General features: G+C 41.6%; 3 protein-coding genes and 2 long non-coding RNA genes across 8 annotated transcripts; 3 read left to right on the top strand and 2 right to left on the bottom strand.

The window, feature by feature from the left end:
- Positions 1-35: 35 nt before the first annotated feature.
- LOC117506104 (doublecortin domain-containing protein 2C-like) lies at positions 36-30,080 on the top strand. Of its 4 annotated transcripts, XM_034165615.1 has the most exons (21): positions 7,177-8,305; positions 8,441-8,567; positions 14,062-14,206; positions 14,300-14,394; positions 14,473-14,671; positions 14,750-14,832; positions 14,937-15,068; positions 15,187-15,229; positions 15,450-15,529; positions 15,621-15,749; positions 16,069-16,218; positions 16,325-16,373; positions 27,527-27,582; positions 27,670-27,798; positions 28,092-28,226; positions 28,344-28,386; positions 28,603-28,682; positions 28,774-28,902; positions 29,054-29,189; positions 29,311-29,359; positions 29,988-30,080. In XM_034165615.1, the coding sequence occupies exons 6-20, from the start codon at positions 14,774-14,776 to the stop codon at positions 29,311-29,313; spliced, it is 1,353 nt and encodes a 450-aa protein (XP_034021506.1). In that variant the 5' UTR covers positions 7,177-8,305; positions 8,441-8,567; positions 14,062-14,206; positions 14,300-14,394; positions 14,473-14,671; positions 14,750-14,773; the 3' UTR covers positions 29,314-29,359; positions 29,988-30,080. The 4 variants fall into 4 exon arrangements, with proteins under 4 accessions (XP_034021509.1, XP_034021506.1, XP_034021508.1 ...); XM_034165617.1 differs by lacking the exon at positions 7,177-8,305 and having other exon boundaries at positions 8,318-8,567; XM_034165618.1 differs by lacking the exons at positions 7,177-8,305; positions 8,441-8,567; positions 14,750-14,832 and adding an exon at positions 36-131.
- On the top strand, positions 19,861-20,703 carry LOC117506105. Its single transcript, XR_004559376.1, has 4 exons — positions 19,861-19,873; positions 20,019-20,189; positions 20,311-20,438; positions 20,636-20,703. It is a non-coding gene; the product is annotated as an uncharacterized LOC117506105 (long non-coding RNA).
- LOC117506106 lies at positions 20,704-24,793 on the top strand. Its single transcript, XR_004559377.1, has 5 exons — positions 20,704-20,737; positions 20,862-20,934; positions 24,366-24,417; positions 24,616-24,662; positions 24,751-24,793. It is a non-coding gene; the product is annotated as an uncharacterized LOC117506106 (long non-coding RNA).
- A 16,620-nt stretch (positions 30,081-46,700) lies between the features above and the next one.
- On the bottom strand, positions 46,701-48,476 carry LOC117506099 (serine/threonine-protein phosphatase 2A 56 kDa regulatory subunit delta isoform-like). Its single transcript, XM_034165612.1, has 5 exons — positions 48,442-48,476; positions 48,337-48,385; positions 47,739-47,855; positions 47,252-47,348; positions 46,701-46,987 (listed from the first exon to the last, which is right to left on the bottom strand). Exons 1-5 carry the CDS (start codon positions 48,474-48,476, stop codon positions 46,701-46,703), a joined length of 585 nt encoding a protein of 194 aa, XP_034021503.1.
- A 28-nt stretch (positions 48,477-48,504) lies between these two features.
- On the bottom strand, positions 48,505-51,166 carry LOC117506100 (doublecortin domain-containing protein 2C-like). Its single transcript, XM_034165613.1, has 6 exons — positions 50,895-51,166; positions 49,642-49,773; positions 49,481-49,523; positions 49,181-49,260; positions 48,961-49,089; positions 48,505-48,641 (listed from the first exon to the last, which is right to left on the bottom strand). The coding sequence occupies exons 1-6, from the start codon at positions 51,164-51,166 to the stop codon at positions 48,524-48,526; spliced, it is 774 nt and encodes a 257-aa protein (XP_034021504.1). The 3' UTR covers positions 48,505-48,523.
- Between the last annotated feature and the right edge of the window lie 5,905 nt (positions 51,167-57,071).

Below are 57,071 nucleotides of genomic sequence, written 5' to 3' on the forward strand. Positions count from 1 at the left end.
AAAATCTTTGGACGAGCTGAAACTCTGTGGCTAACCTTCACGGGTTACTTTTTAAGGAAGCCGTTGTGCTGTTTGACAAAAGCATGCAGGTTTTGGATGATTTCTTGGAAGATGCCCCAAAGGACCTGCAGGTTGGATTTTCTGTTTAATTCTGTTAAGGTACAATATATTGTAGCAACATTGGCCTAAAGAATGGACAATGAAATAGCAATTTTAAAATTAGCAGCTCTTGTATCCGATACAGTGCATCAGGCTTGGGGAGTAACGGAATACATGTAACGGCGTTACGTAATTAGTATACAAAAAAAAAGGCAACTGTATTCCGCTACAGTTACAGAAAAAAAGAAATATTCAGATTACAGGTACAGTCACTTGACAGTTCCGGATCATTGACAGTTCCGGATCACTGCTGTAGTTTTTGTGCCGCCGTTTCTTGTAATCAGCACGAATAAGCTAATACCTGGTACCAATGGAAAGACTGATGTTTTGTCTACAAATGACCACAAGCTCGTCCGGATCCAGCCGTCCTTGTGACCAGCAGAGGAATCAAAACTTCCCGGTGTCTGTGGTGTGCGCGCTTTTTCTGACTCACTCATTCCTGCAAGTTTGAAAGTAACGATCTCTAAAACGTAGCAAAGGTGAGTTAGCCGTTCGGTGTTTTTGCTTCTAGAGTGGGAAAATACTTACTTACTTGTGTAGAAAATGTCAGTGTGTTATGTCTTGCTGTTTAATTGCTGCACGCATTTATCTCCGACGCGAAAATTTGCTAGTTGTGGATCACTGAAGCAGCAGCCTCGTGTCTGTACTTGTGAGTCATGTGGACTTTGGGGGTCATCGTAACATCACGAATGGACATGAATGTGGGGGCTTTTACTTTTTAATTCGGGAGAAATGTCACCTCCACACTTCATTTCTTGCTCGTAAAAACGTATAACGGCGCTTTTTGAAACTAAGTAAATTCTCATTTAATAAGTATTATTTCTATCATTTTGTGTTCAAAACACATTCTCGGGCACAGTGTGTATGATTCTGCATTAGAAGGGCTCCAGCCAGATGCCAAGAATGAACCCAAAGGGACACAGAGTGTCGTGATCCAGAATTGGCAAAAGTGATCTGTTTCTGGCAAATGTTTACGCCACACATAATGTGGCTTCACACTTTAAGTAGAAGCGCTACTCCACCCAGACTTTTTCAGCTAAATAACATCCAAATACCCAATACAACAATACACAATAAAGGCCATTCAGTTGCATTATGGCTCCGTATAGCGGGACTTTAAAAAAGGTGATCCGGAAATGGGCAACCGTCTGTATCTTTAGTAAAAATGGGAATTACTTCGCAGGATTACAATTTTAATGCATTTTATGATATTATTCAGGGTTCTAGCTAGCGCAAACTTGCGTTACGGCCATTTATGCTAATCAACCGTTTCTGCAGCGTGAGTCCAGTTTGAAGCGTGAATCAAAGTAATACTTCGATTCAATATGTGATGACCCAAGGGTAAAGTTTATTTCCATTAGATGTTTTATTGTGCTTTTATTTTTGTACTTCCTTTCAACCCGGAAGTGTATCGAAAAGGATAGTGTCGGAAGGTAACTTGACACAAGGTAAAAAACGAGGAGGGTGAGCAAACGCAAGGAGAAACGTGATGGAGCTCAAACGGGGAGAGAAAGTTTAGTTTCAGTCGAAAGTGGCTACAAGGTACGGTAAATTTATCGAGGAATATGTTGTAAATAAGCATGTTATGTCTTTAGTAAAGAGTAGAATATTAAGTTAAAACCCATAAGTAGTCTGTGTAGTCTCTTTGCCCCTTTTTCATAGCTCTTACGTTGGCTTGAGAACGGCAAAAAATCAATAAAACCCTTAAACCATCAGTCCGGGCTAACTGATTTCGACTACAGGCCTGATTTCCTCAAGGTGGTCTTGAGGTTCAACGGTGTGTACCCAAGACGGACAGCAGGTGGCAGCAGTTGGTCGGAAAATTGAAAGGACAACGGAACGAACATCTGAATTAAACATGGAGAACTCACAGGACATTAATGGGCAGACCCCGTGTCTACAAAAGGGAACTGAGAATTTTAAAGTTTCTCTTCAAAATGAAAGTGAGAACACAGTGGAAGTCATGCAAGCAACAATTAAATGGCAAGAAAATCTGGTGGCTCATTCAGAGAGTAGAGGCCAGGACATGCCTGATGTGCCACGCCACTCTGAAAGAATAAAAACACCAACTGAAAGGATGCTTGCTTATCAAAAGGAAGAATTGAATAAAAAGGAAAAAAGACTTTTGTACTTATATGAACAGTGGAAAATGGAAACACGTGCAGCAAGGAAAAAATTAAAATCAGACCTAAGTGAAATAATTCTGTCATCACTCGCAGACATATTAGAAAAGGGTAAAGATGACATCATGAAACTGTACTCTGAAATAAGGAGCCATGTGGCACCACCAGCAGATTTACGGAGAAAAATTGACGCTTGTGAAGCAGTAACTCGTGACATTATGAAAATCATCTTTGAAAGATTATCTTGTGTTGATGGAGAAGATGTAAGAAGTAATCTACGTGAGCTTCTCGATCGTGACTATGCGCTCTCCATATATGGTTCTACTGCTGCAAATTCAAATAGCACACACCATTCCTCATCTTCTCACCTTGCATCGAAACAGGCTGAGGCAGCCGCAGAGCTGGCAGTGAAGGAGGTCGAGTACAAGATCGCTCAAGAGGAAAGAAAGCAGAAGGAAAGGACTAAGGCTTTGGAAGAACAACACAAGAAAGAAATGGAAATTCAAAGATCTGAGTTGGAGCGTCTGCAGGCTGAGAAAGAGGTGGAAGCAGACCGAGTCAGGCTTGAAGCTTACAACAGACAAATAATACAGGTGGGAGACGTCCAATCAGTCAGAAGTGAGCAAGTCATCCCCAACAGCGCATCTCAGCTGCCATCTAACACACCTACATCATCAGTAACCCCTAGTGTCGCTCAGCTTGCAAAGGCAGTTCAAGACAGCATAATGATGAACAGACTTCCTACACCAGAGCCGACGGTGTTCAATGGAGAGCCAATCCTCTTTATTGAATGGAAATCCTCCTTCATGTCACTGATTGATCAAAAGGGCATCTCAGCTGCAGACAAATTGTATTACCTTAAAAGGTATGTGAGCGGTCCAGCTCGTAAATGCCTTGAAGGAACCTTCTTCAGAAATGATGAGGAAGCCTACCGAGATGCCTGGGAAAAGCCTAACCAGCGGTATGGCCAGACATTCGTTATTCAAAGAGCATTCAGAGAGAGGCTATCAGGTTGGCCAAAAATACAGTCTAAAGACGCTGAAGGGCTAAGACGCTTTTCAGATTTCACAAATGCGTGCATGCTTGCTATACCCCATGTAAAGGGCCTGGAAATATTAAACGACTGTGAAGAAAACCAAAGGCTCACACAGAAACTGCCAGACTGGTTAGCTGCCAGGTGGAATCGCCATGTTACAAAAGCCCTGATGGAAGGTAAAGAGTTTCCCCGCTTCAATGATTTTGCTGCATTTCTTTCAGAAGAAGCGGAAGTTGCCTGTAACCCAGTCACCTCTATTCATGCACTCCGTTCTCTGGAGACAACAGGCAACAAAGGTAATCCAAAAGACAATAAAGAAACAAGGCCAGTGTATTCAATACAAAACTGACTGTACAAAGAGATGAACAATGTACTCATAAAACGCACGGGATCTCCATGCATGTTGTGCCAAGACACACATCAACTCCACAAGTGCCCAAACCTCATGAAAATGCCTCTGAAAAATCGAAGGTCATTTGTCAAGGACAATAAATTATGCTATGGCTGTTTGAAACCAGGTCACGGTGTGAAGGACTGTAAATACCGCCTTACTTGTGACATATGTGCAAAAAGGCATCCAAGCTGCCTTCATGATGTAAATTATAGTAGTGATCTGAAAAGAGAAAGGCATATGAATATTGAAAGTGCAGCACAAATTGACACACCAGAGACAACAACCGCCATGTCACTTAACATCGCCAGAGAAGGACAATCTGTCAACACCTCAATGATCGTTCCAGTGTGGGTGTCATCAACTGCAAATCCTTGCAAGGAAAAGCTTGTCTATGCACTACTGGACACACAAAGTGACACTGCCTTCATTGATCAGGATGTGAGCCATGAACTACAAACCGATGTTTATCCAGTGAAACTAAAATTAACTACCATGATGGGAAAGAATACAGTTGTAAGCAGTGGAAAGGTGTGTGTTCTCTGTGTCAGGGGCTACAGCTCTGCAACAGTTATCCAGCTCCCTCCTGCATACACAAAGGACTGTATTCCGGCAAACCGCAATCACATACCAACTCGTGAAACAGCCAAACGCTGGAGTCATTTATCACCAATTATCGATGAAGTCCCACCACTCCTCAGTTGTGAAGTAGCTCTCTTGATTGGTTATAACTGTCCCCGAGCCTTAGCACCAAGACAAGTGATACTAGGCCAAAATGATGAGCCTTATGCTGTGCAGACAGACTTAGGATGGAGTATAGTTGGCAGCTCAGAACCTTGTCTTGAGACTGATATGACAAGCAGCCTCTGTCACCGTGTCACTGTAAAAGAGATCCCTTCAGTAACTCCCATGGATGCAATTCGTGCATTGGAAAGTGACTTCAAAAAGGTCAGCAAAAATGACCGAACAGTGTCACAAGAGGATCTCATCTTCCTCGACAAACTCAAAAAGGGCATAAGGAAGACTGAACAAGGTCATTACAAAATGCCACGCCCCTTTTAAGGAAAGACCACAGATGCCTGATAACAGACAGCTCGCAGAGGTCCGACTTAACCAACTCAAGAGGAAATTTGCCCGAGACGAGACATACAAGGAAGATTATGTCAAGTACATGAATGACATCATTCAAAGAGGTGATGCTGAGGAAGCTCAAGATGATGCATTTCCTGGTGAAACGTGGTATATACCACATCATGGCATTTATCACCCAAAGAAACCTGATAAGCTGCGTGTGGTTTTTGACTGTTCAGCCAAGCATAAAGGAACCAGTCTCAATGAGCAACTCCTGACTGGACCAGACATGATCAACAATATGACAGGTGTTCTTCTACGCTTCCGGCAGCATCAAATAGCTCTAATGTGCGACATAGAGAAAATGTTTCACCAGTTTCAAGTCCAAGAGAATGATCGCAACTACCTCCGCTTCTTGTGGTGGAAAAATGGAGATACAAGCACACAGCCACAAGCGTACAGGATGACAGTACATCTGTTTGGCGCCGTCTCCTCCCCAGGGTGTGCAAATTATGGGCTAAAACACCTAGCCAATGAGAACAGTCTTGCGTTCCCACTAGGTTCTCAGTTCATAGCCAGAGACTTTTATGTGGATGATGGAGTAACAAGTGCAAAGACCGTAGAAGATGGTATACGGCTGGCACAAGAGGCTCGTGAAATTTGTGCAAAGGGTGGTCTGCGGCTACACAAGTTTGTATCGAACAGCGATGCACTTCTAAACAGCATACCAGCATCAGAACATGCAAAGGACATCAAAACAAAGGACCTTGCTTTCTCTGAAACAACAGAGAGAGCACTGGGTATTCACTGGAGCATAGAAAGAGACTGCTTCACATTCAACTTTGTGCCAAGAGAACAACCTCCTACACGGCGTGGGATGTTGTCAACTGTAGCAACTATATACGATCCTTTGGGATTTGTCGCCCCCTACCTTCTCAATGGCAAAAAAATCCTGCAGGAGATGTGTCGTCAAGGTACTGGATGGGATGACCCACTGCCTGAACATCTAAGGCCACGGTGGGAGTGTTGGAGAAAAGATCTCATCAAACTAGAGAAATTGCAGATAGCTAGATGTTATGTGCCTGATGGCTTTGGAGAAGTGGTGAAAAGGGAACTGCATCATTTCTCAGATGCGAGCACCACTGGATACGGACAATGTTCATATCTAAGACTGATAAACAGTGACAGAGATGTTCACTGTGCATTTGTCATGGGAAAGGCTCATGTCTCTCCCACAAAGGTCACCACCATCCCAAGGTTGGAACTCACTGCAGCAGCAGTCTCAGTCACAGTGAGTAGCCTGCTCAGAGAAGAACTACTGTATGACATTGTGGAAGAGTTCTTTTGGACAGATTCAAAGGTCATCCTAGGATACATAAATAACGAAGCAAGACGCTTCCACACCTTTGTCGCGAATAGAGTACAGAAGATTCGCAATAGTACAATCCCACAACAGTGGTTTTATGTTCCCACCTGTGAAAACTCTGCAGACAAGGCATCCAGGGGAACAACAATGGATGAACTACTGTCATCTGACTGGTTCACAGGTCCTAAATTCCTGTGGGAAAGGGAAATACACCACCCCACAAAGGAGAGTATTGAACTTCCAATCGGAGATCCAGAAGTGAGGAAGGTGCAAATATTACACACACAAACAACCGAACATGTGAGTCTTGCTGATCGACTGGTAAAGTTTTCATCCTGGTCTCATGCCATCAGTGCTGTAGCACGTCTCAGACGCCGTCTGCTGAAGGATAAATCAAAGGCACACTCTACTGTAAGTGAACGACAAAAGGCAGAGCTTGTAATCATCAAAGCTCTCCAAAGACAAGCATATCGGGAAGAAATAAAGTTACTAAACAAAGGTAGACCATTACCGAGTAACAACAAACTGCACCCTCTTGACATGTTTTTGGACAGAGATGCTGTGCTCAAGGTGGGAGGACGACTGCATCACTCATCCCTTTCAAGCTTTTTCAAACACCCAACTGTCATTCCTCGAGAACATCATGTCGCAAAACTGATAATTGCACATTGCCATGAAAGGGTTAATCATCAAGGCAAAGGTATGACAATGAATGAAATCCGATCCAATGGCTACTGGATTCCCAGACTGGGTCAAGCAGTTGCATCCTATGTTCGCCAGTGTGTGTTTTGTCGTAGACTTAGGAGACCTGTGGAATGTCAGAAAATGAGTAATCTCCCAGTGGAAAGAATGGAACCCTCTCCACCCTTTACCTACTGCGGCATGGATGTTTTTGGTCCATTTCTGATAAAACAAGGACGGAAAGAACACAAAAGATATGGTCTCCTCTTCACATGTTTCTATTCTCGTGCCATTCATGTTGAGATGTTGGCTGATCTTACAACTGATGCATTTATCAATGGACTGCGATGCTTTATCGCATTACGGGGCTCGGTCAAACAGATTAAATGTGACCACGGTACCAATTTTGTAGGCACCAAAAATGAATTGAATGCAGCTCTACAGGAAGTTGATGCTGAGAGACTAGTAACTTTCCTCACAGAAAAGCAATGCGATTTTGTCTTCAATGCACCTCATGCAAGCCATGCTGGTGGAGTGTGGGAGCGACAGATAAGGACTGTGAGAAATATTCTGAACTATACACTCAGCCTCTCGCCTGGTCGACTCAATGACACTTCCTTAAGGACCTTTTTGTACGAGGCAGCAGTGATCGTAAACAGCCGCCCACTCACAACAGACAACCTCAAGGATCCGAACAGTTTGGAACCACTGACTCCTAATCACCTCATCACCATGAAGGCTACCACCGCTTTACCCCCCCTGGAAGGTTTGTTCGGGAGGACCTGTATGGACAAAAGAGATGGCGCCAAGTGCAGTATCTGGCAGAGCAGTTCTGGAGCCGTTGGAGGAAGGAGTACCTCCACAACATCATGGTCAGACAACGATGGCACAAGCCTAAGAGAAACATTCAAGTAGGTGATATAATAATGGACATGGACGAAACACAACCACGATCTATGTGGAGGCTCGGAAGAATCTCAGAAACTGTAACAGACAAAGATGGGCTCGTAAGACGGGTGAAGGTATTGCTTGGAGATAAAAATCTGAGCAAAAGAGGTGAACGCATGAGTAAGGTATCTGTGGTAGAACGCCCAGTTCACAAGTTGATTCTGCTATTAGAAGCTTGTTAGAGATAAAGCTCAATATAAAACGCAGGAAGGTTTATAAGTTCATAATTTTCTGTAAAAGGGTCATTTCATGTAAGGAAATAATTTGTGTGTTAAGTTAAAGTGTGTTAAAACACCAAATTATTTGGTGGGAGTGTGATGACCCAAGGGTAAAGTTTATTTCCATTATATGTTTTATTGTGCTTTTATTTTTGTACTTCCTTTCAACCCGGAAGTGTATCGAAAAGGATAGTGTCGGAAGGTAACTTGACAAGGTAAAAAAAAACGAGGAGGGTGAGCAAACGCAAGGAGAAACGTGATGGAGCTCAAACGGGGAGAGAAAGTTTAGTTTCAGTCGAAAGTGGCTACAAGGTATGGTAAATTTATCGAGGAATATGTTGTAAATAAGCATGTTATGTCTTTAGTAAAGAGTAGAATATTAAGTTAAAACCCATAAGTAGTCTGTGTTCTAATGTATTGTTTTATTTCTTTGCCCCTTTTTCATAGCTCTTACGTTGGTTTGAGAACGGCAAAAAATCAATAAAACCCTTAAACCATCAGTCCGGGCTAACTGATTTCGACTGGAAGCTACACAATAGCTCGTGGCTCTTTGATTCGCTGCTCTTCAGAAGTGGTAAGTCTGCTTCTTAACCCCTCTGAAAGCCATTAAAATATCACGAGTCACTTTTGTGTGGATTAAAGTCACTAACTGGGATTCATGTCTTGTTGCAGTCGAGAAATGAGAATCGTCCTCCGTTACGTTGTCACAGCTTTAAACGCTGTGCAGCTCTCTGAGACAGATCCGCTCGGAATTAATAACTTCAAAACGAATCGCCGCTTTAAATAAAATGACACATCTTACAAACGTTACAATACAGACAGTAAATTACAACTGACTAAAACGTTTTGTCCTCCCAAAATGAGACGTGTTGCATTCTTTATAAACCTGACCTGCAGCATAGCTGCAAGAGCTCAGCTCATAGGTATGGAATTACAACCCCTGGCAAAAATTATGGAATCACCGGCCTCAGAGGATGTTCATTCAGTTGTTTAATTTTGTAGGAAAAAAAGCAGATCACAGACATGACACAAAACTAAAGTCATTTCAAATGGCAACTTTCTGGCTTTAAGAAACACTATAAGAAATCAAGAAAAAAAGATTGTGGCAGTCAGTAACGGTTACTTTTTTAGACCAAGCAGAGGAAAAAAATATGGAATCACTCAATTCTGAGGAAAAAATTATGGAATCACCCTGTAAATTTTCATCCCCCAAATTAACACCTGCATCAAATCAGATCTGCTCATTGACATTGACCCTATGTGTCTTTTTGCAAGGAATGTTTTTGCAGTTTTTGCTCTATGGCAAGATGCATTATCATCTTGAAAAATGATTTCATCATCCCCAAACATCCTTTCAACTGTCCAAAATATCAACATGAACTTGTGCATTTATTGATGATGTAATGACAGCCATCTCCCCAGTGCCTTTACCTGACATGCAGCCCCATATCATCAATGACACTGGAAATTTACATGTTATCTTCAGGCGGTCATCTTTAGAAATCTCATTGGAAAGGCACCAAACAAAAGTTCCAGCATCATCACCTTGCCCAATGCAGATTCGAGATTCATCACTGAATATGACTTTCATCCAGTCATCCACAGTCCACAATTGCTTTTCCTTAGCCCATTGTAACCTTGTTTTTTTCTGTTTAGGTGTTAATGATGCCTTTCGTTTAGCTTTTCTGTATGTAAATCCCATTTCCTTTAGGCGGTTTCTTACAGTTCGGTCACAGACGTTGACTCCAGTTTCCTCCCATTTGTTCCTCATTTGTTTTGTTGTACATTTTTCGATTTTTGAGACATATTGCTTTAAGTTTTCTGTCTTGACGCTTTGATGTCTTCCTTGGTCTACCAGTATGTTTGCCTTTAACAACCTTCCCATGTTGTTTGTATTTGGTCCAGAGTTTAGACACAGCTGACTGTGAACAACCAACATCTTTTGCAACATTGCGTGATGATTTACTCTCTTTTAAGAGTTTGATTATCCTCTCCTTTGTTTCAATTGACATCTCTCGTGTTGGAGCCATGATTCATGTCAGTCCACTTGGTGCAACAGCTCTCCAAGGTGTGTTCACTCCTTTTTAGATGCAGACTAACGGGCAGATCTGATATGATTCAGGTGTTAGTTTTGGGGATGAAAATTTACAGGGTGATTCTATAATTTTTCCTCAGAATTGAGTGATTCCATATTTTTTTCCTCTGCTTGGTCTAAAAAAGTAACCTTTTACTGACTGCCACAATCTTTTTTCTTGATTTCTTATAGTGTTTCTTAAAGCCAGAAAGTTGCCATTTGAAATGACTTTAATTTTGTGTCATGTCTGTGATCTGCTTTTTTTCTACAAAATTAAACAACTGAATGAACATCCTCCGAGGCCGGTGATTCCATAATTTTTGCCAGGGGTTGTACATTCATGCCAGTAATAATGTCTCAAAGAAATGCTTCTGACAAAAACTAACAGATTTTATTTCTGTTTATGTCCAAAGATCAAGGATCCACTATGTAGAGTTTATTATGTCCAGAGTTTAAGGATCCAGTAACCAATTTCATATTTATTTACTTTAAGGCTCAATAAAATGTTGTTCAATTTCAATTTAATCAGCTTATAAAGCGCCAAATTACAACAAAAGCCGCCTCAAGGCGCGTCACACAGAACAGTTCAACATAAAAAAAATTAAATAAATAATAAAAAAATTCAAATACCTAATTAAAAACAAGTAAAAGAATAAAACATAACAAAATAAAAACTACTCATAAGAAAGAGAATAAAAATAGGTTTTAAGTCTTGACTTAAAAATGTCCACGGACTCCGACTGCCTCACCGCCATGTACTGGCTAACCCAGAATGAGATTGAACACTCAAAAAACTTCCCCAGCCTTCTGGACATGATGAAGGGACTTGGGCTGTCGTACCTGGCTTTTCCCCTTTGGGTACCCCTAGAATGGTCAATTTTTAGCGTGAATTTTCAAAACCTTCCCCCCTTCCGCACAACCCCCCGGTCGCTTCGCTCCCTCGACATTACCACTACGCTACAATTTTATCCTAGCTAGAACCCTGTTATCTGTATATACACTCAACAAAAATATAAACGCAACACTTTTGGTTTTGCTCCCATTTTGTATGAGATGAACTCAAAGATCTAAAACTTTTTCCACAGACACAATATCACCATTTCCCTCAAATATTGTTCACAAACCAGTCTAAATCTGTGATAGTGAGCACTTCTTTGCTGAGATAATCCATCCCACCTCACAGGTGTGCCATATCAAGATGCTGATTAGACACCATGATTAGTGCACAGGTGTGCCTTAGACTGCCCACAATAAAAGGCCACTCTGAAAGGTGCAGTTTTATCACACAGCACAATGCCACAGATGTCGCACAATTTGAGGGAGTGTGCAGTTGGCATGCTGACAGCAGGAATGTCAACCAGAGCTGTTGATCGTGTATTGAACGTTCATGTCTCTACCATAAGCCGTCTCCAAAGTCGTTTCAGAGAATTTGGCAGTACATCCAACCAGCCTCACAACCGCAGACCACATGTAACCACACCAGCCCAGGACCTCCACATCCAGCACGTTCACCTCCAAGATCGTCTGAGACCAGCCACTCGGACAGCTGCTGAAACAATCGGTTTGCATAACCAAAGAATTTCTGCACAAACTGTCAGAAACCGTCTCAGGGAAGCTCATCTGCATGCTTGGCGTCCTCATCAGTGTCTCGACCTGACTCCAGTTCGTCGTCGTAACCGACTTGAGTGGGCAAATGCTCACATTCCCTGGCATTTGGCACGTTGGAGAGGTGTTCTCTTCATGGATGATGCGAAGGAGATGTGTTGCACTGCATGAGGCAAATGGTGGTCACACCAGATACTGACTGGTATCCCCCCCCCCCCAATAAAACAAAACTGCACCTTTCAGAGTGGCCTTTTATTGTGGGCAGTCTAAGGCACACCTGTGCACTAATCATGGTGTCTAATCAGCATCTTGGTATGGCACACCTGTGAGGTGGGATGGATTATCTCAGCAAAGGAGAAGTGCTCACTATCACAGATTTCAACTGGTTTGTGAACAATATTTGAGGGAAATGGTGATATTGTGTATGTGGAAAAAGTTTTAGATCTTTGAGTTCATCTCATACAAAATGGGAGCAAAACCAAAAGTGTTGCGTTTATATTTTTGTTGAGTATAATTGTTTTTGTTTTTTTTTACGAAAACGTCCCTTCATGAACGGCAACATGACGTCTCCTAACCGGGCAAAATATTGATGAAGTTTCCGGATGTTAATGCATTTTCAAAGGAGATCTGCGACTGGACGCGCTCAGAAAAATGCTCGCAAAATACGTGTTAAAAAATGCCATTTTGACCTGGATATTGAGCCAGTAAAATTAAATTACATTAAATTATGTCAGGAAAGTATTAAACTTACTCGGACACACACACATTCCCAAATATTAGTGTTGAAAGTTACATGGATCTGTGCTGTTCCAGCTGCTGAGCTGAGGCGTCCTGCTGCAGCTGCTGTTCAGTGCAGCGCGGCTCCTAAAACCATTACAATACATTTATATACATATTATATTTTTACACAATTATCCTTTATTGACCGAGTTTCATTCATGAAGTCAGTGGTGTGGGTACACATCTCTATGTGTGGGTGTGACTGTGAGCGGCACAGCACGGGTCATTATAATCTCATTATTTTAAGGTGCAAATTTAAAAAAAAATCCCCAGTCTTGTCGAGCAATTTTAATCACTAACGACAAGTATTTTAACTAGACATTGGTCTAGCAGTGGAAAATATCAACTAGATATAAGTGAAGAGTTAATGGTCCGTGTCATCGGGCGACACAGGTACGGCAGGAGACATACAGCTGTTTATCATTCAAATATCACAGACAAAGTGACAAGAATAACCAAACCCACTTACTTATGGAAGGAAATATTGTCTCCCTTGTTCCTCCGTTTCTGGCTTTGCCAACGACGTCCCGGATCAACAAAGCGTTTACTTTGGAAATGAACGGCACATTCCACTGTTACAGGAGTTTTTTGTCATCCAAGTCACAGTCCAAGTGCGCAACAACATCAAGGTAATGCTGACTGTTTTTTTTACTCCCATGGTGTGGTACACCACGAGTACACACCACAGGGTCAAACAATTACATCCCAGTTTTTATTTTTGGGAACATCCTGATTGTATTTTGGGGTCATCTAAGGAACCTTGAAAAGGTGGTTTGGTTTAGTCCTGGGTGGGGGGGTGCAAAGGTAGTGGTCGTAGCTCCCCTTCAGCTTGGTTCAGTTTGCGGGTCCTGCTGTTTGCTGACGGTGCAGCTGCTCTGATACTACAAGCGAGGGGCAACTTTGATCATTTGACTTGTGCTGCTAGCATGCACCACTGGTTTGACTTGACTGCCACTGAAAGTTATGAGCCCGTGCAGTCCATCAGTGTGTGTGGAGAGTTCACTCTGAGTGGAATTTGCATAACTGTCATTACGCAAATTTTTAGGCTGTGTGAGGCCAAAGTGGTCCGGAAAATACTGCTGTAGGAAAACTATTAAAGTTATTATGCAGATAGTAAATGCAATGTAAAGCACTCATTTACAGTACCAATACAACATTTTGACCACAAATTTTGGTTCTGAGGTTTGTTTGCAATCACTTTGTATTAGTTGATAATTTGTGTCAGTAGTGATATCATTTTAGTTTAATAGATAACTTTGATGGCTACTGTTTAGATATGAAATAAACAAATGACAAAAAACAGTGAAAATTAATACTGACATTTCACAGTCGATTTGAAGATTGTGTCCTGGGTCCTGGGAAGACCCAGGACACGCTGGAGGGACTATGTCTCTCGGCTGGCTTGGGAATGCCTTGGGGTTCCCCCGGAGGAGCTGGGGGAGGTGTGTGTGGATCGGGAGGTCTGGGCGGCTTTGCTTGAGCTGCTGCCCCGAGACCCGACTCCGGATAAAGCAGAAGAAAATGGATGGATGGATTTGAAGATTGTATTGTGAAAATGTACTTTGAAGCATTTCAGTGTGTTGTCCCTCACAGTTATTATTTGTTGCAGAACATGACTAATACAGATAAGCAGTTCATTCTTGATGTTGTTTCTGGATGTATCGAGCACAAAAAGTTACTGGACACAGTCATTGAACTCTTCTATGCCGAGAATGGGAAGTACTTATCCAGAAGTGATCGCAGCCAGTTTGTCAGTAAGTTCATTAACATCACTATTTTGTCCTTTTTTTTTGTTTACTTTATTGATGTCAGGTGACCAATTATTTTTAAACAATATTGTCCTTCAGTTATCTGCTACCTCACCACATTCCGGCTTGATGAACTTGGACTTCAGTGTTTTAGTAACATTGTGAAATCGCTGGACATCAAGAAGATGCACGCAGTAAGAAACTCATTTTATAAACACATCTATTACATTGCAAGAATTCAGAATTCAATATTGCAATGTATATGGTTGTAGTTCTTGAGTTTCTTCTTCACATACCTCACCACATGGATACAAGATAAGTGGACCAGCATCTATGATGTTGCCTTTGTGCAGAAACAGTGGATTGAGCCTCTACTCAGGTGAAAAAAGTAGAATCCAACACACATTTTCCTGAGTAAACGCTACGCTACGAGGTTGGAATTATCAACAAGATGCCGTCCAAGCCGAATGCGTAAGTCCAGACCTTCATGTGGACAATTATTGAACCTGAATATGAATAGAGCCACTAATTCCTTCAATTAATGTCAAGATTCCCAAATATGCACTGAAGTCAATGGAAAGCGTTTTAGCCATTGTTGCAGACATCATGTCCCTTCGTACTGGAGTGAAGAGGTGCAAACACACACACACATGCAGTCTGAACTGGAATTGACCCTGTTATTTTGTGTGTGTGTGTGTGTGTGTAACAGAAAGTAAACTCTTCTTTTAACTTGCAGTCTTTACACACTTGATGGACAACCTGTTAAATCTGTGATGGAGTTGAAGTTTGACGGCTGTTACGTTGCTGTTAGTAAGGGGAAGTTTAAACCTGTTCAGTACTTCAGCAAGAAATGTGACGGGAACAAATGGTGGGGCAGTAAATAAATACATTTTTAAAAAATGTAATAAATACATTCTATTTGTATTCACATGTGAATCTACTGTGAAATCATTTTTTAATTCCCATATTGATCTTCCTCCCCACAGTAAAGAGAAACTATTTGTTCAAGCAGTACGTCATAAAGAAGACGTGAGTTCACTTTCTTCTGTGCAGGTTGTTTAGTTACAAAGATTTTCTCCCATAAATTTCTTCTTTCACAGCTAAAAAGTGCATGTTTGCACAAGAAGAATGTCTGTTAACATTTAGCACATATGAAACTTTAAGTGCACGTTCAAAATGGATTATGCTTTATTCTTTATTTCCTGTTGTGGCTTATCATTTTTTTAAACAGCTTCTTAAATCTTTTCAGATTAAACCTGTTGTTCAGACCAAAACCGAGGCGACTGGTAAAAATGAGAGAAATCCAAAAATAGAGTATTTCACCATCGAGTAAGTCCAGACTTTCAGATGGATAATTACTTATCCTGAATGTGAATTTTCTGTGAGTATTTGTCTCATTCTCTGTTTCTTCACTCTGCAGTGTTTTCACCAATGGAGAGCCTCTAATTCCTTCAGTGACTGTAAAAATTCCAAAGACGGCTCTGAAGTCGATGGACAACATCTGCAGCGTGGTGGGATCCATGATGTGCTCTCATGCTGGAGTGAAGAGGTACAACACCAACACACTGTAAATCACGTGCACAGTGCACCAACCACAGCTGTTACACCATCAGTTCTAGTTATAACATACTAACTGTAATTAACACAAAAACCTATTGAACTATCAACCAGACTGTCACAATTAAACTTTACTCTCATTAAAGCCTTTAACCTATTTTTTTAAATAATGATGGTTATGCTAATGATGTTTTGTGATTATTTTAGGCTCATATTTGTATCAAATCAAAATTAATCATTTATAAATACTTGCAATTTAGAGTCAGAATTGCAATCACCAATATTCTCCTTTTTTCTTTTCTTATTTTCAGGCTTTACACACTTGATGGACAGCTTGTGAAAGATCCACAAGACTTGAAGAATGATGGAAAATATGTTGCTGTTACCAGGGGAAGGTTTAAACCTGCCGACTACTTCCAGCCAGTCCGAGTGCCCCTGAAGAACAAGGTGAAGAATAAATGGTTTGACAAAAATATATGATTAAAAAAATACATTTTATTTGTATTCACATGTGATTCGAATATAAAATAACCTTTTTTTAAACTTGCCATTTTGTTCTTCCTACAGTGAAGAAACTCCACCTGCTGTTCAGGCGACACGTCACAAAAAACAAGTGGTGAGTTCAGCTTCTAATGTACAGTTTATTAATTTGTTTTTTGAAACTTAAATATCTTTTATCACAGACAAAAAAAAACCTGTCTGTTTGCACACAGATTCCTGTTAATATTTCCTGAGGGGGTGGGGGTGCAGTTTGTTATGAAGCAGGAATTATTGTCTGCAGGAAGCATTGACTTATTAGTTCCACTTTGATGGGTCCACAGAGACAGACTGGTCCACTGGTTCAAGTGCACTGAGCCTCATTGACAGTTTGGACAGATCAGACCACATCTGGGAAACTTTACTGACTTAAAAAAAATAATTTATATATAAACCACAATTGTAACAATTTGTATTGTAAAAAAGGAAGCAGTGAAAACTGAGACAAACTCAAAACAATTTACACAAAGATTTATTTATTTTGGATTTAGTTATTTGCAAAAACCAATACAAAACTACTGAACAGTGGAAGATTATAGATCTTGTTTACTTTTTCTGCAGGATGACAAGATCAAGGAGAAGAAGGATGACATTTGGATACATCCCCCAAGTTCCAAACTGTCCTCCCCCCATCAGTCAGATGTGGAGACGTCTTCACCTGCATTGTCTAACAAAGATGTAAGTGCACTCACTACGAGTTTCATGCTCTGTATTTTCTGTCACATAAGTTGCAGCAATTTGAGCTCGGACAAGAAAGAAACACTGCAAATATGCAGCACATACAGATACATGGACTGTTCATCATGTATAGAAATAGTTAGAGTGAATGTAGCTGTACAGCTTCAAATATTACATATACATAAATACATGCAGAAAGAGAACACATGACTAAGACAGAAGTGAGTTTTTTAGCAGAGATGCACAACAGCGTATACTCAGATTTGATGCCATTTCTTCTGGTTATGTTCTGATGCTCCTAATTTTACAACCAACACTGAAGTCAAAGAAGAATGAGTGAGGAATCAGAGGAGACGTGCACCTGATTGTTCTTTTTGTTTCTCTGGCTAGGTTGCTGAATCTGGTTGTCAAGAAGAACCTGACATCCAAGAATCAGAGCAAATCAAGAAGAACATTGAAGAACAGCAGAAGATCTGCCCACCAACACGTAAGTAGAGTTCTGCAGAAGAAACCTGCTAGATTTTGGATGCAGTGGTGACATCACGTGTAGTGCTGCATATGTGTGCACAGACATGATGGGTGTAATAGATGCCAGACTTGGTCCTAGTGTGCACTGGAAACACCCCTCCTTTCTCTTCCTCTTTTTAAACAAGTCTCCTGTATTCTTCACCATCTTATTCATTTGACCTTTGACTTTTTTTCCTCCTCGTCTCCTCTTTACCCGTTTCACTGTTTCTCTTTCTGCCTCCTCAGGTGAGGAGGAGATCATCATAGAACTGCTGGAGCAATGCTCCGAGGTTTATGACTTTCACGTTGACCCAGAAACGTACTTCCTCGATTGTCAGATGAAGGAGATGATGCTCAATCAACTGTCTTCCTACATCACAGACAAAAGGACCATCATCTCAGAGTGTCTATACCCAGAGATTGTGAGCATGGTCAGTACAGCCGAGGATTACAAATTTACTGGTTGTTCGATGGAGCTTCTGCTCCTCTGCAGATCGTATTCTAAGACTGAGGATCACCTCAAAATCAATTAGAAACCAAACATGACTGTTGTTGTATATTTTTGTCAGTGGAATATTTAAAAATAACTTTGACCTTTTTTTCTCACAGTGTGCTGCACACATGTTCAGGGCGTTGAGTCCATCCTCTAATCCTCCTGCTGCAGAGTTTCTTTCACAAAGTGAAGAACCCAAGCTGGATCCTGCATGGCCACAAATCCAGGTTAGTCACTATAATACAAATTTTAATACTTTCATTTTCTGAAATATATCCATAAAGGTACTACTGAGCAAATGATATGATAAGATCTTTAAAATAGGTCAAATTCAAATGAGGGGGGCCTCGATCCTTCACTGGATTATGCTGTCAAAATTCAAGTTTTTCAGTTTAGAATGTAAATATACACTGACTGGCCACTTCATAAGGTACACCTTATAAGTATCGGGTTGGACTCATTTTTACCTTCAGAACAGTTTAAATACTTTGTGCCACACATTCAACAAATGTACTGTATAGGGGTGGAACGATACATTTGCTTCACAATTTGAGTAATCTGTGGTGAATGTTTGAACTTTAAAGGAACAAATTACTCTGAAGTACAAATTCTAATCCTTGATGTTATGCTTCATATTTGTATATTATTTTATATGAACATCAGGCACACTGACACGAGTGTTTTTCATTTCAATCCCAGAATTCATTCCTTTATCTTTGTGTGTTTCTCTTACAGCTGGTCTATGAGTTTTTCCAGACGTTTCTAGAAGCTCCAAGCTTTCAGGTGGAGATTGCCGAAAAATACATTGGCAAGGAATTTGTCACGCAGGTAAGAACAGCATATTGTCACATCTTTGGAATATATTTGCATGAAAAATATGCAAGGTTGCATGCCAGTGCACAAATCAAATTTGTGCAAGTGTCAAGGTGCCTTTACAAGTTTGTTCCAAAGCAACAAAGAATGACTGGTTTTCCATAATATGTTTCATATAATGAGTAACTTTTCTTGCATTGCAGCTCTTACAGCAGTTTGTTAGTGAAGATCCCAGAGAGAGGGAGTGGCTCCAAGTGACAGTCAAGAGCATCTACAGTATCTTCCCTGGACTGCAAGGATTCATTCTCTGTGGGTTCTGTGATATTTGCTTCAGGTCAGTGTTGTTCCTCTGCTGCAGTGCTCATTTTTCAAACAGGCTGAAATGACAACATGGATGATTTGTCTTATTGATGGATGCTCACTCCAATCATAATGAAGTGCTTTGAAAGGACACTCTTAACTTAAAATGTCTGAATGTTTTTGTTTCCAAAGGTTTGTGGACGAGAAGTGGCAGCCCACTGGTATCGCCAAACTCCTGGAAGTCATGGAAGAGTATGGAGTGTTATTTTCAGAAACAAAAATGAAATATGTTAATGATTTTTTAAATGTAATTATTATATCAGATTCAGTGATTCACTGTAATTTTGCTGTTACATCTATTTATCCTTTGATCAACACACAGAGGAACAAATGAAGCTCACAGCTGATGGCTGTAATTGCTTCCCAGCCATTTATTCAAGCTAAACATGTTTTTTTTAAATCAGACACCCTGATTTTTTTTTTTTTTTTTTTTTTTTTTGTATCCCACAGGATCATAAAGGACGTTGCGCCTCCACTGACTGAAGAAGACCTGGTTTTCTTCTGGAGAGTTTTGGTGCCCCTCCACAAACCAAACACACTCCATCTGTACCATGAACAGGTAATATGTTCAGAAACTGTCCACCATCTCTCTGCTCCCCTGAAGCTTTACCTTCATCTTTGCATGTAAATTCAAATGGTTTGACACTCAGTGTTCCTCTTTCTGCACTTTGCAGCTGGTCAGGTGTATTGTCCAATTTTTGGTGAAGGAAGCAATTCTAACTGGGCCGGTATGTCAAATAATTTACAGCAGAATAGATTATGTTCTTAAGGATGCACCAGTCAGATTTCATTTAGAGAATGTCTTCTGTTTTCTACACATTGAAAAAGATGCTCATGAATTAATATGGTTGTGTAACTTTTCCATCCCAACAGCTGGTGCTCTATCTGTTGAAGCACTGGCCAAAGACGTGCACATGTAAAGAGCTGCTGTTCATCAAAGAGCTGGAGGAAATTCTTCAGTACATCTATACCTCTGAATTCAAGTTGGTTCAGGAGCCTCTCTTCAAGCAGCTGGCCCGATGCATCTCCGGCTCAAATCATGTGGTAACTGATGACAGATCATCAACTTTGCCTTTGGAACTTATGACTGTTCCCTATCAGGGAGCTCTTTCAGTTTTAGTGTCAGTGTATGTGTTGTCTTGACTGAGACATCTGTTCTGTTTAGGTGGCAAAGGCAGCGCTGCAGTTCTGCATAAAGAAGCATATCACACATTTTATCAGTGACAATGCAGAGGAGATCCTGCCCATTGTGCTGCCTGCCCTGTACCAGTGTTCAAACAGCCAGCTATATGAGTAAGATACTGGACTGAAGCCGTGCAAATATCCTGACACATTTAATTTTCTCATATTTACTCAAATAATTTTACTGATTTTTTAATAGATTCAAACAGTTCTACTCTATGCATTTCTTTACTCCTGTTTGATGCTGAGGTCAACTGACAGTCACCTGTCTTTGTTATGGACTGAGTTTTATTTGTGTGGGTTCACAGGTCTGTCAAGCACATCCTGACTGATTATCTGCCACAGCTGCTCATGATGAATCCTGAGCTCTTTGCACATTGCATAGAGCAGATCCTGACTACAAGACGGAAGTATGTGTTCAATATCTGTAATTACATCATGCAATTTAGTTAAGTTTTAGGCAGCAGCTCAGTTTTTGTTGCGGTGGTGCAGAACAAAACAGTGACGTCACATTTGACACCTTTTTTTCAACAGAGAGCAGCTGAGGTCCAAAGCAAGTGAAAAGATGTGGATGAAGATCGAGGCACTCGCTAAGTCCAAAACACAGGTGAGCAGTGTGTAAAATGACATAAATACATCTGAATGTAATATCATGTGTGCTGTGTGCATGTTTTTAACCGTGTATTCATAATGTTGCTTCTATGTTGAAAGGATGGAGGATGAAGACCATCCCCGAGGCTGTGATTCATCACATCCAGCACACAGAGCACAAAATAAAAGCAAAATAAATTAAATTTTGCACACCAAATTATTGTTTTTCATTATTTTGAAGATGTCTGTTCTACAATCATTCTGCCCCAGAAAAAGAACAATTCAAATAAATTCCTGACAGCCCAATATTGTCATGACATTCATGCATGTTCCTCAAATTCGGGTCCTTTACCAGAGTCCTGGGAGTTTGAGGGTTTGGCGCAGTATCTTAGCTGTTTCTACAACTGCACTCTTCTGGACAGACACCTCTGATGTTGTACCTGAAATCTGTTGGAGCCACTCTTCCATTTTGGGGGTTACAGCTGCGAGTGTTCCTACGAGGTCTGTCCATAAAGTATCGTACCTTTTTATTTTTTTCAAAAACTATATGGATTTCATTCATATGTTTTTACGTCAGACATGCTTGAACCCTTGTGCGCATGCGTGAGTTTTTCCACTCCTGTCGGTGACATCATTCGCCTGTGAGCACGCCTTGTGGAAGGAGTGGTCCCGCCCCCTCGTCGGATTTTCATTGTCTGGAAATGGCGGAATGAAAAGGACTTTTTTTCCATCAGAATTTTTTCAGAAGCTGTTAGTGACTGGCACCTGGAAACCATTCGAAAAATTTATCTGGCTTTCGGTGAAAATAATACGGCACACAGAGACACACACACCGACAGCACCTTCTGTAAACTCCGTATTTTAAACAGCTTTGAAGAAGATGGTCACTGTTTTAATCGGCCGTTTTATCCAAATGCAGGATGGATCGCTCCTCAGTCTCCATGTTATTGTCCTGCCTTAAGACGAGAGCGAAACAGTGAGCGAGGCTGCAGCACAATGACGTCAGATTCTGAGTCGTTTTATGCTTTGTGAATAAAATAAATAATTCGCTATAATCTCAAATATGAAAAATAATCGCGAATATGAAAAATTATCTGAGAGAGGTCTTCTCCTCAAAGTTTGCCTTCACGCCCACCACCACTCTAGTTTCCTACCTCCCAAAGAAAAACAAGAATGTATTCTTCTGAGCACACAGCACACAGATGGTGACATTAGCGATCGTGAGGACAGGAAGCCAATCATCATCCTAGACTACAACTGCAACAAAGGAGGTGTGGACAACCTAGATAAGGTGATTGGAACATACAGCTGCAGAAGAATGACTGCCCGCTGGCCCCTGGTCATCTTCCACAACATCATTGATGTTTCCTCCTACAATGCCTTTGTGATTTGGAGAGAGATCAACCTGACCTGGATGTCTCATAAGCAGAACAAGAGGAGGGTGTTCCTGGAGCAGCTAGGAAAGGCACTTGTAACTCCACTCATTGAAAGAAGGAAGCATGTCCCCTGCACAGAAGCCTCAGCAGCAGTTGTGAAAGCTATTCAGAGTGCAGGAGCTCCTGATCAACCTGAGGATCCAGCTACCACAGCCACTTCCCCAGCTAGGGCAAGTAAGAGGAAGAGATGTCAGTTCTGACCTCAAAAGGAAGACTGTAAAACACATACTGTGTGCTGCAGGTGTAAGAAATATATCTGCAAAGGCTGTGCACTTGCATACTGCCCTACATGTGCTAATTAGTTGAATGGGTTATGTTATTTTTCATATTTTTGTATTGTACATTGTCTTAAATTGTTCACTGGAGAGAAAAAAAAAGAAACAGAGTCATTGGGAATAAAAATGCATTCAAAACTCCTTTTTGCACATTTTTTCCCTTTTCTTAAGCTATAGAAATTCAAGTGAAGAGGGAAAACTCAGGTATTCACACATTTTGTGGTGAATGACAATATGCAAGATGAAATTTGGTGTTTAAAATTCAATTAAGCTGCTGATATTGGGGGTTTAGTGAAGACGGGTCATTTTGAACCGGAGGACACAGGGTGTATACAGAAAATGACAACAGGAGGGTTAAGTGCAGCCTGATCAGAGAGTCTCAGTGCAGTTTTCAATGTTAATGACAGCACGCCTTTTTTGTTTGGACTCAAAAGTTGAAAATCACATGTGTTACATCACACTTAACAATCGGCTAGACAATCAATCAAACCATGGTTCTGTTTTGTCTCTAGCTTGCTTCTAACAGCCAGCTGATAGCTCTCACTGCTTGGACCAATGAGATTTATACACCAAGCTGACCTGAAATCAGCCACTGAACATTAAATTGACTTTATTGACAAGTCTGACCCCTTTGAAAAGTGACCAAATGTCATATGTCATACCGTTCGTTCCCGATATTCTTCAATAAAGTTATCAAAGATAAAAGCATATGCAACATATACTTTTATCTTTGATATCTGTATTGTTGCTAGGCAAAATATGCTTTTATCTTTGATGTCTTATTGAAATTGTTCCTTGAGTACCTTAATCTTTATCTTCCTTTTAATGTTATGTCAGCTTTGCTGTTTCGGCTGTAAGGTTGTTGTTCCATTTGATGGTCTTTGTTGTTCACGTGTGCATTTGTTGTCAGTGTGACCTCAGAGGAGCAGCTGTGTTAAATAGAACAGAGCCTTTATTGTCATACAAATATACATAGAACCAAATTTGTCCTCTGTATAACTCATCCTAATTAAAGATAGACACAATCTAACCACTAGGAGCAGCTTGCTTTTAATTAAACAGTCGGATTCCTCTGGTCCGAGCCAGTTAGGTCCAGCACCCAGGGAAAACTTTTGCTCTACAAAATCAATATGTCACACAGAATCCCCCAAAACTCATCAACAAACAAAACAATTATTGTGTACAGAAATGGAGACGCTTATCTTCCAGGAGTAAAGATCACTTTTAATAAGCGTCAGGTGCCCACATTTGAAAGTCTTTTGGACATCTTGACGTCTAAACTCAAGGCTCCCTTTGGAGCTGTCCGAAAACTGTACACAGTTAATGGAGCCAAGGTTTGTGGACTGGATGAAGTGCAACATGGAGAGACTTATGTTGCAGCTGGATACCAGCCTTTTAAGAAGTTAGAGTAAGTATCATGCACAGAAACACCAATCTCTGTCTGTCTCACTGCTTTTTCAGCTCATTGACATTTACAAAAGGAAATGCACTGTTTGGAAAATGATTCACAGTAACGTCGACTTTTTTCTTCCCATTTTCTGGTATAAAAAAGCTCACTCTTAAAGTCCTCTCAGTTTCTGTGAGCACATAAAAAAATAAGAAACAACAGGTTGTTCAGTGGGTTTGTTCAACTTTTTTTTAATCTAAAAAATAATGTTTGACCTAATTAAAGGGATTTTATTACACTGTAATCTGCATTTCTCCCCTCAATCATATGATTTGTTTTATCTTTCCAGCTACGGTGCAAAACCAAAGAACTCACAGCCACAGAAAAAGAAAGAAGAAAAGGTCAGAAAATATTCTGTTGATTCCACAAAACTCAACAAATTTATATTTACATTAATAGTAATTTAAAAATCCAAGTTGCTAAAAGACTCAGCATAATTGTGTAATTATAATAATTCACCTCTTACAATGTTCCATGTTTGTTTGTTTTTTTAATGACTGCTGCATATTAAATTTTTATCACCTTTTTTAAACTTTCAGGTTAAACCGACTGAGGACCCAACTGTCCATAAGAAGAAGAAGACTGTGTAAGTCCAGACCTTCATGTGGACAATTATTGAACCTGAATATGAATATTGTCTGAATGATTATATCTGTTTTTATCTGATGATGTAGTGTGTTTGCTGACAGAGTGACACGGGTTCCTCCGGTCCAAACATCATGTAAGAACATCAGGAATGAACGGTATGACATAAAACAAACAATATCAAGAAAATGCATTTATTTGTTCCTATGTCGTTCTCATGTAAGATACATTTTTTAAACCTGGTGATGTGTTTACTGCCTACAGTAAAGACCAGCCACCTGCTGCTGCAGCAGAAGATTGTGCAGAGAAAGTGGTGAGTTCACTTCCATACTTTATGCAGCTTCTTTTAGCATGTTACACATTTTCCTCCATAAATTCCCACATCATATTTGTCAAACAGATGCCATCATTACAGTTTGTTAATTCAGTTATTTTCATCAAAAATATTTTGCTCCCACTGATGTATATATTTAATCAGCTGACATGGCATTTTACAGCCTTGTTTACAGACCTCAAGTTCCTGTTATTTTAAAATATATCAACACTTATAGTGTGGCAATTTTTACTTGCTGCTTTTGCATATTAATTGTTTTTTTCTTTTACCATTTAAAAAAAAATCAGATAAAGCCAGTGATTCAGCTCAAGGATAATCAAAAATTGAGGCCTTTCTCCATAAAGTAAGTATAGATTTTTAGATGGATAATTATTTGTCCAGAATTTTAATGTTCTGTGACTAATGATCTCTTTTTCTTCATTTGATAGAGTTTTTACCAATGGAGAGCCTCTAATTCCTCCAATTAATGTCAAGATTCCCAAATATGCACTGAAGTCAATGGAAAGCGTTTTAGCCATTGTTGCAGACGTCATGTCCCTTCATACTGGAGTGAAGAGGTGCAAACACACACACACACACACACACACAGTCTGAACTGGAATTGACCCTGTGTGTGTGTGTGTGTGTGTGTGTGTGTGTGTGTGTGTGTGTGTGTGTGTGTGTGTGTGTGTGTGTGTGTGTGTGTGTGTGTGTGTGTGTGTAACAGAAAGTAAATTGTCAGTCATTGAATGTGATCAAAGCTTGCTCCAGTTTCTCCTAACTCTTCTTTTAACTTGCAGTCTTTACACACTTGATGGACAACCTGTTAAATCTGTGACGGAGTTGAAGTTTGACAGCTGTTACGTTGCTGTTAGTAAGGGGAAGTTTAAACCTGTTCAGTACTTCAGCAAGAAATGTGACGGGAACAAATGGTGGGGCAGTAAATAAATAAATTTTTAAAAAATGTAATAAATACATTCTATTTGTATTCACATGTGAATCTACTGTGAAATCATTTTTTAATTCCCATATTGATCTTCCTCCCCACAGTAAAGAGAAACTATTTGTTCAAGCAGTACGTCATAAAGAAGACGTGAGTTCACTTTCTTCTGTGCAGGTTGTTTAGTTACAAAGATTTTCTCCCATAAATTTCTTCTTTCACAGCTAAAAAGTGCATGTTTGCACAAGAAGAATGTCTGTTAACATTTAGCACATATGAAACTTTAAGTGCACGTTCAAAATGGATTATGCTTTATTCTTTATTTCCTGTTGTGGCTTATCATTTTTTTAAACAGCTTCTTAAATCTTTTCAGATTAAACCTGTTGTTCAGACCAAAACCGAGGCGACTGGTAAAAATGAGAGAAATCCAAAAATAGAGTATTTCACCATCGAGTAAGTCCAGACTTTCAGATGGATAATTACTTATCCTGAATGTGAATTTTCTGTGAGTATTTGTCTCATTCTCTGTTTCTTCACTCTGCAGTGTTTTCACCAATGGAGAGCCTCTAATTCCTTCAGTGACTGTAAAAATTCCAAAGACGGCTCTGAAGTCGATGGACAACGTCTGCAGCGTGGTGGGATCCATGATGTGCTCTCATGCTGGAGTGAAGAGGTACAACACCAACACACTGTAAATCACGTGCACAGTGCACCAACCACAGCTGTTACACCATCAGTTCTAGTTATAACATACTAACTGTAATTAACACAAAAACCTATTGAACTATCAACCAGACTGTCACAATTAAACTTTACTCTCATTAAAGCCTTTAACCTATTTTTTTAAATAATGATGGTTATGCTAATGATGTTTTGTGATTATTTTAGGCTCATATTTGTATCAAATCAAAATTAATCATTTATAAATACTTGCAATTTAGAGTCAGAATTGCAATCACCAATATTCTCCTTTTTTCTTTTCTTATTTTCAGGCTTTACACACTTGATGGACAGCTTGTGAAAGATCCACAAGACTTGAAGAATGATGGAAAATATGTTGCTGTTACCAGGGGAAGGTTTAAACCTGCCGACTACTTCCAGCCAGTCTGAGTGCCCCTGAAGAACAAGGTGAAGAATAAATGGTTTGACAAAAATATATGATTAAAAAAATACATTTTATTTGTATTCACATGTGATTCGAATATAAAATAACCTTTTTTTAAACTTGCCATTTTGTTCTCCCTACAGTGAAGAAACTCCACCTGCTGTTCAGGCGACACGTCACAAAAAACAAGTGGTGAGTTCACTTCCATACTTCATGCAGCTTCATGCATGTTACACATTTTCCTGCATAAATTCCCACATTATATTTTTCATACAGATGCCATCAGTACAGTTTAATTCAGTTATTTTCATCAAAAATATTTTGCTCCCACTGATGTTTATAATATTTAATCAGCTGACATGGCATTTTGCAGCCTTGTTCACAGACCTCAAGTTCCTGTTATTTTAAAATATATCAACACTTAAAGTTTGGCAATTTTTACTTGCTGCTTTTACATATTAATTGTTTTTTTTTTTTTTTCTTTTACCATTTAAAAAAAAAAAACAGATAAAGCCAGTGGTTCAGCTCAAGGATAATCAAAAATTGAGGCCTTTCTCCATAAAGTAAGTATAGATTTTTAGATGGATAATTATTTGTCCAGAATTTTAATGTTCTCTGACTAATGTTCTCTCTTTTTCTTCATTCAATAGGATTTTTACCAATGGAGAGCCTCTAATTCCTTCAATTAACGTCAAGATTCCCAAATATGCATTGAAGTCAATGGAAAGCGTTTTAGCCATTGTTGCAGACGTCATGTCCCTTCGTACTGGAGTGAAGAGGTGCAAACACACACACACACACACAGTTTCCCACTTATTAATGGAACTGAATCAGAATGAATAATTTTGTTTTGTTAAAAATTGCAGTCTGAACTGGAATTGACCCTGTTATTGTGTGTGTGTGTGTGTGTGTGTGTGTGTGTGTGTGTGTGTGTGTGTGTGTGTGTGTGTGTGTGTGTGTGTGTGTGTGTGTGTGTGTGTGTGTGTGTGTGTGTAACAGAAAGTAAATTGTCAGTCATTGAATGTGATCAAAGCTTGCTCCAGTTTCTCCTAACTCTTCTTTTAACTTGCAGTCTTTACACACTTGATGGACAACCTGTTAAATCTGTGACGGAGTTGAAGTTTGACGGCTGTTACGTTGCTGTTAGTAAGGGGAAGTTTAAACCTGTTCACTACTACTTCAGCAAGAAATGTGACTGGAACAAATGGTAGGGCAGTAAATAAATACATTTTAAAAAATGTAATAAATACATTCTATTTGTATTCACATTTGAATCTACTGTGAAATCATTTTTTAATTCCCATATTGATCTTCCTCCCCACAGTAAAGAGAAACTATTTGTTCAAGCAGTACGTCATAAAGAAGACGTGAGTTCACTTTCTTCTGTGCAGGTTGTTTAGTTACAAAGATTTTCTCCCATAAATTTCTTCTTTCACAGCTAAAAAGTGCATGTTTGCACAAGAAGAATGTCAGTTAACATTTAGCACATAACTTTAAGTGCACGTTCAAAATGGATTATGCTTTATTCTTTATTTCCTGTTGTGGCTTATCATTTTTTTAAACAGCTTCTTAAATCTTTTCAGATTAAACCTGTTGTTCAGACCAAAACCGAGGCGACTGGTAAAAATGAGAGAAATCGAAAAATAGAGTATTTCACCATCGAGTAAGTCCAGACTTTCAGATGGATAATTACTTATCCTGAATGTGAATTTTCTGTGAGTATTTGTCTCATTCTCTGTTTCTTCACTCTGCAGTGTTTTCACCAATGGAGAGCCTCTAATTCCTTCAGTGCCTGTAAAAATTCCAAAGACGGCTCTGAAGTCGATGGACAACGTCTGCAGCGTGGTGGGATCCATGATGTGCTCTCATGCTGGAGTGAAGAGGTACAACACCAACACACTGTAAATCACGTGCACAGTGCACCAACTGTGAAAGTGTATCAAATCAAAATTAATCATTTATAAATACTTGCAATTTAGAGTCAGATTTGCAATCATCAAGTTTCTTCTTTCTTTCTTTTCTTTTTATTTTCAGGCTTTACACACTTGATGGACAGCTTGTGAAAGATCCACAAGACTTGAAGAACGATGGAAAATATGTTGCTGTTACCAGGGGAAGGTTTAAACCTGCCGACTACTTCCAGCCAGTCCGAGTGCCCCTGAAGAACAAGGTGAAGAATAAATGGTTTGACAAAAATATATGATTAAAAAAAATACATTTTATTTGTATTCACATGTGATTCGAATATAAAATAACCTTTTTTTAAACTTGCCATTTTGTTCTCCCTACAGTGAAGAAACCCCACCTGCTGTTCAGGCGACACGTCACAAAAAACAAGTGGTGAGTTCAGCTTCTAATGTACAATTTATTAATTTTTTTAAAACATAAATATCTTTTATCACAGACAAAAAAACCTGTCTGTTTGCACACAGATTCCTATTAATATTTCCTGAGGGGGTGGGGGTGCAATTTGTTAAGAAGCAGGAATTATTGTCTGCAGGAAGCATTGACTTATTAGTTCCACTTTGATGGGTTAGGGTTAGGGTTAGTCAGTCGGATGTGGAGACGTCTTCACCTGCATTGTCTAACAAAGATGTAAGTGCACTCAATACGAGTTTCATGCTCTGTATTTTCTGTCACATAAGTTGCAACAGTTTGAGCTCAGACCAGAAAGAAACACTGCAAATATGCAGCACATACAGATACATGGACTGTTCATCATGTAGAAATAGTTTGAGTGAATGTAGCTGTACAGCTTCAAATATTACATATACATAAATACATGCAGAAAGAGAACACATGACTAAGAAGTGAGTTTTTCAGCAGAGATGCACAACAGCATGTATTCAGATTTGATACCATTTCTTCTGGTTAAGTTCTGATGCTCCTAATTTTACAACCAACACTGAAAAGTCAAAAAGAAGAATTAGGAAACGTGCACCTGATTGTTTTTTGTCTCTCTGTCTAGGTTTCTGAATCTGGTTGTCAAGAAGAACCTGACATCCAAGAATCAGAGCAAAGAAAGAAGAACATTCTTAAACAGCAGAAGATCTGCCCACCAACACGTAAGTAGAGTTCTGCAGAAGAAACCTGCTAGATTTTGGATGCAGTGGTGACACCACGTGTAGTGCTGCATATGTGTGCACAGACATGATGGGTGTAATAGATGTCAGACTTGGTCCTAGTGTTCACTGGAAACACAAAGTCTCCAAGTCGCTGTTTAAACTTTCAAATGTCTTTGAAAGATTGCAGTTCTGTTCTTTAGGGTTTACAACCAACGTGACACCGAACACCATCAAAGAAGCTTTCAAGTGCTTTGTTCAAAATGTATCTAAAATCTTTGATTGGTATTCATTCATTCATTTTCTACGACTTATCCGGGTCCAGGTCATGGACCTCATAGGTCATGGTTAGCCATCTTTGAATTTGTCCAAGGTCTGTGTCCCAAGAATGCTCCCTGTGAACTGGACTTATGTTAAGCACAGACGGACAGATGGATGCACAGCCTTTGCAATACCCGATGGCCATATTTTGGCCTCGGGTAAAAATTAGTTCCATATTCCTTGATTATTTGGTCTTAACTACCATTCTTGAGTGTTAGCTGCCCCCTTCTTTCTCTTGTGACCTCTTTTTAAATGTGTCTCCTGTATTCTTCACCATTTTATTCATGTGACCTTTGATTTTTTTCTCCTCATCTCCTCCCCTTTTCCCATCTCACTGTTTCTCTTTCTGCCTCCTCAGATTCAGAGAAGGTCATCATTCAGATGCTGCAGCAATGCTATAAGGTTTATGACCCAGAAAGTAGCATCATATATAAGGAGAGGACACAGACGTTGCTGAGCCAAATTCAAGATTACATCATGGACAACGAATACGTCTTGTCAGAGTGCATGTACCCAGAGATTGTGAACATGGTCAGTACAGCTGATGATTATAAATTTAGTGATTGGTTGATGGAGCCAAAGGCTGAACACTGCATTTGTGTGCAGCTATCATTCAAAATGGTTTTCATAAAGATTGCACCATCATCTGTAGTGACACACGCCCTCTGCTCCTCTGACTGAGGATCACCTCAAACTCATTTAGAAACCAAACGAGTTCTGTCTGATTGTTGTATATTTTTGTCAGTTGAATATTGAGAAATAATTTTGATCTTTTTTTTTTCTCAGTGTTCTTCACACATGTTCAGGGCGTTGAATCGACCCTCCAATCCTCCTGCTGCAGAGTTTGCTTCAGATGATGAAAAACCCAAGCTGGATCCTGCATGGCCACACATTGAGGTTGATTACTCTGATACAAATTTTAATACTTTAAGTTTCTGCAATATATCCATAAAGGTACTACTGAGCAAATGAAATGATAAGAAGCTTAAAGTAGATCAAATTCAAATGAGGAGGACCTCAAACCTTCACTGGATTATGCTTTCAAAATTCAAATTATTTCAGTTTAGAATGTAATTATACACTGACTGGCCACTTCATAAGGTACACCTTCCCAGTATCGGGTTAGATTCATTTTTGTCTTCAGAACAGCTTAAATACTTTGTGCCGTATGTTCAACAAATGTACTGTACAGGAGTGAAATGATACATTTGCTCCATGATTTGATACATAATGACATCACTGTTCTCACTAATTATGTTTGAACTTTAAAAATGTAAATTATTCTTAAGTATAAATTGTAATCCTTTATGTTATCTGTTTATTATTATTATTGTGTTATATTATATAAACATCAGGCACTCTGACACTGGTGTTTTTCATTTAATTCCCAGAATTCATTCTTTTGTCTTTGTATGTTTCTCTTGCAGCTGGTCTATTATTTTTTCAAGACGTTTTTAGAAGCTCCAAGCTTTCAGGCGGAGATTGCTAAGAAATACATTGGCAAGGAATTTGTCACACAGGTATGAACGGCATATTATCACATCTTTGTGTGTTATATTTGCATGAAAAACAAACAGCTCTTTGTCAATGAGAGCTAATGGAGTCACTAGTGTTTGATGATTCTGATACACTGGTAGAAAAATGAAGGTTTAAGTCTCCAGCATCCTGTCATAGTTTATGGTTGTGAGGCTTTGATGCTAATCTGTGACTTGAAGTGGTGACTGTACAACCCCTGGCAAAAATTATGGAATCACCGGCCTCGGAGGATGTTCATTCAGTTGTTTAATTTTGTAGAAAAAAAGCAGATCACAGACATGACACAAAACTAAAGTCATTTCAAATGGCAACTTTCTGGCTTTAAGAAACACTATAAGAAATCAGGAAAAAAAAATTGTGGCAGTCAGTAACAGTTACTTATTTAGACCAAGCAGAGGGGAAAAAAATGTGGACTCACTCAATTCTGAGGAATAAATTATGGAATCATCCTGTAAATTTTCATCCCCAAAACTAACACCTGCATCAAATCAGATCTGCTCGTTAGTCTGCATCTAAAAAGGAGTGATCACACCTTGGAGAGCTGTTGCACCAAGTGGACTGACATGAATCATGGCTCCAACACAATGAACATCCTCTGAGGCCGGTGATTCCATAATTTTTGCCAGGGGTGTCTTTGGAGGATCTTTGGCTTCTCAATGGAATGAAAGTCATGTTGAAGCATGCATCAGAGACAGTAACAGAAGAACTGCTTGAATGTTTGAAGAACAAAAGGAAAAGATCTGATTTACACTGAGTCATGTATTTATTGTACATTGATGAACATCAGTGCTTTGATTGCTGCTACTGCTGTGGTTTTATTCTTACAAGTTTGTTCCAAAGCAACAAAGAATGACTGGTTTTAATAACATGTTTCGACTAATCAGTAACTTTTCTTGCATTGCAGCTCTTACAACAGTTTGCCAGTGAAGATCCCAGAGAGAGGACGTGCCTCACGGTTGTGTTCTGTTCAGTCTATCTTGCATTCGAAGACCTCCAAGAGTACATGTTTCATGGGATTTGTGACATTTTCTTTCGGTCAGTGCTGCAGTGCTCGTTTTTCAAACAGGCTGAAATGACGACATGAATGATTTGTCTTGTTGATCGATGCTAAAATGTTTCTATGTTTTTGTTTTCAAAGGTTTGTGCATGAGAATGGGCAGCCCACTGGTATCACTGATCTCTTGGAACTCATTCAAATGTATAGTGTTCTTTTCAGAAACAATTTTTTGTCTGTTTTGTTGCTTACCAACCATTTATTCAAGCCTAACATGTTTTTAAAAAATCAGACACACTGATCTTTTTTTTCCTTCTATAATCCACAGTATCACCAATCAAATAACGCCTCCATTGTGTGAAGATGACAGGATTTTCTTCTGCTGGGTTTTAGTGCCCCTGCACAAACCAAAAACACTCTGGCTCTACCATCAACAGGTAATATATGCAGGAAATCCTTTTGAAAATGACTGTCATTTGAATGTAAAGAGAATTGTATAACATTTAAAAATACATTTACACATTAATTTTTTTTAATTAATGTAGAAAAAAACCTTATGTCATGTCTGTCCCTTCACATCTCCGCTGCTTTAAATGGTCTGACACTCAGTGTTTTATGTATTTTGCAGCTCGTTGAGTGTCCAGTTTTTGGAGAAGGATGCAACTCTAACTGAGCCGGTATGTCAAATAATTTACACCAGATTATATTATATTTTTAAAGGGCATATCTCACTCCAGTTAACACTATGTTTTATAAACAAGTTATATACCAGATTGTGAATAATAATAATCATAATATATGCAAACATACATACATACACACATCTTCAACTGCTTATCTGAGATTGAGTCACGGGGAATAATAATAATATATCCTTTAATTTATAAAGCACATCACAATAAAAGACAAATCTCAAAGTGCTGCACACACATTCAGAGAATGGTGATACCACATGTTGCTTCTGTTTTCTACACAATGAAAAAAGATGCTCATGGCAAAAATTCTAGAGTGCATCTGTGTCTCTAACTTCAAGTTGGTTCAGGAGCCTCTCTTCAAGCAGCTGGCCCGATGCCTCTCCGGCTCAAATCATGTGGTAACTGATGACAGATCATCAACTTTGCCTTTGGAAAACATAACTGTTCCCTATCAGGGAGCTCTTTCAGTTTTAGTGTCAGTGTGTGTTGTCTTGACTGAGACGTCTGTTCTTTGTAGGTGGCAAAGGCAGCGCTGGAGTTCTGCATAAAGAAGCATATCACACATTTTATCAGTGACAATGCAGTTGCTAATTTAGTCACATTTGTCCAAAGCACAGGTGAGCAATGTGTAAAATGACATAAATACATCTGAACGTAATATCATTTGTGCTATGTGCATATTTTTGACCATGTATAATGCTGTCTCTGTGTTGATTTCAGAAGACCACACAAGGACGAAGACCATCCTTGAGGCCGTGCATCCCCACATCCAGCAGACAGAGTACCAAATAAAAGCAAAATAAATTAGATTTGTGCACCAAATGATTGTTTTTCTTTATTAAAGATGTCTGTTTTCCAGTCATTCTGCCCCAGGAAAATAATAAATAATAATTCAAATAATTTATTGACAGCCCAATATTGCCATATGACTTTCATGTCAGTGATAAGTATAAATGTTCTCACATGCCACTGATTTTTTTTTTCTTTTTATTTAATAGTGTGGCAGCAATATGCTTCCATACTGCACAAACCACATCAACCCAGCAAAAGGGCTTCCCAAATATTACAGATAAAGTATTAAGTTGCAATCATATGATTTTAAAATGTGGTATTTATCTGCTGCTGTAATTGATATTAATATTTATTTTTATTTATTTAACTTAAAAGGCTAAACCCCTTGAGATTTCTAATCTTTCAAGGGGGTCCTCAATAATAACAACAAAACATCCAATGGGCAAAACATGCAACAGTATATCAAAATCACTTCCGGGGTGCTGCACTGTGGCGACTCGGGCTCCCGTGTTTGTGTCTTTTAACTTTTAAATACTTTGTACTGCTCTGTGTGGATGTGGCGAAAGGTGATACAGACAACGGTCAGTATATTCTGCACAACCAACTTTGAACGGATCGGTGAAGATCACAGATTGGTGAAGATCCAGGAACTCTTGGACTTGTTTAGTGGCTAGGCTAATAACAGTACACCGGGCACTATGTGGCATGTCCCTATCGTGCTGCTGCTGCTGTTTTGGGCAGTAAGTGAATAAGTTTGCAACAACCTTCAAGGTGGATCCTTATCAACAGCATGCAATGGGCTTAATTTTGCTTACTCAAGGGAGTTTTTGTTGTCGCTACAATCCAGTGGCGACGTGCTCCCGAGCGGGTTACCGGAGGAGGTGAGGAGAGAGTACCCGATCATCGGTACGAGAACACGGAGGAAACGGGGCAAACGTGGAGGTGTCCGGCAATGGCTTCGGAAAAGGGGTAATAAACCGCCGCTCCCGTCCATGATTCTGAGTAATGTTCGATCTCTGCCCAGTAAAATGGATGAACTTCGCCTCAACTGTCGCTATAGTCACGCGTACAGGGAGTCCTGCATTATGGTTTTAACTGAGTCGTGGCTTCGGGAAGATATACCGGACAGTTTAATTTACTTTGAGGGGTTCTCGTGTGTGCATGCAGATAGAACCCTGTCATCAGGGAAGAGCAGAGGCGGTGGGATTTGCATCTATGTTAAGGAGACGTGGTGTAAACAGTACTCAACTAGAGTGCAAATGTGTGACCCAGACTTGGAGTTACTGTGCGTGTTAACGCGACCATTCTATTTACCCCGCGAAATTGGAAATGTCATAATTATTGCAGCGTATGTTCCACCGAACGGTAACGCAAATAAAGCTGCCAGTCGCTTGGCAGAATGTGTGCACAGTCAGCTGCAACGCACTCCAGGGGCTGCTGTCTTCATACTGGGGGACTTAAACCATTGTCGCCTTGAGCGAGCGCTCCCTGGCTTCCACCAGTATATTAAATGTAAAACACGAAACATCCTGGATAAATGTTTTGGCAACATCAAGAGTGCATTTAGAGCTAAAGCACTCCCACCCCTGGCAAATTCAGATCATGCCACTGTCCACTTGATGCCCACATATAAAACTGTGCTCAAGTCCTCTATGGCACTACACAAGATTGTGTTACAGAGGACTGTGTGGAAACTCTGAGAGGGTGTTTCTCCTGTACGGACTGGAGCATCTTCCACAGCCTGGAGTTGAATGAAGCCACAGAGACTATTACGGATTATATACATTTTTGTGTGGATATTGTGGTGCCAAAAAAAGATATTGTGGTTTTCCCAAACAATAAGAGTCATATAACCAAGGAGGTGAAAGCCAGTATCAACAAAAAGCGAATGGCATTTAGAGACAATGACAGAGCTGCAGTAGCCCAGGCCCAGAAGGAACTTAATGTTGTGCTGGCCAATGCACGGAAAAGGGAACAGGACCGCTTAGAACATGGGCTTAAGTCCTTGGACAACAAAAAACTCTGGGACTCTATGAAAAGGATGATGGCATGAACATAAACAAACAGCAATTAATTACAAGGAATGATGAAGATTTTGCCGACAACTTAAATGATTTTTTCTTGAGATTTAACAGGGAGAATGATGTTGAGTGTGAACCAGTAGCTGATTTGGGCATGCATCTGAAATGAGTAGCTCTAATATTGATCAGCAATGTATTCAAGCCATTTTTAGTAACGTGTCTTCTACCAAAGCTGCAGGACCGGACGGCCTGTCAGCTTTTTTACTGAAAAACTGTGCACAGGAACTTTCAGAGGCATGGTGCCCTATTTTCCAAATGTCAGCTTTGAGTTGTTCTGTTCCTCTATGCTGGAAGTGGTCGACCATTATACCCATACCAAAAATTTCAGCCCCGGCCACTAATAAAGATTACGGGCCGTGGCTTTAACCAGCATTGTTATGAAATGCTTTGAGAAGGTAATGGTCAATAGACTGAAGTTGGAAGTGTCCAAGTCTCTTGACCCGATGCAATTTGCATATAAGCAGGGACTTGGCACTACAGATGCCATTGTGTGTATGTCACACATGATTTACAAGCACTTAGAGAATGCTGATTGTTACGCACGTGTGTTATTTGCTGATTTCTCGTCAGCCTTTGACACAGTTCGCCCTCATCTTTTAGTCCAAAAACTGAGAGATCTTAATGTTAGCTCCTCCCTTGTTAGATGGTTTTACTCTTTTTTTAAATAATAGGTCACAGCAAGTTAGAGTAAACAACTCCTTGTCTAAAGCACAATCCTGCAGTACAGGAGTACCTCAAGGGGCTGTAAGCTCTCCCATTCTTTTCACCCTATACACCAATGGCTGTAGGAGCATAAATCCAAGCAACAAAATCTTGAAATTCTCAGATGACACAATTATTGTGAGCTTACTTTCAGCTGGTGAAAGTCCGTCAGTTTATTTAATGAAATTGACTCCTTTCAGTCTTGGTGTGAGGAGCACCACTTGACTCTAAATGGGCTTAAAACCAAAGAAATGGTCTTTGATCCAAAAAGACTCCTGCCCCATGAGTAATCATTGGAGGCAGGGAGATAGAACAGGTGGAGTCAGTGAAATATCTGGGCGTCTACGTGGATAATCTTCTGAGGTGGAATGTGCATGTGGATTTCTTATGTAAGAAATTTTCCCAAAGACTCCACTTCCTCAGAAGACTTAGATTGTTTGGTGTGAGCACCCGAATCATGGTTTGTATTTATAATGCGGTGCTGGAGAGCCTTATTAGATATGGAATAGTGGCCTGGTTTGGCTCACTCACAGTGCAGGGTAAAACCAAAATAGGACAGCTTCTAAAAAACGCAATGAAAATCATAGGACAGAAGGAGTTTCATTCTCTCCAGACAATTTTTGAAACCTCTGTCCTGGCACAAGCCAAAGCCATAACCAGAGAACCCTCCCATCCACTGCACAGTGAATATACTCTGCTACCTTCTGGAAGGCGCTATCGAGCGATCAGGCACCACAGTAACAGGTTTAAACTGTCTTTTGTTCCCATGTCAGTGGTTTTGTTAAATAAGACGACAGTTTTTTTATTTAATTCTTGAATTGTAATTATGTTATTTATGGGGCACGTGCAATATACTGAAGTCACTTTATTTGCAAAGGCATTTTACTTGGGATTGTGCAATATCATGAAATGGTCATATTCCTTTTGTTGAAATTGTGCAGACCAGCTGACTGCTGTAATGTTGTCTGTGTGTTCGGAGGTTAAATGTTGTGAATGTTGTTTATGTGTTAATCAATCAATCAATTTTTTTTATATAGCACCAAATCACAACAAACAGTTGCCCCAAGGCACTTTATATTGTAAGGCAAGGCCATACAATAATTATGTAAAACCCCAACGGTCAAAACGACCCCCTGTGAGCAAGCACTTGGCTACAGTGGGAAACAACACTGTGAGACCAGGAGAAATTTCCCCTGTGGGGACAATAAAGTTTAACCTAACCTAAAATAAACAAAGGCAACAATACAACGACAAACAAATAATTACACACAAACATATCTACACGCACACACGAACAACCAATCAGACCACACACACACACACACACAAAAAGGTCTATCACTCTCCCATTAATACTACCATACAAAATGAATAAAATGAATTGTTATGAACAAATGGAATCAAAAACAGTTACATATGTTCTTAAGGTGTTATACAAGGGCACCTTTAAATACAGACAAATGGGTTATAGAGCGGATAGAGGAAGGAAGGCTGTTCCAATCATAGGGCGCTTTATGTCTAAATGAAAATTTTTCCAGTTTCCTTATTAATTGGTGGGACAACAAAAAAAGATTGAGCTGCATGTGTTGTGTGGGCCGCTGAAGAGGAGGTACTGCTGGCCCACCACCAGAGGGCGCCCTGCCTGAAGTGCGGGCTTCAGGCACAAGAGTGCGCCGGAGCAACCGGCAGTGACAGCCGTCACTCATCAACAAGCACCAGCTGTCACTCATCATCAACCACATCTCCATAAAAGCCGGGAAGCATCTTCACCTCACTGCCGAGAAATCGTCTACCGATCAGGTAAACACTCAGCCGTGGTTTTGTGTCATACAACTTTCTGAACATTGCAGGCGTACCTGTTTGACTGGTCAGCAGCTGGAAGCTGGGAGGAGACGACGTCTTCGCTCCTCGGATAAGTAGTCCTTCAGGCGCTGCACGTTTTTGTTCCTGTGTGACTGTGATTGAGAGGTGGAGGTGTTTTCCCACCCTTTCTGACTGTTTGCTGGGTGTTCACGCACCCACCATCACCTGTCTGTTCTTCCTGCCAGCAGTACCTGATCTGACAGCCGGAGGCAGTGGCCACCTGGGGACCCAGCGCTTGGTGGCTCCGGGGTGCTTCAGATCCGGTGGCAGTGGAAAGCGTGTGGGATCCGGCTCTTTTCTGGACGGGTGCTTTCTATCCTCGAGCCTGCCCATACGTCACCGTGACTTATTGACTGTTGATCTCAATTGTGTTGTCTGTTGCTCTGTTGTGCACATTCACAACATTAAATTGTTATATTTTGGCTTATTCCATTGTCCGTTCATTTGCGCCCCCTGTTGTGGGTCCGTGTCCCTACACTTTCACAACAGGATTTCTCGGCCAGCGTCATGGATCCCGAGGGGCGTCAACCATCGATTGAACCGCCAATGGAAACACAGGGTGCACAGGCGTCGGCAGGAGGCGTGTTGAGTGAGCTGCAGCACATCTTAACCGCCTTCACTGCTCGGTTGGACTTAGTAACCGAGCAGAACGTTATACTCAATCGGAGGATGGAGGCTCTCACCGCCCAGGTGGAAGCGTGCACTCAGGGCGCTGCTGCAGCACCTCCTCCAGCTGACCGAGCACTAGATACAGACATTCCAGTGGTGATTCAACGAACCCCCTCCCCATCCCCTGAAGCATACATAAGCCCTCCGGAACCGTACGGAGGTTGTGTCGAGACGTGCGCGGACTTCTTAATGCAGTGTTCGCTCGTCTTTGCACAACATCCCTTCATGTATGTGTCAGATGCAAGCCGGGTGGCTTATGTCATTAATTTGCTTCGAGGAGAGGCACGCGCCTGGGCTACGTCGCTCTGGGAGCAAAATTCACGGCTCCTAACGACATATACTGGGTTTGTGAGGGAGTTTAAACAGGTGTTTGATCATCCCAATAGAGGCGAGACCGCTTCGACCATGCTGCTGTCAATGAGACAGGGACGTCGGAGTGCAGCCGAGTATGCAGTCGACTTCCGCATCACGGCTGCGAGGTCCGGCTGGAATAACGCTGCACTCCACACCACCTTCATAAACGGACTGTCTCCGGTCCTGAAGGAGCACCTGCTGGCTAAGGATGAGCCGCGGGATTTTGACGGGCTTGTCGACCTGGTCATACGGTTAGACAACCGGTTAGAAGAACACCATCGGGAGCGGGGCGAAGGGCATGGCCGGGCACGAGCTGTCCCTCTTCCTTCCGGGTCCGAAAGGGTTCCGCCGTCCCCACGCTCCACAGGTGGAGAGCTCCTTGGAGCAACAGCTCCCCCTGCTGACGAAGCTATGGACACAAGCAGGGCTAAAGTAAAATCACATGACAGACAACGGAGGCTGGCTCGCGGAGAATGTTTTTTCTGTGGCTCTAATGAGCACATACAAAGAAACTGCCCCAAGCGGTTAAACTTCAACGCCCGCCCTTAGAGACTGGGTTAAGGGTGGGCCATAACATCCACGCGGGGAGAGCCCGTAGATCCACACGCATCCCAGTGACAATGCTTTGTGGGGATCTTACCCTTCACGCTCCAGCACTGGTGGACATGGGGTCTGAAGGGAATCTGCTGGACAGCAGATGGGCCAGGGAGGTAGGGCTCCGTCTAGTGGCTCTACCTTCCCCATTGAAGGTACGGGCACTAGATGGCACCCTTCTCCCATTAATCACACACCAAACACCACCTGTGACTTTGGTGGTGTCTGGAAATCACAGGGAGGAGATTGGGTTCTATGTAACACCTTCTACCTCCCGAGTGATTTTGGGATTTCCATGGATGTTAAAGCACAATCCCCAGATTGATTGGCCATCTGGGGTAGTGACGCAGTGGAGCGACACCTGCCACCGGGAATGTTTAGGATCCTTGGTTCCACCCAGTGTGACAGCTAATGAGGAGGTTAAAGTCCCCCCCAATCTGTCGGCGGTGCCGGAGGAGTACCATGATCTTGCTGACGTCTTCAGCAAAGATGTGGCACTCACTCTTCCCCCGCACCGTCCGTATGATTGTGCCATTGATTTGATCCCAGGCGCTGAGTACCCCGTCCAGCAGGTTGTACAACCGCTCTCCTCCTGAGCGCGAATCAATGGAGACCTACATCCGGGACTCCTTAGCTGCCGGGTTGATCCGGAACTCCACCTCCCCGATGGGTGCAGGTTTCTTTTTCGTGGGCAAAAAGGACGGCGGACTCCGTCCATGCATAGACTACAGAGGGCTGAACGAAGTCACGGTTCGCAATCGATACCCGCTGCCTCTGCTAGATTCTGTGTTCACGCCCTTTCATGGAGCCCAAATCTTCACCAAACTAGATCTTAGGAATGCGTATCACCTGGTTCGGATCCGGAAGGGAGACGAGTGGAAGACGGCATTTAACACCCCGTTAGGTCATTTTGAGTACCTGGTCATGCCGTTCGGCCTCACCAATGCGCCCGCGACGTTCCAGGCATTGGTTAATGACGTCTTGCGGGACTTCCTGCACCGGTTCGTCTTCGTATATCTGGACGACATCCTCATCTTCTCCCCGGATCCTGAGACTCATGTGCAACATGTACGTCAGGTCCTGCAGCGGTTGTTGGAGAACCGGCCGTTTGTGAAGAGCGAGAAGTGCGAGTTCCACCGTACTTCTTTGTCCTTCCTGGGGTTCATCATATCCTCCAACTCCGTCGCACCCGATCCGGCCAAGGTAGCGGCGGTGAGAGATTGGCCCCAACCGACAAGCCGTAGGAAGCTGCAACAGTTCCTCTGCTTTGCAAATTTCTACAGGAGGTTTATTAAGGGCTATAGCCAGGTAGCTAGCCCCCTGATGGCCCTGACCTCCACTAAAGTCCCCTTCACCTGGTCGGATCGGTGCAAAGCCGTGTTTAAGGAGTTGAAACGTCGGTTCTCGTCTGCACCCGTTCTGGTACAGCCCGATCACAATCGCCAGTTTGTTGTCGAAGTGGATGCCTCTGACTCAGGGATAGGAGCTGTGTTGTCCCAGAGCAGAGAGTCCGATAAGGTTCTCCATCCTTGTGCCTATTTTTCCCGTAGGTTGACCCCGGCAGAGCAGAACTACGACGTCGGCAATCGGGAACTCCTAGCAGTGAAAGAGGCTCTTGAGGAGTGGAGACACCTGTTGGAGGGAGCTACTGTGCCCTTCACGGTTTTCACGGACCATCGGAACCTGGAGTACATCCAGACCGCAAAGCGTCTGAACCCCAGGCAAGCCCGCTGGTCACTGTTCTTCGGGTGTTTTGACTTCCGGATCACCTACCGCCCCGGGACCAAAAATCAGCGATCTGACGCCCTGTCCCGGGTCCACGAAGAGGAAGTCAAGGTCGAGCTGTCAGATCCACCGGAACCCATCATCCCGGAGTCCACTATCATGGCAGCCCTCACCTGGGACGTGGAGAAGACCGTCCGGGAGGCCCTGGCACGGAACCCGGACCCGGGGACCGGCCCAAAGAACAGACTTTACATCCCGCCAGAAGCCAGAGCTGCAGTCCTGGACTTCTGTCACAGGTCCAAGCTCTCCTGTCATCCTGGGGTGCGAAGAACCGTGGCAGTGGTCTGGCAGCGCTTCTGGTGGGCGTCTATGGAAGCCGACATCCGGGAGTATGTCCAGGCCTGCACCACCTGCGCCAGAGGAAAGGCAGACCACCAACGGGCACAGGGACTCCTCCAGCCGTTACCTGTGCCCCACCGCCCCCGGTCCCACATCGGCCTGGACTTCGTCACGGGCCTCCCGCCATCCCAGGGCATGACCGCCATCCTCACGATAGTGGACCGGTTCTCCAAGGCGGCCCACTTCGTGGCCCTCCCGAAGCTCCCTATGGCCCAGGAGACTGCAGACCTCCTGGGCCACCACGTCATACGTCTGCATGGGATTCCATCCGACGTCGTCTCTGACCGTGGTCCCCAGTTCTCCTCACAAGTCTGGAGGAGTTTCTGTAGGGAACTGGGGGCCACCGTGAGCCTCTCGTCCGAGTACCATCCCCAGACTAACGGACAGGTAGAGCGGGCCAACCAGGAATTGGAACAGGCCCTTCGCTGCGTGACCTCAGCGCACCCGACGGCCTGGAGCAACCATGTGGCCTGGATCGAGTACGCACACAACAGCCAGGTTTCATCTGCCACCGGCCTCTCCCCATTTGAAGTATGTTTGGGGTACCAGCCCCCATTGTTTCCGCTTCTGGAGGGAGAGGTCGGGGTGCCCTCAGTCCAGGCCCATCTGAGGAGGTGCCGTCGGGTGTGGCGCGCTGCCCGCTCTGCCCTGCTCAAAGCCCGGACGAGGGCCAAGGCCCATGCAGACCGCCGGCGTTCCCCGGCCCCTGTATACCAGCCCGGGCAGGAGGTTTGGCTGTCAACAAAGGACATCCCATTACAAGTGGAATCCCAGAAACTGAAAGACTGTTACATTGGCCCATTCTCAATCCTCAAGGTACTCAGCCCGGCTGCAGTGACGCTGAAGCTGCCAGCTTCACTGCGGATTCACCCAGTTTTCCACGTCTCCCGGATCAAGCCTTACCACACCTCTTCCCTCTGCACTCCCGGACCAGCGCCGCCTCCTGTCCGGATCATCGACGGGGAGCCGGCCTGGACAGTGTGTAGGCTCCTGGACGTCCGTCGACGGGGCCGGGGTTTCCAGTATCTGGTGGACTGGGAGGGTTATGGACCCGAAGAACGCTCCTGGGTGAAGAGGAGCTTCATCCTGGACCCGGCCCTCCTGGCCGACTTCTACACCCGTCACCCCGACAAGCCTGGTCGGGCGCGTTGAAGGGGGGTCCTGTTGTGTGGGCCGCTGAACAGGAGGTACTGCTGGCCCACCACCAGAGGGCGCCCTGCCTGAAGTGCGGGCTTCAGGCACGAGAGGGCGCCGGAGCAACCGGGAGTGACAGCCGTCACTCATCAACAAGCACCAGCTGTCACTCATCATCATCAACCACATCTCCATAAAAGCCGGCCAGCATCTTCACCTCACTGCCGAGAAGTAGTCTACTGAGCAGGTAAACACTCAGCCGTGGTTTTGTGTCATACAACTTTCTGAACATTTGCAGGCGTACCAGTTTGACTGGTCAGCAGCTGGAAGCTGGGAGGAGATGACGTCTTCGCTCCTTGGATAAGTAGTCCTTCAGGCGCTGCACGTTTTTGTTCCTGTGTGACTGTGATTGAGAGGTGGAGGTGTTTCCCACCCTTTCTGACTGTTTGCTGGGTGTTCACGCACCCACCATCACCTGTCTGTTCTTCCTGCCAGCAGTACCCGATCTGACAGCCGAAAGCAGTGGCCACCTGGGGACCCAGCGCTTGGTGGCTCCGGGGTGCTTCAGATCCGGTGGCAGTGGAAAGCGTGTGGGATCCGGCTCTTTTCTGGACGGGCGTCTTCTATCTTCGAGCCTGCCCACACGTCACCGTGACTTATTGACTGTTGATCCCAATTGTGTTGTTTGTTGCTCTGTTGTGCATATTCACAACATTAAAGGTCCGTGTCCCTACACTTTCACAACAGCATGTCTCAAACTATGAGAAGAACCAAAAGGAATCAAATATTGTTTTAAATATTCTGGATAACTAAGATTAATGCACTTAAAAATAAATAACCAGTGAAATTGTTGTCTGGAGGATGGAGTAAGCCAAGACAACTGGTTATAAAGGTCACAATGGTGAGTCATAAAGGAGCAGCGAAGAATAAACCTACACAAACTGTTGTAAACTACATTAAGTGGTTTAAGATGAGAAGATGAAGTTTTTTGATAAACTATATCACTATAATCAAGAATGGGAAGTAATAATTGCATGACAATCCTCTTTCTTACAGAAAAATTAAAACAATTAATTGACTGATAAAGTAGCTTCAATTGATATATAATTTTATTTGTAACAGACTGAATATGGTCTGTAAAAGAAAGAGAAAGATCAAGCCAAAGACCTAAATATTTAAACTAAACATAGCAATGGTTTCCACATTTATGTGATCAGAACTTCCAGAATTATTCTGACTATGTGAAATAATGTTCAGAAATAAATTTCAAAGCCTGGGTGGTCTGTCAGCCTGAGTCCAGATTCAAAAATCTGAAAGTCTCCACATTGTTTGGCACAAGTTAATGAGTTTACATTGTTAAAGCAAAAATGTTGTGTTTGTTTTAAAACAGGTGAACTTGTCCTTTAAATTACTTTTTATAATCTGCTATATGCACCAGAGGTACTTGTCATGGTTCTGAAAAACAAGGGGGAGCAAGAGAACTGCAGGGGTATCAAGTGTCAAATCACCCTTCATGTACTCTCATCTATCATGGGTAATTGTAGACACAAGGTGTCAATGGGCAACAAAACGAACACATTAAGAACTCTGCATGACGGAGTGCTGCAGGGATCCGTAGAGGCTCTAATGTTTTTTCAGGTCTATGTGAGTGACATGGGAAACAGATTCCATGAAGTTTTCCTGTACTGATGAGCTTTCCCTCGCCATCCAAGCACAGAACTTCAGTGACATCAACAGCCAGCCCCTTCACAAGATCTTAGGTTAGTGTAGGGGTACTTGTGCCTACGTCCACAACCACCCAAAACAACTGTTATTTCTTTCCATCAATCACTTGGAAACCACAAGCTCAAGGTGTCTTTCTGTGGATCCTATGCTTCCTCCCTTCACACAGCCGGCCTTGCCTGTGTCTGTTCTGTGCCTGAGTATTGTTATTATGTGTTGGACAAAAGTCATGACACCAAATGCATTGACACAATCCTGAACTGAGCAACGGGAATGATCAGTGGCACAGTGAAATTCACTGGCATGCAGTGGCTCCCTTTCCTGTAATTTGAAGAGTTCTATCCCTTCTTCCAGTATATAGTCGCCTGTCTCTCCCGCACTTTTCTGCTCTGGGTGTGAAATGTTTAGTTATTCCTCGGCCTCCTTTAGCAGTAATGGTACTTGTAATAAGTGTAGCTTATTCGTAGCTTTGGAGGCCAGGCTGGGTGAATTGGAGACTCGGCTCCGCACAGTGGAAAATTCTACAGCTAGCCAGGCCCCTGTAGTCAGTGCGGACCAAGGTAGCTTAGCCGCCGTTAGTTTCCCTCTGGCAGATCCCGAGCAGGCGGGAAAGCAGGCCGACTGGGTGACTGTGAGGAGGAAGCGTAGCCCTAAACAGAAGCCAGTCAGTGTATATTTACATTCTAAACTGAAAAACCTGAATTTTGACAGCATAATCCAGTGAAGGATCGAGGCCCCCCTTATTTGAATTTGACCTATTTTAAAGATCTTATCATATCATTTGCTCAGTAGTACCTTTATGGATATATTTCAGAAAATGAAAGTATTAAAATTTGTATTATAGTGACTAACCTGGATTTGTGGCCATGCAGGATCCAGCTTGGGTTCTTCACTTTGTGAAAGAAACTGCAGCAGGAGGATTAGAGGATGGATTCAACGCCCTGAACATGTGTGCAGCAAACTGTGAGAAAAAAAGGTCAAAGTTATTATTTCAATATTCAACTGACAAAAATATACAACAACAGTCATGTTTGGTTTCTAATTGATTTTGAGGTCATCCTCAGTCTTAGAATACGATCTGCAGAGGAGCAGAAGCTCCATCGAACAACCAGTAAATTTGTAATCCTCGGCTGTACTGACCATGCTCACAATCTCTGGGTATAGACACTCTGAGATGATGGTCCTTTTGTGTGTGATGTAGGAAGACAGTTGATTCAGCATCATCTCCTTCATCTGACAATCGAGGAAGTACGTTTCTGGGTCACCGTAAAAGTCATAAACCTCGGAGCATTGCTCCAGCAGTTCTATGATGATCTCCTCCTCACCTGAGGAGGCAGAAAGAGAAAGAGTGAGACGGGTAAAGAGGAGACGAGGAGGAAAAAAGTCAAAGGTCAAATGAATAAAATGGTGAAGAATACAGGAGCCATGTTTAAAAAGAGGAAGAGAAAGGAGGGGTGTTTCCAGTGCACACTAGGACCAAGTCTGGCATCTATTACACCCATCATGTCTGTGCACACATACGCAGCACTACACGTGATGTCACACTGCATCCAAAATCTAGCAGGTTTCTTCTGCAGAACTCTACTTACGTGTTGGTGGGCAGATCTTCTGCTGTTCTTCAATGTTCTTCTTGATTTGCTCTGATTCTTGGATGTCAGGTTCTTCTTGACAACCAGATTCAGCAACCTAGCCAGAGAAACAAAAAGAACAATCAGGTGCACGTCTCCTCTGATTCCTCACTCATTCTTCTTTGACTTCAGTGTTGGTTGTAAAATTAGGAGCATCAGAACATAACCAGAAAAAACGGCATCAAATCTGAGTATACGCTGTTGTGCATCTCTGCTAAAAAACTCACTTCTGTCTTAGTCATGTGTTCTCTTTCTGCATGTATTTATGTATATGTAATATTTGAAGCTGTACAGCTACATTCACTCTAACTATTTCTATACATGATGAACAGTCCATGTATCTGTATGTGCTGCATATTTGCAGTGTTTCTTTATTGTCCGAGCTCAAATTGCTGCAACTTATGTGACAGAAAATACAGAGCATGAAACTCGTAGTGAGTGCACTTACATCTTTGTTAGACAATGCAGGTGAAGACGTCTCCACATCTGACTGATGGGGGGAGGACAGTTTGGAACTTGGGGGATGTATCCAAATGTCATCCTTCTTCTCCTTGATCTTGTCATCCTGCAGAAAAAGTAAACACGATCTATAATCTTCCACTGTTCAGTAGTTTTGTATTGGTTTTTGCAAATAACTAAATCCAAAATAAATAAATCTTTGTGTAAATTGTTTTGAGTTTGTCTCAGTTTTCACTGCTTCCTTTTTTACAATACAAATTGTTACAATTGTGGTTTATATATAAATTATTTTTTTTAAGTCAGTAAAGTTTCCCAGATGTGGTCTGATCTGTCCAAACTGTCAATGAGGCTCAGTGCTCTTGAACCAGTGGACCAGTCTGTCTCTGTGGACCCATCAAAGTGGAACTAATAAGTCAATGCTTCCTGCAGACAATAATTCCTGCTTCATAACAAACTGCACCCCCACCCCCTCAGGAAATATTAACAGGAATCTGTGTGCAAACAGACAGGTTTTTTTTGTCTGTGATAAAAGATATTTAAGTTTCAAAAAACAAATTAATAAACTGTACATTAGAAGCTGAACTCACCACTTGTTTTTTGTGACGTGTCGCCTGAACAGCAGGTGGAGTTTCTTCACTGTAGGGAGAACAAAATGGCAAGTTTAAAAAAAGGTTATTTTATATTCGAATCACATGTGAATACAAATAAAATGTATTTTTTTAATCATATATTTTTGTCAAACCATTTATTCTTCACCTTGTTCTTCAGGGGCACTCAGACTGGCTGGAAGTAGTCGGCAGGTTTAAACCTTCCCCTGGTAACAGCAACATATTTTCCATCATTCTTCAAGTCTTGTGGATCTTTCACAAGCTGTCCATCAAGTGTGTAAAGCCTGAAAATAAGAAAAGAAAAAAGGAGAATATTGGTGATTGCAATTCTGACTCTAAATTGCAAGTATTTATAAATGATTAATTTTGATTTGATACAAATATGAGCCTAAAATAATCACAAAACATCATTAGCATAACCATCATTATTTAAAAAAATAGGTTAAAGGCTTTAATGAGAGTAAAGTTTAATTGTGACAGTCTGGTTGATAGTTCAATAGGTTTTTGTGTTAATTACAGTTAGTATGTTATAACTAGAACTGATGGTGTAACAGCTGTGGTTGGTGCACTGTGCACGTGATTTACAGTGTGTTGGTGTTGTACCTCTTCACTCCAGCATGAGAGCACATCATGGATCCCACCACGCTGCAGACGTTGTCCATCGACTTCAGAGCCGTCTTTGGAATTTTTACAGTCACTGAAGGAATTAGAGGCTCTCCATTGGTGAAAACACTGCAGAGTGAAGAAACAGAGAGTGAGACAAATACTCACAGAAAATTCACATTCAGGATAAGTAATTATCCATCTGAAAGTCTGGACTTACTCGATGGTGAAATACTCTATTTTTGGATTTCTCTCATTTTTACCAGTCGCCTCGGTTTTGGTCTGAACAACAGGTTTAATCTGAAAAGATTTAAGAAGCTGTTTAAAAAAATGATAAGCCACAACAGGAAATAAAGAATAAAGCATAATCCATTTTGAACGTGCACTTAAAGTTTCATATGTGCTAAATGTTAACAGACATTCTTCTTGTGCAAACATGCACTTTTTAGCTGTGAAAGAAGAAATTTATGGGAGAAAATCTTTGTAACTAAACAACCTGCACAGAAGAAAGTGAACTCACGTCTTCTTTATGACGTACTGCTTGAACAAATAGTTTCTCTTTACTGTGGGGAGGAAGATCAATATGGGAATTAAAAAATGATTTCACAGTAGATTCACATGTGAATACAAATAGAATGTATTTATTACATTTTTTAAAAATTTATTTATTTACTGCCCCACCATTTGTTCCCGTCACATTTCTTGCTGAAGTACTGAACAGGTTTAAACTTCCCCTTACTAACAGCAACGTAACAGCTGTCAAACTTCAACTCCGTCACAGATTTAACAGGTTGTCCATCAAGTGTGTAAAGACTGCAAGTTAAAAGAAGAGTTAGGAGAAACTGGAGCAAGCTTTGATCACATTCAATGACTGACAATTTACTTTCTGTTACACACACACACACACACACACACACACACACACACACACACACACACACACACACACACACACACACACACACACACACACACACACACACAGAAAGAAAAACAAAAACAAACAAACAGTACAATAATTTAAAAAAAAGAATAAACTAATTCATTGTTGAAAAGTGACGCGCTGTTAGGATGTTCATGGGGTTTAAAAAATGCGGTTTAGAAAGAATCAATTCTCACACAGTTATAAATGATGGTACAAAGAAACGTAAATCAATAAAAAACATTTATTATTAAGTAATAAAGCACAGATGGCTCGGTTATTAATTGATTTAACGTTAGAATAAACTCACCTTTTGTGTGCTATTTTGAAATGTTTTTTAATCCAAACGTTCGGGAGCTTTTGAAATATCTACAAATAGATTGTTGGACCTGTGGACGCCTTCAGAGGGGCAGAGAGAAAAATGACATTCCTGTGGATGAGAAGCTACTTGCTTCTCTATTGGTCCGCTCGTTTCTATGGTGCTGCGTTATTAATCGCTCAGGCTGTGGTCATGCAGGTTCCCAAAATAGGCAGGAGTGGAAAATCAGTTGCAAAGAATAATTCAATGCTATCACTCATCTCTTTAGGCCATAAGAAAAATATTCTCACATTCAAAATATACATATATATTCAAAATATTGGATTTTATGAGTTGTATCTCCCAGGACACGTTGCCCTATTGAGATATAAACGGAGCCCAAATGATAAACATATAAATGTTCAATTTGATGAAGATATATTATAAATTGTTGTTACTTGTTCATTTGCATTACACATAGCACTTTTAATGTTGATTTTATTTATTTTTACCAATCTCATATCAAAGCAATCTCATAAAAGCTTGGAAGCAGTTGCACGTGTTTTTCCCGGTGACGATGCACAAACAAACACTACATTTTGTGCAGTAGATTTTTGTCTGTCCATCCGGGCAAAGCCTGCACCTTCTGTGTAAGCTGGGAAGTGATCCACTTGATCATGGTGGACATCAACCATGGGTCTTGGTATGAATCACGTGGGGCTGTGCACATTCTCCTCCCCTCCCTTGGAAGGCCTTCCCTTCTTCTTTTCACTGTGGATAAGGGCATCTGCAATCTCCAGCCTGAATTCCTGGAGCTTTTTGTGCTTTTGCACACCAACGCTTCTGGCATCTCGGCGATACAGCAGCCATCCATTATTGTTGGTTATATCCGCCATTTGCCAAAAGAGGCACAGGTACCACCAGTGAGACTTTGAAGGGGTGCGGTACAAGGCCACCATCATGTCAGCAAGGTCAACTCCTACCATGTGAACATTGTACTGTGACACGTTTGGACAGGGAACAGCAACTCTTCTTTCCTCTCTGGAAAAACACCTGACTTCCTTGAGAGGACTGATTGCAGCACAAGAGCTAGCTAAGGTGACAACTTTGTTGTCAGACCATTTTATAACAGTCACTTCTGCCTCATTATCCATCCTGTAGTCATAGCTGCCCCTTCCTTGCCTCAGCAGAGCACGGTCATCCTCGTGTGCATCCTTTAAGCTTGTTCTTGTGGATGGTTCTCAGACATCACAAACCAAGGGACTCCTTCTGATGCACAATGAGTGGAAGTAATGTAATGCAAATAATATTGTTGCCTCTGTTTATAATCAAAGGGTTTGTACATTTATGTTTGAACTATGCTGATCAGTAATGTACAGTTGAATGATTGTACTGTTCAAAATTAACTGCTGCTTCTGTATTCTGTAAAATGTGAGTGATCTCATACTTTCACTGTGTGAAAGAATTTTGCTTCCAATGACTGGGTTGTTTCTTATCAGAAGCCAATCTTGAAAGTGTCTGGAGAAATACAATAACATCACTCTGAACTGAACTCGTGGAACTGTTCTCATATGAAGCTGAAAGTAACAAGAAGAGAGTGATTCTTTAACAACTGATCTACATTAATTATTAGATACACTTTGCCGTGAAGGCAAAGTGGGAGTGTACGAGTATGTGCTTGCAAACCTCTGTACCCAGGGCGATAATCAGAGCAGTTTCCATCACAACATTGGATGATTAGGGATTAACAACAATGCCTGCTTTAGGACCTTAAATTCTGCCCTTTCCTGCAACAATAAGCTTGTAATTGTCGCACAAACAGTGTTCCTAAAATCAGCCAGTACGAGTGCTCAATTTTCAAACTGTTTCAGGCGTCTCAGGTCAAAGGGAGTGAATTCTGCTGCCCTCTCCCCTCCCTATGTCATCTTCAGCTCCTTGCAAGACAACAAATTAAAGCCCACACTGTGACCTTTCCATAGAGGCCAAGAATGGTAAGATCAAGCTGGGTTTTATTTGAAAAAAGCCTGGTTGAATGAGTCTATTGCCATGATGGTTCCACAGGCCATGAAATTTGCGCTTGTCCAAATCTCACCCAGGTCTCTGAAAGCTGCATCAATATTCAAGTATTTTACATCAAATGAAAGCTTACATTTTGCCCTTTCCAGCAACAATAAGCTTGTAATTGTGGCGCAAACAGTGTTCCTAAAATCAGCCAGTAAGTGTGATCAATTTTCAACCTGTTCCAGGCATCTCAGGTCAAAGGGTTTGAAATCTGCAGCCCTGTCCCCTCCACATATCTTCTTCAGCTCCTTGCAAGACAACAAATTAAAGCCCAGACTGTGAGCTTTCCATAGAGGCCAAAAAAGGTAAGATCAAGCAGGGTTTTAGTTGAAAAAAGCTTGGTTAAATGGGTCTATATCCAGGATGGTTCCATAGTGCATGAAATGTGCGCTTGTCCAAATCTGACCCAGGTCCCTTAAAGCTGCTTCAATATTCAAGTATTTTACATCAAATGAAAGCTTACATTATGCCCTTTCCAGCAACAATAAGGTTATATTTGTGGTACAAACACTGTGTCTAAAATCAGCCAGTAAATGTGGTCAATTTTTAAACTATTTCAGGGCTCTCAGGTCAAAGGGTTTGAATTCGGCAGCCCTGTCCCATCCACGTGTCTTCTTCAGTTCTTTGCAAGACACCAAATTAAATCCCAGACTGTGAGCTTTACATAGAGGTGAAGAATTGTAAGATCAAGCAGGGTTTTAGTTGAAAAAAAGCCTGGTTAAATGGGTCTATTGCCATGATGGTTCCACAGGCAATGAAATGTGCGTTTGTCCAAATCTGACTCAGGTCCCTGAAAGCTGTGTCAATATTCAAGTATTTTACATCAAATAAAAGCTTACATTATGCCCTTTCCATCAACAATAAGATTGTAATTGTGGCATAAACACTCTGCCTAAAATCAGCCAGTAAGTGTGGTCAATTTTCAAACCATTTCAGGCGTCTCAGGTCAAAGGGTTTGAAATCTGCAGTCCTGTCCCCTCCATGTGTCTTCTTCAGGTGCTTACAAGACAACAAATTAAATCCCAGACTGTGAGCTTTCCATAGAGGCTAGCATAATGGTACAGTTTTGTTTTACCCTTTTTACTCTAACTCAATTATTAGTAATTGGAGCGGGCTGCGGCCTCAACTTTACCTAAATTCTGGGTCTTTTAGTGAAGTTTAGGGCTAGTGGCCAGTGATCACCTTAGTACTTCTCTGTTTTTCTCGTTGTTTAATGCTGGCAAATTATACAGTATTTTTTGTCTTTCTGATGCCTGATTCTGTTTTTTCTCTCTGTTTAAGGTGCAGCTCCATCCAGAGATGAGAGTTGTATTCGTGTTGGCGATCCTCCTGTCCTGTGCGCCAGTAGCATTTCTTGTATATTCGTCCATGAATTGTTCTGTGAATTGTACTGTAATTTATGTTTGCAGCATGGCCCAAGCAGAGGGTCACCCCTTTGAGTCTGGTCTGCTTGAGGTTTCTTCCTCAGAGGGAGTTTTTCCTTACCACTGTTGCTCTGGGGGTTGGTAAGGTTAGACCTTACCTGTGTGAAGCGCTTTGAGGCAACTCTTTTACATCAAATGAAAGCTTACATTATGCCCTTTCCATCAACAATAAGATTGTAATTGTGGCATAAACACTCTGCCTAAAATCAGCCAGTAAGTGTGGTCAATTTTCAAACCATTTCAGGCGTCTCAGGTCAAAGGGTTTGAAATCTGCAGTCCTGTCCCCTCCATGTGTCTTCTTCAGGTGCTTACAAGACAACAAATTAAATCCCAGACTGTGAGCTTTCCATAGAGGCCAAAAATTTGTAAGATCAAGCAGGGGTTTAGTTGAAAAAAGCCTGGTTAAATGGGTCTATATCCAGGATGGTTCCACAGGCCATGAAATGTGCGCTTGTCCAAATCTCACCCAGGTCCCTGAAAGCTGCGTCAATATTCAAGTATTTTACATCAAATGAAAGCTTACATTTTGCCCTTTCCAGCAACCATAAGCTTGTAATTGTGGCACAAACAGTGTTCCTAAAATCAGCCAGTAAGTGTGGTCAATGTTCAAGCTATTTCTGGTGTCTCATGTCAAAGGGTTTGATTTCTGCTGCCCTGTCCTCTCCATATGTCTTGTTCAGCTCCTTGCAAGATACCAAATTAAAGTCCACACTGTGAGCTTTCCATAGAGGCCAAGAATGGTAAGATCAAGCTGGTTTTTATTTGAAAAAAGCCTGGTTGAATGGGTCTATTGCCATGATGGTTCCACAGGCAATGAAATGTGCGTTTGTCCAAATCTGACTCAGGTCCCTGAAAGCTGCGTCAATATTCAAGTATTTTACATCAAATGAAAGCTTACATTTTGCCCTTTCCATCAACAATAAGATTGTAATTGTGGCATAAACACTCTGCCTAAAATCAGCCAGTAAGTGTGGTCAATTTTCAAACCATTTCAGGCGTCTCAGGTCAAAGGGTTTGAAATCTGCAGTCCTGTCCCCTCCATGTGTCTTCTTCAGGTGCTTACAAGACACCAAATTAAAACCCAGACTGTGAGCTTTCGATAGAGGCCAAAAATGGTAAGATCAAGCAGGGTTTTAGTTGAAAAAAAGCCTGGTTAAATGGGTCTATTGCCATGATGGTTCCACAGGCAATGAAATGTGCGCTTGTCCAAATCTGACTCAGGTCCCTGAAAGCTGCGTCAATATTCAAGTATTTTACATAAAATGAAAGCTTAAATTCTGCCCTTTCCATCAACAATAAGCTTGTAATTGTGGCACAAACAGTGTTCCTAAAATCAGCCAGTACGTGTGCTCAATTTTCACACTGTTTCAGGCGTCTCAGGTCAAAGGGTTTGAAATCTGCAGCCCTGTCCCCTCACCTGTCTTCTTCAGCTCTTTGGAAGACACCAAATTCAAGCCCAGACTGTGAGCTTTACATAGAGACCATGAATGGTAAGCTCAAGCAGGGTTTTAGTTGGAAAAAAAGCCTGGTTAATTGGGTCTCTTGCCATGATGGTTACACAGGCCATGAAATGTGCGCTTGTCCAAATCTGACTCAGGTCCCTGAAAGCTGCGTCAATATTCAAGTATTTTACATAAAATGAATGCTTAAATTCTGCCCTTTCCATCAACAATAAGCTTGTAATTGTGGCATAAACACTAAGCCTAAAATCAGCCAGTACGTGTGGTCAAATTTCAAACTTTTTCAGGCGTCTCAGGTCAAAGGTTTTGAAATCTGCAGCCCTGTCCCCTCCACATGTATTCTTCAGCTACTTACAAGACACCAAATTAAAACCCAGACTGTGAGCTTTCCATAGAGGCCAAAAATGGTAAGATCAAGCAGGGTTTTAGTTGAAAAAAAGCCTGGTTAAATGGTGTCTATATCCAGGATGGTTCCACAGGACATGAAATTTGCGCTTGTCCAAATCTGACCCAGGTCTCTGAAAGCTGCGTCAATATTCAAGTATTTTACATAAAATGAAAGCTTAAATTCTGCCCTTCCAGCAACAATAAGCTTGTAATTGTGGCACAACCAGTGTTCCTAAAATCAGCCAGTACGAGTGCTCAATTTTCAAACTGTTTCAGGCGTCTCAGGTCAAAGGGAGTGAATTCTGCTGCCCTCTCCCCTCCCTATGTCATCTTCAGCTCCTTGCAAGACAACAAATTAAAGCCCACACTGTGACCTTTCCATAGAGACCAAGAATGGTAAGATCAAGCTGGGTTTTATTTGAAAAAAGCCTGGTTGAATGAGTCTATTGCCATGATGGTTCCACAGGCCATGAAATTTGCGCTTGTCCAAATCTGACCCAGGTCTCTGAAAGCTGCATCAATATTCAAGTATTTTACATCAAATGAAAGCTTACATTTTGCCCTTTCCAGCAACAATAAGCTTGGAATTGTGGCACAAACGCTATGCTTAAAATCAGCCAGTAAGTGTGGTCAATTTTCAAAATATTTCAGTCATCTCAGGTCAGAGGTTTTGAATTCTGCAGTCCTGTCATCTCCACTTGTCTTCTTCAGCTTTAAAGACACCAATTTAAAAGCCTCTCTGTGAGCTTTCCATAGAGGCCACAAATGATAAGATCAAGCAGTTTTAGTTGAACAAAAAATACTGGTTAAATGGGTCTATATCCAGGATGGTTCCACAGGCCATGAAATGTGTGCTTACCAAATCTAACCCAGGTCCCATAAAGCTGCGTCAATATTCAAGTATTTTACATCACATGAAATGTAAATTCTATCTTTTCCAGCAACAATAAGCTTGGAATTGTGGCACAAACAGTGTTCCTAAAATCAGCCAGTAAGTGTGGTCAATTTTTAAACTGTTTCAGGCATCTCAGGTCTACTTTTGTGTCCCTAAGTTGAATAAGACGTCTGCGGGTCACAGAGCTTTCTCTTATCGTGCCCCTATTCTGTGGAATAATCTCCCTGCATCACTAAAACAGTCAGATTCTGTGGAGATTTTCAAGTCCAGACTTAAGACGCACTTATTTTCCCTTTCATATGGCTAGCATAATGGTACAGTTTTGTTTTACCCTTTTTACTCTAACTCAATTATTAGTAATTGGAGCGGGCTGCGGCCTCAACTTTACCTAAATTCTGGGTCTTTTAGTGAAGTTTAGGGCTAGTGGCCAGTGATCACCTTAGTACTTCTCTGTTTTTCTCGTTGTTTAATGCTGGCAAATTATACAGTATTTTTTGTCTTTCTGATGCCTGATTCTGTTTTTTCTCTCTGTTTAAGGTGCAGCTCCATCCAGAGATGAGAGTTGTATTCGTGTTGGCGATCCTCCTGTCCTGTGCGCCAGTAGCATTTCTTGTATATTCGTCCATGAATTGTTCTGTGAATTGTACTGTAATTTATGTTTGCA

This window comes from Thalassophryne amazonica, unplaced genomic scaffold, assembly GCF_902500255.1.
Source record: "Thalassophryne amazonica unplaced genomic scaffold, fThaAma1.1, whole genome shotgun sequence".
Taxonomy (NCBI): domain Eukaryota; kingdom Metazoa; phylum Chordata; class Actinopteri; order Batrachoidiformes; family Batrachoididae; genus Thalassophryne; species Thalassophryne amazonica.

Bases quoted from the DNA above. Each gene is read 5' to 3' on its own strand.
- LOC117506100 (XM_034165613.1), bottom strand. From the start codon at position 51,166: ATGGTAGGAGTTGACCTTGCTGACATGATGGTGGCCTTGTACCGCACC. The intron at 49,524-49,641 runs GTGGGGCAGTAA...TCCTCCCCACAG, and splicing joins AAATGTGACGGGAACAAATG to TAAAGAGAAACTATTTGTTC. The intron at 49,261-49,480 runs GTGAGTTCACTT...AAATCTTTTCAG, and splicing joins CAGTACGTCATAAAGAAGAC to ATTAAACCTGTTGTTCAGAC.
- LOC117506104 (XM_034165615.1), top strand. From the start codon at position 14,774: ATGGAAAGCGTTTTAGCCATTGTTGCAGACATCATGTCCCTTCGTACT. The intron at 15,069-15,186 runs GTGGGGCAGTAA...TCCTCCCCACAG, and splicing joins AAATGTGACGGGAACAAATG to TAAAGAGAAACTATTTGTTC. The intron at 15,230-15,449 runs GTGAGTTCACTT...AAATCTTTTCAG, and splicing joins CAGTACGTCATAAAGAAGAC to ATTAAACCTGTTGTTCAGAC.
- LOC117506099 (XM_034165612.1), bottom strand. From the start codon at position 48,476: ATGATTAAAAAAATACATTTTATTTGTATTCACAT. The intron at 48,386-48,441 runs GTGATTCGAATA...TTCTCCCTACAG, and splicing joins CATTTTATTTGTATTCACAT to TGAAGAAACTCCACCTGCTG. The intron at 47,856-48,336 runs GTGAGTTCAGCT...CTTTTTCTGCAG, and splicing joins CACGTCACAAAAAACAAGTG to GATGACAAGATCAAGGAGAA.